Below are 72,089 nucleotides of genomic sequence, written 5' to 3' on the forward strand. Positions count from 1 at the left end.
TACCACTGACTCGCTTGACCTTGAGTAAATCACGTAATATTGTTGTGCCTCAGTTTCCCCATCTGAAAATGAAGCTAATGAAAGTTAAGGTACTTTTATGAAGCATTTTGAGCTATACAGTAGTTACAGAGCAATATAAGAGCAGACTACAATCTTCTCTCATTTACTTCATGGAATGCACTTTAGAGAGGCAGATGTGTAAACGAGGGCAGAAATGGACCTTTATTATTATTTATTTGAACATGACCGGTTGAAGGGTACACACACACTCATGTTTGTACAGTTGATCCACAAATTCCAGAGGCCAGACCCTCGGCTGATTATAAACTGATTGTAGATTCACTGAAGACAATAGAGCTATGCCAATTTATACCTGCTGAGGTTCTGGCCCCAGGACTTCCTGTTTGGAGGAAATACTACAACTAAGGATATCTTGGGCCTTTTATTCCCCCCCCTCCCAAAAAAAATCACATGGTTAAATATAGATTATTTACCCTTCATTGAATGCATGTGTTTGCATATAGACACATGCACAGGGGGAAGCACCAACAATGCTGGGAAGACAAAGACTTGAACTGAGGAGATTGGTCCCAGGCTTAAAGGGAATGCCTGTGTATTAAGGACTGTAACCTACCTGCAGTATCTAGTGGGATAAGAAAAATCGCTTGATCCAAATACCGCAGTCTAATAAGGTTTAAGATTGAGATTGTGTTCTTACCTTTTATTTTCTTTGGTAACTGTCTCTGATCTTTTGTGGCTATAATCACTTAAAATCTATCTTTCTGTAGTTAATAAACCTGTTTTATATTTTACCTAAAACAGTGGGTTTTGATTAAAGTGCTTGGGAAATCTCAGCTCAGTTTACAAAGGCTGGTACATGTCCTCTCCACATTGAGGGAGGGTCAGAGTAGGTAATGAACTTACACTGGTCAGGCTTCTGACCGGGGCAAGACATATAGTCTGGGGGTGTGCAGGGCTAGGGAGCTGGGGGCGGGGGACGGGAAATTGGCTGGTGCCTTTCTCTGTGTGATTTGTGAGTGTCTCAGGGATCAGTCATGCAATTTAGCTGGGTGTGGGGCTCCACATGCTGTTGTACTGAGTGATAACACCTGGAGGGGTTTGCTGCTTGTCACTAGCAAAACATTGTGAGACACAGCCCAGGCTGGAAAGTTAAGCGGGCACAGTGGTACCCAGTCCCAGCTTGTACCCCAGAGATCCTGTCACAAATTGGACTACAGTGTCCCATATTCCAGGAAGAGTTGCTAGATAAAGGCTCTGCACCCAGAAAGTGTGCATAGAAGCCCAGAGCTTGATACAGTGACTGGATTCCATTTAGTTCCAGACCGTCCCCAAGTTTGGTCTGTTATAGCAGCCTGATGAGCATCCACAAGGGGGAGCTCATTCATGGTTGTAACAGTGTGAATCAAAATTAATTTAACTATTTCAGTGCAAGTCAGTATGCAAGACTTTTATTTTGGAATAAAGTGGCTAAAGAACAATAGGCAAATTGATGCTAGCCACTTTTATTCCAAAAGAAGCATTTCCACAAATAGACTTGTCCTGAAATAACTAAATCAGTTTTAGGAAACAATTTAATTAAATCTATGCAAGTTTGTCTATAGACCATGTCTGAGAAATGAGGATAACTATCTGTTTATTTGGGGGGGGGAAACCTATTTTAAAAGCTAATTTAAACTGTGGTTATTTTAGCTCACCTTGTTGTACTTTCCCTAGAACATAACTACTCCAGTCTTTAAAGATCTCACTGCATTAAAACTAAATGATAAAAAAAACTGATTGAAGGAGGGGAAATAGGTGCAGTAACTGTGATCTTCTGTTGGCAATGCTTACAAATCCAATTCGTATGAAATGTATGACACTGCTGCTGATAATCTTGTTCTATAAAATAAGGAGTTAAACATTTCCTTTTAAGTCTGACTCAAAAAAATTAGCAGTGTGACTTGTGGTGAATACTCAGACTCTGGCAACCTAACGAAACCAGACTATTCATTGTCTCACTTCCTCATAAATCTTATGTTGAATTGATTTCTTTTGAACATCCGAAGCAAAAAAGCCATGAAGTCACAAATTAGCCATTTTCAGTTTATTTTGTTATGTATCTTTATATACTTTGAAACTGACTTCTTCAGTCCTGAAGCTGCATCTAAATATCAGACTGTGATGCTGAGCCAGCAAGGGTTTAGCAACCAATAGGCTGCTTGACTTGAAAATAACCCTTAAGGACACATTAGAATAGCATCGATATGGTAAACAGGGCCTTTCCTTATAGATAGTTAGCAAAGCCATGTTATATAAACTAGAATTGTTGAAATGTAGGGCCTGTATTGTTAGAGAATCAGAAATAGATACTAACTGTATTTGTCTGTGTTTACCTATACCTTGTTAGAAGTATAACAATGTGATCTAATTAGCTTGTAGATGCTAAACTTTTGTTCCTGTCTATAATATTTCATCACTATATTCTATTGATTCAGAGATCAAAAAGGGATATTTACATTTAAATGGAACTTGTGGTGTAATAATATCATTGTCTTTATTTCTCTTTGAAGTTTGTAGTAAACTACCTATGAATTGTTTGAATGATTAATTGTCAAATGCTAATGAATGGAACTAGTTATCACGAAATAGAGATTTATTTCAAAGCAACAATGTACATTACCTATTCTTCATCCAAGGAATGCCTGCTATGGTCATTTGCTGCCAAGAGGCTTATCATCTGAACTTCAACTAAAAAGGATCTTGTAGGTCTGATCTTTACAATCTCAGATCTGCTTAAAGGTTGTCAGGGAAAGTTTATGTTGCAAGACTGAGGTCTCCAGGTCTATTCTGGATTATCCCTACAAATTCTCATGGAAGAATTTGATCAAACTCTGTATATGGGCTGCCTATGGACCTGATTCTAGAGGGACTTTTACAAATCGGCAGCATCACTACCTCTGCTATGAAACTGACCTAAGAACTTTGTATCTGTATGTGCAATGATAGTTTAACCACAGTATCTCTTTCCTTTCTTTTTCAATAAATATTAGATTTAGCTAATAACGAGTGGATGTAAGCATATATTTAGGTAAGATCTGAAATATTCATTGTCCTGGTAAATAATGTGTCTGATCTCTTGTGATTGGTAGAACTTTATATAGGGTGAGTAAGGTTTTAAGTAACCCCCTCTCTGTTAGACTTGGCTGGGAGCCAAAGGCTGGACTGTATTTCTTGGTAGCCAGTAAGATATTACAGAAGCTGTTTGGTTACTGGCTTGGTAAAATTTAATTACCGAATAAACCACCTGTTTGGGGGATCATCTGCCCTATTTGCAGTTTGCCCTGATTGAGCAGTCTCAGGATACCCCCACAGCGAACACGGTCACGCAGACATTTAACCTAACTTCTTTGGCAGATAGATATGTATTTCTCAGATCAATTAGATATGGAGGGGAAGCTTTTCATTAAAACTATTAACATGACTGAGGGTTCTTTCTTGCATGTATGAGAAACAAAGCTTTGTTGAAAGCACCACACTATATCAGCAACAGACCCTGAAAAAACACTAAAACAACAAAATCAAGTCACTGGCTAATACACTGTATTTTTATCTACATTTTACTAGAGCTTTGAGAAATGGCACGATCAAATGTTCCTGTGCAGCTAAAAAAAAAAAAAGTAATTTCTTTTTTAAATGTAACTGAGGGCTTCAATTAAATACAATGACCTTACCACCTGACACAGATGGGTATTTGACTGGATCAAGGGTTTGTATTTTTTTCAAACCATTGTAGTTATTTGAGCTCTGTGATTCCATCCATTACTTGGATATTCTGTAAAATCAAGAGCAAGCATTAATTAGGTGATAATAGAAAGCTTTGCTGATTTGCAACAGTACTAATCTGGTCACCATGTGAAATAAATGATAGGATTAAATCTGAATAGTTTTTCTGACAAGAACACTAAATTATTGCTGAGGGAAAAGTTTCATGTGCCTGCTACTGCTATTATGCTGCACATATTTGAAATTGTACTTCTAAATAATTGTTTAAAAGTTAAGTATTTATTGAATCAGATAAATAGTAAAGCAAATGAAGGGGTCAGGATTGTGGTGCAGTGCAAGTCTTTATTGGTGACAGGTTTAAGCTTCACTCTAGAGGATCCTCTGAGAACCAGTGAGGAACAAAAGTGAGTACCATGAGAAGAACTCCTTCCCCTACTGCTAATCTACCCATGGCACACCCACTATGCCTGGAGCATAGAGATCAAAAAGGATATTGAAGAACAGGAGGGAGTCAGAAAGGAGCTGCGAATGATTAAGGGCATGGAAAAACTCTCACACGAAGAGAGACTGAAAAGATGCAGATTGCTTACATGAGACAGGAGATGATTAAGACATGATAAAAATATATAAAATTAGGAATAGTATAAACACCTTAACACAATACATACATTGACTGAAATACAACGCCACTAGATGCCACTGCTGGCAAGAGCGTTGCAAGACTCAAAAAGGAATTGGACATTTTCATGGCTAATAAGAATATCCAAAGTTCTAACAGTTAATGCTAAAAAAGGGTATGGGGTGGGGGGAGAGAGAAAAACCTTATGCTCAGGGCTTGCACCAATCTTTAATAGGAGTTAGGAACATTATCCCATATCTGCTTACTAAAGGGTTCTTAGACCTTTGTGTGATGTATCTGGTGCTGGCCACTGCTGGAGACAGGTTACTGGACTAGATGAACCATGGGCATGGATATGAATTTGTCATGGTACAATTAGGCAAAATTCACAGAACAGTCATGGGAAGAATGTACAAAATCAGGGTATAGTCATGGCAACAACAAAAATGTGTACCAATTTAACAATAAAGTTTTACAATATAAGGCAGAGGCATTGACACTGACCCACAGCCTGGGTGGCCCACTGAGGTGAGGCAGGGGATGAAGGTGGGGCTCTCTCCCCAAGCCCCGCCCCTGGGACTGAATCCCAAACTCACGGATATCTCTTAAAATCACAGAATCTGTGACCTCATCGTAGCCTTAACCATGGGTTTGATCCAGTCTGGCACTTCCTATGTCCCCTTTTACCATTTAGCTGGCTTTTTTTTTTTTTTTGTATCTTAAATTCTCTAAAATTAGGATTTACTAATGAAAAACATCAGATTTAAATTTGCTGAGTGATATTTTAGGAAATTTAGAAATAAATAAGCTTACTTTGTTTAAAGTAAAACTATCTTCAATCTTAAATTATACAACAGAGCTTGCCAAATCAGATAGTAAACCAATGAATGCATGGTCCAGTGATTAAAGTTCATGACATGCAGTTGGGAGACCTGGGTTCTTTTCCTGGCACTGCCATATAGGTCATTGCTCTAACCCGCAAGCCCATAGAGTCACAAAATTTTTCTGGCCTATTTCAGATTTCATTATTCATTTAATTGAAGTGGAACAACTTCAATAGAAGAGATTGAGGAAGACCCATATCAGAATATTTCATAATCCAGTGGTTAGGGCACTCACTAAGAGGTGGCAGATCCCCGTTCAAACCTCTTCTCATCATCAGGCATAGGGAGAACTTAAACTGGGAATCTTCCACATCCTGGGTGAGTACTGTTCCCACTAGGCTAACGGTTATAAGGGAGAACATCCTCCTCCCCCGCTTCATGTGTTTAATGTGAACTCACCTGAGGGGCCCAATCCAGTAGGTGGCCTCTGAGAACCCCTACCAGCATGCAACCTGGCATGCAATTCAGGCAGCGAATGGTTTATCTTCCCTTGGTTTGTGAATTGCGAATAGAAATGGGAACCTCCCTACAACCCAGACTTAGGCGCCTATCTCTGCAAGAGTGTGGGGCTTAGCATACACTTTTCTGCTCAGCATCTCCCATGCTCTAGTTTAGGTGGCTCACAACCTAGTGTGTAGGCTTTGCAGATCACATTCCCAGGTGCCTCTCTCCCCCTTCATTATATAGGAGCCTAGATGCCTAACTCAGGCTTTTGGGATTGCAGGATTATTCCTGTGATTTTTCTGGACACTGTCACACTCAACATACAAGTCCTTTTGTGGAGCTGGACCTTAACCTTTCTGTGCCTCAATTTACCCAACAGTAAAATGGGCATACTTATCTATTGCAAAGGATGTTATGAGGCGTAATTCATTACTGTTTAGAAAGTCCTTTGACATCTGCATGTGCGAGTGCTAACAATTACATTCCTTCATTGCAATTTGGATCCTGATTCTGCCATAAACCCAGGGTAGATGGACTCGTCTGCATGCATGATGCCCCGTTTACTTTGAAGGGGCTCTGCACAGATGCAAGGGTCTACTCAACCAGAACTCATTGTAGCTGTAGGCAGTATAAAACAAAGTAGAACCGTGCCCTAACGTGTTCATAAAAGCATCTGTCTTGTGCTCTTCCTTTTAAAAAGTGTATGTGAGAGAGAAAAAACCCAATCATCTTTTCTTCCAGCAGCTTAACCTATGGATTAACCATTGTTTTTTTGGATCTAATGAGAATTACCAGTGCATTCCACAAAAAGAGTTAGGGCAATAAGTAAACATTGTTTCCTCCAACAATGTGAACTAAAGACCTATCTATGCTTCATAATAAAAAACTGCTAGTGCATGGCTCAGGGTAATCCACATTATGACAAATTTGATTGCCAGCATGGACAGAAAAATACGGTTCAGCTGTGTTTTTCCATCCTCGCTGACTAAAAAAATCTACATTATAACTGAGTGGAAAAGACTAGTTTTCTAGCACAATTCTTGTAAAGTAGATGGCCCTTTATTTTATATAACCTGTTGTACTCATATTAGAGGGAATCTTTCATCCATAGCTATGCAGTTCTTTGCTTTTATTGTTTTCTGTCACAACTTTAATTTTTAATAGTGTAATTTTTGTTGCATGAACAACAAAGCTTGTATGCAGTATGAGCCCAGAGAAATTGATAAAGACTTTGTATAAGAGGAAAAAAATAAGAACCAGATACATTATCTTAGATGAAGACAGACTGGTATAATATCTAGCAAGAAATTGTGACATTATGTTTTCAGCAGAAGCTAAAAATCAGCATTTGTTGAGAAATTGTATTGAAACATAAAACTATGTGGTTAGCCACAGACTGCAGAAACTGTCTTCTGGGTTGAAGTGTGACACTACAAACATAAACCCTAAAAGAGAAGAATAAATTGTGAGACAGACTGTAAAACTGCCCAAAATAAGTCCACACAAAACCTTTTTAGCCGTTTGGAAACTAGCCAAATCCCAGCGAGATGGCACCTGGGGATTAGATATCTTCCAACAAGTTGGAGGGGCTAATAGGGACGCTGTGCTGGGGAAGAGAGAGCCTTTCTGCCTGTATGGATGTGACAGAGATTTTTGCCTGAAGTCCTGACTGGTGCCACCTCCTCTCTGCCAGGAAAAGTCTCTTCCCCCCTCAATTTGACCCAAATTTCCCTTGCTGCTGGTTGCCAACTACTCCCTGAGACAAGGAATAAAAAGGGTGCGAGTAATGTGCATGAGCAACTGAGTCCAGTAGAACTGGCACAGAGCCCAAGAGGCTCTATATTTATTTATTTCTATAAAAGGAGAGAGAACGGAGTCCTGCTAGGGTAAGGAGAGGCTGAAGACCTAAGAACAGGTATACTCTTCATTCCCCAAGTGCAGAACACCAAGGAGAATACTTGTTCTTGCTGAGAAGACATTATGCAAATAACTGAACACTGCATGGCCAGCAATAAGTTGTTGTAACAACTGTCTTTGTTTCCCTCTCTTCTAGGGTATGCTACATTACACGTCCACCTTCCATTTGTACTAACAGTGGATTTTTGGAGAGGGCCAAATACAAAAGGGTTTCAGCGCTACTACTACCCTAACACTTGCTGGTGGGGGCTCAGCACTTTTGAAAACGAGGCCATTAAAGTGCAGACTTTTTATGCGGCCATATTGCAATGCAAACCCATGGAACACCATGGTGCTCTGATATCTGATCTCCATTAGTACATTGGCGCTCCAGCTCAACAGGCCATTGGCATCAATGCCTCATTCAGTCATTGCTGGCATAAAGGCACCAAGGCTGTTTGGAGCCACCCTCAAAATACGAGCCAGATTTGTCTACACTATTCAAGAATCGTTTGGGAAATGATAGCCAAGATTGTTAAGTACAGTTTTAGCATTACAAGTGCCAGCACTTGTAGAAGTGCCACTGCTCTTCTCAGTGACAGTGATGTTTTTGTTTCTGTTGGTCTCTTCAGACCAGAAACATATTATTTGGCCATCTGTTACACTTAGCCACCTCTCTGCTTATTGCTCCACAATGATGCATGGTCTCAAAATGGGCTGAACTACTCTGCTTCAAAGGGGCAAATCTTTCAGAGCTAGGGGAGTCCTGGCCTGTCTCATGCAAGGTAGCAGAGAGCCTCTGAATGCTATCTGAACAGAATTCGGCATATGAGGTATAAGCCACGCTTTAGCATATGGTTTAGACTACTCAATTCTGATCTGACTGGAAGCCATGACCTGAGCACTCAGACATCTGCCCATGTCCAATTCCCAGGCAGAAGATGCACTGAACATTCTCATTACCTACAGATCATTAGTTGGATATCCTTTTGCCACATGAACATCACTAGATGCATATGAGCAGTCTTCCTCCTTCTTGAGAGATTGGGGTATGACAACCTCCTAAAAGACAAAATGAGATCCTTGAAGCAAAAAGTTTCAAAGTTCAAAACTGAAGCCACAGAAGAAAGAAGGTGTGAGGAAAACAGGAATGAAAGTGCCACAGCAAAACATTGAGATGAAGCACCAGACATGTAGACATTGGAAGTACAAGAACACCTGACTACTAGGCAAGGGTTCTCCAAGGTCTCCAGAGACCAAAGACTCCCTGCTTAGCATCAACCACAAGGCATGGAGGCCTAAAAATAAAATTAACAAGGAAACAAAATTGGATTTGTCTGAAAAGTAGAGAGACAAAAGGCTACTCAAAGCTGACTAAAAGCTAGGCAGGATGAAAAGCAGAGCCTCACCTAAAGTGAGTTCATTTGCTGACGGCAGTCAAAAAGGAACTAACCAGAAGACTCTTAAGGGCAGGGCTTAAACTCCTAAATCACAAGTGGGGGGTGGGTAGGGGGAGTCTTGTGCCCACTGCTTAATTTGTAATGAAAGAGGTGCTGGGGCTCAATAAATTTTTGTACATTCCTAACTGATGCAGCAAGCCCGGAGCTACTAGGGCTATGAACTTCCAAGCCTTGAGGTGCCCGTACGAATTAAGCACTGCTTGCTCACCACCTTCAACCGCTACCGCTGACCTTGCAGATCAACAAACAAAACCCAAGAGTGAGACTCTTGCCAGAATGTTCTTCCTTTCAGGTATCGCCTTCATTTGTTCTTCCCTGCTTAGCTCTCTTCCTCCAAATGTGCGCCTCTGCTAAATCCCAAGTGGGATTTAGCCCTAACCTGTGATTAGAAACAAAGGCAAAGAAACCGTGTTTTACGCCTGCGATCCCAAGCCTGCGAACACAGACACGGTAGCGTAGCCCCCCTGCATTACAGGCGGCCGCTCACGCACAAGCCTGCAAGATCCAGGCCAGGATTGGTGTTGGCAGCCGCCTGTTAAATAACACGGACCATAGCGAGGCGAGGCGCTGCACTGCCTTTGGCTGGCTATGGTACCACACCTTCGCAACCCAGCCCCTGGCTACTTGGGCCGCCTGCAGAGCCCGGGTCAGGCGCAGGCAGCAGCGGACCCTGGAGCCGCGTGGGGCTGCTACAGCAGCCACGCGGGCCCCCGCCCGACACCTGCAAAGCCGCCTCGTGCGCGGAACTGCGCGTGCCGCGCTACCAGCGCCAAGGAGCAGCCACCATGCGCGCAGCGCAAGGAGCTTCCGTTGCGAAAACCGCCACCGCGCTTCGTGCCAGCGATCCTCTCCTGCCCTTCTCCGATTGGCTCACTCAGCCATGCGCGTGACAAACGCCTGGCCTCTGGTTGGCCGTTGGGGAAGCGCATGTCCGAAGGAGGGTTGGAGGCGGGTCGCTGTTTCCTAAGCTACAGTGGAAGAGGAGGAAGCTGGTGGCAGCCTCATGTGCGCCGCTCCCTTGCCCTGTGATTGGCGGGGCAACTTTGCTCCGGGTCACGTGGCGGCGTGGCTCGCGCTGGCTGGTTGGCGGGTTGTTTCCTTGGCGACAGAGGAATAAGGGGCGGGATCTTCGCCTCGCTGCGCCGCCGCCCGTGAGCGCGCGGCCCCACCACCGGCAGCGCCGCCCAGGAGGAGCTGTCGCGGCAGGAGCGTCCGCCGCCCGGGCGAGAGCGGGGCGGGGGCAGAGCGGGGGCGCGCCCATGGCGGGGGGGTGAGCGGCTCGCGCTGGCGGCGGCGGCGGCGGGCGGGCGCCGGGCGGGAGGATGCGCGAGTACAAGGTGGTGGTGCTGGGCTCGGGCGGGGTGGGGAAGTCGGCGCTCACGGTGCAGTTCGTCACCGGCACCTTCATCGAGAAGTACGACCCCACCATCGAGGATTTCTACCGCAAGGAGATCGAGGTGGACGCGTCGCCCTCGGTGCTGGAGATCCTGGACACGGCCGGCACCGAGCAGTTCGCCTCCATGCGGGACCTCTACATCAAGAACGGCCAGGGCTTCATCCTGGTCTACAGCCTGGTCAACCAGCAGAGCTTCCAGGACATCCGCCCCATGCGCGACCAGATCATCCGCGTCAAGAGGTGACAGCCCCCCACCCCCCGCCGCCTGGGAGCCGCCGTGCCCCCGCCCTGCAGCCGCCAGCCCGGCTTCCCTGCCCCACCCAGCCCTCCGCCAGCCTCTGCCTGCCTGGCCGGGCTGCTCCCACCCCTCGCCCCCTGCGGCTGCCCGTGGCCTGGCGGGACGGGGGCGTTAATCGGTGTCTCGCTTATTAGAAATTGCCGGGCGGGGGTTTTCTCGCCGCTGTTCCCCGTGTCCTGGAAACTCATCTCTGGTATCGGGGCCTCCAAACCCAGCCGCTTGCACTGGCCGTGGGCTGAAGCTCGGCTTGGTCCCGAGGGTGGAGGGTGGTAGCAGGGCCGGCAGGAGATGATGATTCTCCTGGGGGCTTTGTGGTACAGACAAGTTTGCAATTTTTCTGTCTGAAATGTGCCAGGCTGCTAATCCCAGTGCAGGCGAGGGACTGTCCTTAGTATAACCCTGTGGCTGTGAGGGAGGTAGCTGGTACTTGGATGTCACCCACAAAATCCTTTCTTAAAAGTACTTTACTAATCAATTAATTGGCAACGAGGGATTCTACAGTGTGTGTGCACTACATATGTGTTTAACTGAATACAAAATTTACCTCAACAGATGCCTGCATAGATTTTACTTACCTTCCCATACCACTTCAAGATAGCAGAGCACAAACCCCTTCCTCAGTACAAAAACTCTGTATTTATTTAAGAAACGCTGTGATGCCTAGGCCTCATCTACCCTGTCATTTCCATTGCATCTCCCCTGGCTGTATTGCCACCCTTGTAGCTTTTGTCATAATAGCAGTGCTTGGAGAATTAGTGTATATGGGCCATCTGTTTTAAGTTCTGGTCTGAGAATGGTTGGGTGACACTGGTTGAAATATAAGTGACCAGTGTACATTAATGCTACCACTAGTTGAGCTGCACTAATGGCAGTACAACCATCTGAAATTTTTGAGATGTCAGTGTGGATGAGGACATACCTGTGGCCAAACCATCTTATAGCTGGGTTTATTCCTGCCTGTGTAGACGAAAGTAACTGTCAAAGAACCATGTTTAAGCCTAAGTATTAACAGAGGTTAAATCATGGTTCTCCAACAGACAATTGTTTTTTCTCTCTCTCTCTCTCTCTCTCTCTCTCTCTCTCTCTCTCTTATATATTTTTTGAAGAAAACCCCTTGTAATGTAATGTAATATAATATAATAGGGCCACAACTGTATTTCCATCTTTCTTAATGTAGTCAGGGCTTAGCAACAACATTTAATCATGTAAGTATGTTTATTACATTATCTATGCAAGCTGTCATTTGAGTTTGAGGTAGAGGTAAATATTATAATGGGTGGGGGGAAATACATTTTGGAAAAACACAATTCTCATTTCAATGAAGATTTCGAAGTTCCTAGGTAATAATTCCCTGTACACGTGCTTTATAACTTGTCATAGAAGATTATTTTCTCTTCATTTCGTTTGGTGTAGTAGGGAAATTTAAAGATTGAGGGTGGAATTTTCACATGGACCAAAGTGATTTAAGAGCACAAGCCCTATTGAAAGTCAGTTAAACTTTATCTGCATTATGCCATTCACTGTTTCCCCACTTAAGGATTTTTTTAATTTAAATAATTAGCTATTATGGGCTATCACATTTATTAAATTCCTATCAGATTTGCTTAGCTAATCGGTCAAAAACTGATCTTACCGTCAGATCCCAAATTCAGTTGGGATCAGAAAATTTAACTGACACTTCTGCAGCTTACATTATAACCTGTAACAGATTCTGCAATCAGACCTAAATGTACAATTTGTGGATAGCTGAAGCAGAATAGAATCCAGCTTGAACTTCCTTAGTTGACTTCAGTCAGCACTGCTACCAGTAGATCCACACATGCGTCTCCTTTTTTTCTGTTGCCGTCTACTCTTACATCTTCTATTAATGTAACTCTTTCACATTTGTAATAGGTGCACTGTGGGATAGTTGTATGAGCAAGATGTCAGAATAATACAGTGCTTTACAGAAATTAAAACTAATGCAGGTCTGCAGCTGCTAATGGAAATACTTTGCCAATCATGCAACTTTAAATGGGGACTTGATCTGTGGTTAATAAGGAGGGACACCAACTTTAAATAAAGGCATTTTGTTAAAAAATGCTAGCTAAAAGTAATTTTGGTTACTACTGTACTAACCATTAGTCTCCATGCCAACTTCTGCAGTTTTATGATCCTTTAAAAAATTTTTCATTTAAGTATTTTAACCTTTTTAGGTTTAGTAATCTTAAGTATAGACTTGTAACCATAGTAAGTTTAAAAAAAAATCAGAAGTCATTAAATTTAATGTTGAAAGTGACATAAGCTAAACCAAAAAAGACACTGGAATAAGAGCGTACACACAGAGATTATAGTGATATAATTATACCGGTACAGTTGTGGTGGTGAATTTCCCCATGTACACAAGCCCATAACCTCAGTCCTGTTTACAAGGGTTAGGGTTTTATGTCCTGACCCTGCAAACACTTGCACGTGTGCTGAATGATGGGAAACTTTGTGTGTGCAAGAAATATTAGACTTTGTGTGGGCACAGCTTCCAATGGCCCTTGATGGATTCTGTGTTAGTGAGCAAAGAGAAGCAAATACTACCTTTTTGTCATTGGGTAGGAGATACAAAAATGTTAAGAATGCTTACATTTATACTATTGCACTGAGAATTTTTCGCCACAAAATGGGTGGGCAAGCTTGGAAACATAATTAACTGTGTGTTGTTTACATTACGTAAATAATCCACTTAATTTCAGAAGGAGCTGGATTGTTGTCTGAAGAAATTTACTTGTTTGGACAAGGCTAAGCTGCTAGACCAGTGCTACCAAGAGTCAGGAGTGAGGTAAAAGCACAGCAGTTTTCAATGAAACAAAGATTGAAAGTGACACACCCAATAGGTTTTCAAGAAAATAAACTAGGTTAACGAAAAAGAGCTAGTGAGTGCACAAGCCAAGAAATGTTCCTTTTGTTGAGAGGGATTAGATAAATTCTAACATTAGTAGCTGAAATATCACTTGCATGATTCAAAAGCATTTACAGCGAAAGTGTTAAAATGCAGCCCCCACAGTTTATATATGTTCCTATGCTGCAGTGTGTACCCGTGTTCTGGCTAGACTGTGCCCACATACATGCTAGCCAAGCCTGCCTCTGGGTGTCCACAGTGCACAGCCTCTCACAACCCTTGCCCTATAGCCATGTTCACACAGACGTTGCAGTTATGTGGATCTGATGCTATGGTTTCTCGACACGTATCCCAGATTTCTTAACGCCTCGCTATTTGGAGCTACTCTAGGAGTCAGTGTGTGATATATTTTCTGTCCTTCCTGGGCCTCTGTGCAGAAGTGATTTTAGCCCATCAACTTATTTAGTTGAAGCACTTCCAGCTCTGCACACTTCTCACTTCTGTCTGTTCCAGCTGAGGCCATGTCATGCATCCAGTCAGGCTGCATTTGATTTAAATCATGATTTAAATCACTAGTCAGGAAGACTCGATTTAATCAAGGATTTCTACATAAAAGTGCATTCTTTTTGGTTGTTATAACCTTAATACATATTCTTCACAACTCAGAGATAGATGTAGGTTTCATTTTTAGAAGGTACACACTATACATTTTTAAACTGATTTATTTTGAAAACTTTTCAGATTAGTTTTACAGATATATCAGAAAATGAATGATTGTTTGGTTATTTCATTTACCTCACCAGACAGACGTTTAAATTGTTTTATTTAAACTAAAACAACACTTATGTATTCGGGATTTTTTTCTTCAACAGCAAAAATATAATATTATAACAAAACAAGCATATGAATATTTTAATTTAGCTAAACATTCAAGTTTTTTAAAATCAGGTTTGTTTTTGTTAAAATTGTGTTTAAAATAGTTTAAATGAAATATTAAAAAAAATAAAAAAATTGACTACGTTAGCCAGGTCAACACGAGAAACTTAAAATATTGGCTTCTGCAGCTAACTCAGTCATCTTTACCTTCATTTTCCTGTTTGTTCATAATCTGGAAAAGGAAAAACAAGCTTTCGTGCTTTTTCAGGTCCCAAACGATTTCTCAATTTGGAATGAATTAGTCCAAAGGAAGAAAATATTCTTTCTACACCGGTAGAAGAAGCTACTGCTGTTAAAAGTGAGATTATCACTTCAACAGTTTGAATCCAAGTGCTTAAGTGACTTCCACCAGTTCACTGGTGTGACTTTCTTTAAAACATCATCAGCAAACCTATATTTCTTGAATGGTTCACCCTTAGCTCTGAAGTTTATTATAGTTAGCATTATGGAGGGATGATTGCTGGATGTCAATGTCATAGTCAACTCCTCTTCTTCAGCAGTTAAGGTTTGACCTTGGTACCGAGTATTGAGAATATTTGCAAGAAAATGAACTGGAGATAGTGCTTGTCTCATTGTTTTTTTTTTTTAATGCTTGTAATTTAACTCTGTCATTGCATATTTCTCTTTTTAAGATCTCACTCAGTTCCTTTCAGATTTCAACAGCGTCCGCAGTAAAACAGCTATTTCCCTTCATTTTGTTCAAGGCTATAGAAATAGGCTTCAGGATACTCAGCATGTGTTCAACATTTCTCTTAAGCCCAATGTTGAGAATTTTGGCTGTGACAGGGCCATCTATTTTTTCACGATTTTGTTCACAAACTGTTGTCAGATTAGGCCAGTTCTTGATATAGTGCTCAAAACAGTCCACTGCTGAGTTCCGTCGCACATCTTGTGGGAGAGTTAGCTTGGTTCCTCCCACTTTTTTCAGAACAGCTGCTGCAAAGTGGTTGTTTCGGAAGTATTTTGCAGTTTCAACAACATTAGCCTTTATTTCTGGAACACTGAAGTCTTTGGCAAGGAGGTGCATCAAATGAGCACAGCAACCGTATGTTATTAGCTTGGGACTCTCTTCTAAATAATTTCTTCTCATCTTGGATACATTTGCAGCATTGTCTGTGACCAAGCTGTATACTAGACATTTAAATTTTTTTCCACAATTTGTTATAGCTTTTATTGCTACTTCTTGTAAGTATTCGACTGTGTGCATTTCCTGATGTATCAGTTGTTTCTATAAGGAAGATATTCCTTTCTTCTATTGTCACACAAGCACATACAACAGGATCATTGTGGACATTGCTCCACCCATCAAGACTCGGGTTAACAATTTTACCCTCTAGACTTTTTGCACACTACTTAATTTCTCTTTCATACACTTTATCCAGCAATTTGCCTGCGACATCTGCTCTGTTGGGTGGACTGTATCCTGGTCTTAATGACTGAACCATGTTAATGAAGTATGGATTCTCAGTCATATGTAATCTGCTGGTTCTTACAACAAACTTATCTATGGTTGTTTCTGGATGATGGAGGGTTTTTTTTTCTTTTTGCTACAGGTGATATACTGTGGCTATGTGACATACATGATGTGACTGAAACACTATCATTGGCAGATAACTCTGAAACTATATCCACCTTCAAGATCGCCATCATTTTCTAATCTTCAGAATCCTCTATGTTGAGGATGGATTCTCCTAAACAAAATAAGTCAATGCAGTTATTTAATTATTATTACCATACTGCTCATTTTGTATTACTCATTGCATTCACTGACACTCAGTACTACTTTAAAGGTGAAATTGTAAAAGGAAGATCTGCCTATTTCAGCTATTTATTTTTTATATCAACTGCATCTAAAATGATAGTACCATAGAGTAACAACTATATTTTTTGCTCAAACATGAGAATTCAAGAATAGTCCATAAAGAAGACAGGCAGTCCTTAAGAAAGAAGTATGAAATAAAAAAGTTTACCAACCTGCCTGAAGATCCTGCATGTTAAGACATGTTCCTTTCATCATCTTCAATGCAGCTTCCTCCTGAGAAGGAACACTTCTCATGATGTTGTTTCATTTGGGCAACCAGGCCTTGCATTTCTTTGTTGCACTGTTTGCATTTTGCATACATGCCTGTCTTACCCCCAGGTAGAGGAACTTCATTAAAATATTCCCAAAGTGGGTCTCTTTTACGACCTGCTGCCATTATAGGTTTTCATTTCTAGTGAGAGAATGGTAATCTAGATCTCAAATCAATGAAGGCTACACTCAAAAAGACTTCAAGACTTCTGGAATATGCTGCTCTCAAACAGTTTCACTTTTGTTTCTACTGCCTGTCCCTCCCTTGTCACATTTATCTCCAGACTTCTCCTTGTCCAGATCTATTCCGCCCCCAACGATCTTCTATTCATTGAACTGAACTTTGCACTTTTAGAGAGAGGTAAGGGATTGACTCTGTGTACACAAATTTGCAGAGGGACAATAGGGTTGAGGTCTGTTATTTCTCACCTCTATATATTTATTTAACTTTCTTGTTAACAGCAAAAATGCTTTCATCTCTGGAGACACAAATCCACAGTTTGAGAACTGCAAAACTAAGCATCTCTGATGGTATCTTCTAGACTGAGCACTGAGTCCCACTGGGTAGATAGAAAGATTAACCTAAATAATCTATACAGTTGCCTCTGGAACCGCATAAGATTGGGTCCCTAATCCATGAACTATTGGAACTTGTTTACAAAACTTTTCTTAAACATTACAGGAATATATTGTCTCATACTATAGAATTAGAATTTTTATAATCCGTATTCCATGATACATTATAGCTCAGAAGATATCTCATCTTAATTAAAACTATCTTTAGTTTTGCTTTTTGAGGAAAAAACCTATTAATCAAAATTTTTTTTTTTAAAAATCTGATTTTTTTTTTTTTTTTGTATTTTAATTTTTTAATCCACCCTGGAGCCAGTGTTGGTGGAAGAGCTTGCCCCTACTTGTGGCTGAACTGTCCATGCAGCAGGGAAGAGGTTCTACCAAATGATAGATGGCATTTCAGCAGCAGTTTCTGAATGGTGGAGGATACCGGACATGGAGGGGAACTCATTCATGGCAGTCTGGAGACACCTGTCCCTTGCTGCAATCGCTGCAGATTCCTCATGTGTCGACCGATCCTGTTGTACAAGACAATTAGCATAGCATGGTGGGATCACTTCGTTATGCAGACCTGAGACAACCACCAGTGGCTTCAGAACTTGTGCATGTGGAAGCAGACCTTCTTAGAACCATATAGGGAGCTTGCCCTGACCCTTCGGCGCTAGGATATGCAAATGAGGGAGGCCATACCTGGGACTTCATCCCTGTTCAGAAGCATGTTGTGCAAGGCTGTGGGCTCTGCCCTGTGCTTGGGGCAGTGATGAGCACCCATTCAAACTCCTTGTAATAAGGACAGATAGAGGGTGAGTTGCTGGACCTGCGGGCACCATTCTTAGCGTTGCAGTAGAGGGTCTTAAGGTGTCTTGATGCACTCCCTGCAGTGCACACCAGTCCAGTTGATCCCTCTCCTCCACCAGCTTCTCTGAGAGGATCTCAAGGAATTGTGGATTTTGGGTGCCTCTCCTGAACTTAAATGTTAACAAGAACCCTGGAGTGCAGCTCTGGGTAACTAGCAGTACACTGAATACGCATCTTGTAATGCTGTTTGGCAGAGCTATGTGGAAAATAGAACAGGCTGTGTTTGAATTAAGGGTTAAATGCAGAGCAGGGGTATATTGACTGGCAGGTAGCTTTTGGTGCAGAGGGGTGAGCAGGAAGTGAGTAGATAGGACTCGGGCAAAGGAGGTGAGTGGGAAGTGAGCAGGTAGAAGGACTGGAACAAACAGGCCCCGAACAAACAGGCCCCAGGAATTGTGGGATATAGCTCTGTGGGAGTTTGTGTCAATGTGGAAGTGATACTTAACCACATGCTCTTTCGCAGTTGTATTGTCTTAAATTTCTTTGGTCTTGTCTAGACACGCAAATTGCACTGGTTTTTACAATATTTCCATTAAATCTGTGCAAATCCAATGTGGACACTCTTAAATCAGTTTACACCTGGCTTATGCAGACTGACTTAAAACAACATAAGTCAGATGCACATCAGTTTAAAAGTGCCCTCATTAGGAATTTACATCAGTTTACCTCAAATCAGTTTTTTAAATGATTTCGCTAACACCAGTGCAACTTTTGTGTGAAGACAAGGCCTCAATCAGTTCAGTTGTCCTAATAATTGGAGGAAGCTCAAGTTAAAATATTACCAGCTAATATGATTTTAAATGTGTAATTCTGTACCTTAAAGACATGCTCACAGAACTGGTTACATGGTGGTATAGTATGGTGTGATAACCAATTCATCTTTTAACTTCTCCATGGAGCCAAAAGGGGTATGACATAATACTCTTTTTCACCCAAAAAAAAAAAAAAAAATAGACTAAAGATGTGCTGAATTGCCGTGGTATAAATAGTAATTCATGCAGGGACTGTATCAATCTATTTCAGATTTCTGGAAAGAAATCTGTACTCTAGGAACTGTATCCAGAGTGCTGGAACTAAATTATACTGCTATGAGGGAAAGCATCTCAACAGAGCATTTTCCCTCTGTAAAGTTTTTATTAACCATGTGGGAGATGTTTTAATAACTTGAAGGACATTCAGCTTTGTTCTGAGGTGACTAAGATAACACAAGACTCTCTGGATATGTCTACACTGCAGTTGGGAGTGAGCCTCCCCGCCTGGATGGTCAGACTCATGCTAGCTGGGCTTGAGCAAGTGTGCTAGAAGTAGTGTGGATATTACAACTCTGGCAGAAAGACAGACTAGCCACCCAAGCTCGGACACGGTGCGCCAGGTGGGCTTGAGAACCCCAGTCACTGCCCGAGCTGCAATGTCTGCGTTGCTGTTTTTCGTATGCCACCTCGAGCCCTTCTAGTGTGAGTCTGTCTGCCTTGGCTAGGAGGCTCACTCTGAGCTGCAGTGTACGCATAGCTGCTACTATTTTAGACAAGAAGCTCTTCCTTTTCTGCCGAGGCATAAAAACCAAATGATATGCCTCCAGACTCCTGCATGGGTGTTGATGGGGAGCAAAACTTCTGCAAGCTTGAATGACTCTTAAACCATTATTTTTATTTTTTTTTTCTAGATTTTAGGTGTCCTAAAGCTAGTGTCATTGCAAAGGGGCTGATTCTTTATAAAAAAAAAAAAAAAAAAGGCAAAGCAACCCCTGAAATGCAGTACTTTCTCTATATAGCATCTAGTTCTGCAATCCAGCGAGTGGACACCAAGTTCCCAGGGGTGAACATGGTAACTCAGGCTTGCATATATTTGCGAGGGAATCTGTGTAAATACTCTTAGAGCAGAGATACCTGCCAAAAAAGGAGAGATGTCATCTCCATGTTGAAAAGAAAGAGTATTCAGGTTATTCTAAATAGTTCTAATTTAATGATGTGACACCGCAGTTCCTAAATTATAATCCTTTATAAGACAGGTGTTGCTGCTAAGTAGGTTTTGAATTAATGGTCGGGTCTGTGCTTAAAGATTGTAAAAGTGTAATTTTAATGAGCTAGAGAAAATCCTATTACAGCAGTTTTAAATGAGTTTTGTAGTGGGAGTGACTTTTTCGGTGTGTATAACTTGGTTAAAGGAGCATGAGAACATTTTCACTTTGAAGTTTGAAATGGTCTTACAATACAGTCTGCTGGCCTTTCATGTAATTAGTTTTTAAACAAGCTTATGCATTTGAATATTTGTTTCTAGAGAACACTTTTTTTGTATTTTGCCTATTAACCAATATTTTTCCTTTAGTTTATCCCAGTGTATTCAAGCCATAAAATAATGACAAAAATAGTTGTTAATTTAAGCATTGAGCTTTAGTTAATTCTGTTAAATCTGGCCAGTTCACACCAGTTTGTGGAAGGGACTCCTGTCCGGGAGTGTGCGAGCCGCTTGCACACACTAATGTGACCAGGGACAGATACCGGTGAGCCTGATGCCCGCCCTAGTGGGTAGGGCTGGGGGCGGTACAGCCCTAGGAAGGAATTACTTGGGCTGGCTGCTGGCTCCTGCGAGCGGCAGCCCACCATGTTGCTGCTTTTGCTCCTGCAGTTCCTGGTAGAGCCCTGCAGCTCCATGGATATCCACTTTATATCTGAAGATATATGCATCCGTGGATATAAATTTTGTATCCATGGAGGGCTCTAATTATGGCATGTTTTTCGGCTATTAGTTGTGTAAATATGATTAACTGCAGAACAAACTAATGTAAACTGAGAATTTACCACTCTAGTGACAACTACATAGCATTTGTTTTTAAATTCATTTAATAGAAAGGTTTGATATTGTAACAACATTAGCTGTACATTTGGAAATTTATCAGCGTGTCAAAGACCTTCTCCTGCCTCCACTGTAGGCTTGACATCTCACATCCAAAACTGGAATAGTATACAAGCCTGTTTGGTGACAGTGGGAGGAGAAAGGTAACCAATGAGCCTTGGTCTTGCCTTGCCTTGGATGCTTTTTGAAATATTGCATCCAAAACCTTGTGTGTAAAAGGACACGTTTTTGCAGTAGACTTCTTGTAGTGAGAAAGAGTCTCTCAAATAATACCACATATACCACTTGGGTGGGCATGGTATTTAATATGGAGATAGAAGGAAATGCATGGCAGGGCCACTCTGTCACAGTTGTATTGGATGCTGCATTGCAGCATTGCAGCATTGCATTGAAATAAAGTAGTCAAGCATGATTCATAGACTTGTAGATGAAGAATGTGTAAGGAAGGTTAAACTAAATTGCTTTAGAAAAGTATCTAAAAACACTCTTCTTTCCAAAATGTTGAGTTCATATACGGTGCAATGTCCAAAATGCATATGAAGCCAGAATAGTTGTGCTTTGTTATGGCCTGCTAAAGGAATTATGGGTAGGGAAGAGGAGGAAGAAATTAACCATCAGTCTAAAGGTAGGCTTTGCAAACATTAAGGGGCCTTGCAGCTGCCTCTCCAGCCTAGGCAGCTGGACTGAAATAGTAAGTATAACTCTTCTTTTCCCCTATGTTGTTGTTGTTTGCTCTTGGATTGACATGAGCACTAATCCAGTGGTTTACCCCCATCCTAATTCTCCCCTTCATGCTGGCAAATGTCATGTTGGTGTGTAGCCCACAGCTGGGTGCAGCTGCTTTGTGTAAAGAAGTTTATAAAAGAAACCTGAAGGACTGTAGCAGCTCACAGCCTCTGCTGAGGGTGGCTCTGATTTAACATTTGATTTCCCTTCTGTGACTGAAGCCCAGTTGACAAGTACTCTGGGCTGTCTATCTATAGTATAGTATAGTACTCTGGGCTATCTATCTATAATGCCTCACGGAGTACCTCGCAACACTCCTGTGAGATAAGGAAGTACTATAATCCCTGTTTTACAGATGGGGAAACTGAAGCACAGACCATGCAGTGCCATCTACCAGAACTCAACCATGTTCTGCAGACTCTGGATAATACAGGGTACTGGAACACGTGATGCTATTTCCCCTGCTGTAGCTGTGTTCCTTGAGCCCACTCCCTAGCCCCACCACAGGGTGGTAACACCACCACGTAGGAGCCCAGCATAATCGAACCATCCAGCGTGCTTGGCAACTTGCTGACACTCAACCACAGAAAGACAAGAAGTAAAGAAAAAGCATTCACTCACCAGTATATAGGAGCCCCCCCCCCATTCTTGTGTGCTAATCACCCCCTCCACTGCGCTGTATTGAATTTCAGACTGTTTCAGTTTAAATCAGTTTTTCAGGTTTTTACAATCCCTGTTTGGTTTACTTTTGGCTGTTATGTATTGGCATAACTTAAGCAATAAAAGCCATTTAGTCATAAAGAATCTGCACTGCATGCTTGATACACAAACACATTTTCATAGGTTGTCAGTTCTTACAAAAGTATAAAGGCACAGACAAGATACAGAGTGCAGCAACATGGCACTTCTGTCACACACAAAAACAATTCCAGTACTCAGAATACAAAGAGACACACCAATGCAGTTAACCGCTGCACATTTTCAGACCCCAGATTCAAACACCGAACAAAAAGCAATCCTGACAGCATTGCCCTGGTGGCTTACAGTTTCTGGTGGACACCTTGATTGCTGCTCATACTGCTGAGCAAGTCTCTGTACCTCAGCCTCTCTCCTATTGTCAAAACTTTCCCCCTGACTCTCATCAGTGTTGTACAAAATACAACACACACCTATTATCCAAGGCAAGTTTTGTTCTAGACATAAGACAACCCTATCTAGTTTTGAGATGCTCAACTACATGCTCCACTGTCATTCTGCAACTATGGAGGAAATAGTTAAACAGTTCCCTTCTTCATCCTATAAATGGCTTCATTAGCTGGGGAAGCAGAGGATAAGCTGGGTCTTCCAGGATGATCAGAGCAATCTACACCATTGATGTCCATAGTGATCCTGGGGGCAAACTCCATTATTCATTAAATTAAGCAGGTGTGAATTCCGAACGATCCAGGCGTGGTGGACCTTTCCAGATCACCTGGCATTTATGTTTGTAAACCTACTTCAGTGGTCAACCAGACCGAGGAGCACCTGGAGAAATACCCCTTTCTGCTTATGAACTCCAAGGCCTGATGAGAGAGGCAACTGATAGGCGCACAAGGGTTCCATCAGTTGCCCAGTACCGTTCAGGAGCCCCCTACATCCCATGCCATCAATAATCTGAGCATTACCAAGCTTTATAACCCAGTTCACCAGTACCTTGGTTCACTTTCACCAGTATGGCAGCACAGAGCTGCATGACAGTGGCCCACACAGTCAGTCTCTGCATACTGAATTGGTTGGCAGTGGGCTGGTAACAGTTGTGGGTGGTCAGCTTCTAGATAGCAATGATGAACTGCTTCTCAGTGGTTATGCGACATTGCATGCTGGTGCGCTGTCACTGCAGCATCAGGGTCAGTTCAGCACAAATTTCAAAGAAAGCTGCCTTTGCCATCCTGAAAGTCTCTCGCAACTGCTGGTCTGTGCAGATCTGCAGAACAATCCTCTTACATCAATCAATTCTGGTTTCCTGAGCCCAGAAACAATTCTGCATTATGTGAAGCTGCTTCAAGAAGATCTCACATAGTAACAATTCTTTGGTGGTGGTGTCCTCATTCATCTGCAGCTGGAGAAGCCACTATTGTAGCCACATCTGCTTGGTGCTGCAGCAGTCAGTCTGAAACAAGCCACTCAATGCTGAGAGCTCTTATAAAGCACAAATAGTCTGGACATCTGTAGCTGCTAGCATGGGGTGCGTAGCAGTCTTGCACCCATATTGGCCGACAGCAATTCAAAAATGGTGCTAGCCCACCCAGAAATAGAGGAAGGATGGGATAGAGAAGGAGTGGAATCATGGGATTTTTTTGGTGTTTGACACCCTTCCCCCAATCCCGAAACTCCCCTGGCTTCTGCTATGCATTCCCATAGTACTCCATTGAGAAAAATCCCAGAATGCACATAGCAGAGCAAAGGACCATGGAATACCTGCCTGATACGCTGAATGTTCAGTGCACTCCAAGCTCCCACTGTATGTACACAATGATGCAAATGGAAAGAGGATATTGTTGTCCCATTTGCATGCTTAGTGTGGCTTACATGCTGCATATCAACTCGGTGTGAGCTAAGGCTCCCATTTAGATAAGCCCTGAGTGACTTGCTGTAGGTCACACGAAGGCTGGGGCAAAGCAGGGAATCAAACCTAGATCTCCATGTCCTCGGTTAATACCCTAGTAATTGGACCACTCTTCCTCTCTTGTGGGTTCTGTGCTCTAGTGAGGTTATGGGCTAACATTTGAGCCTAAGTGAGCATGATTATAAAAATTAAAAGGAATTTGAAAAATGTACTTGAGACTTTTTGAAAAATGTAACTAAAAAACAAAAATGTTGAATTTTTAGGTGGTCTTCTGCGGCTTGTAAATTTGGTAGGTAGTGACTAGCTTTGCAACTATTCTGATTGTGCAATCAACTAAGTGCACAAAACTGTATTAATGTGACATTAAGATTGCCCAGTTAAGATTTTTAAATGTTTGCATTGTTTCCTGATCTTTAAGACCTAATTGTTAAACCCGGGTCCCAAAGTTAGGCATTTAAATGAGCAGCTTAATCTTTCAGAGGTGCTGAGCCTTCCTGCGTTCAACAGCATTTATTGGTGTTCAGCAACTCCAAAAATCAAGCTACTTATTTAGGTGCCTAATTCTAGACACCCAAGTTTAAAATTGCTGGCCAAACATTCTATAGCAATAAAACCACATTGCGCACACAACTTCTGTTCATGCTTTTCTTTGTAAATGTGTAGTTTAATAGACTTCTTGTAAAATATATATAAGTAAAGTATACTCTGTATGAAGAGTGGCTAAATTTATGGTGCTATGAGAACCTTTGCTTTTATGTTTCCTCCCTTTAAGTCTTCAACCATAGTGTTTCACTGAGATCAGATCTGTGGACCTCACTGAAAGAAATTCAAGTGAAACAGAAGGTTTGCCTTGAGTTCTAAATGTGGTGAGGTCTATGGTCATTGTCTCTTGAGTTCTCTAGTATCTAGGTACAATTTATTAAAAACTTCGTATGTCGCTCACTGGTCAACAGTTTCATGGTTCCAGTGGAATGTAGCTGTCATAGGAGGTCATGGTTGCAGAAGGAGAGCGATCTCTCACGAATGAGGGCCAGGCCCATGGAGGGTTTTGAATATCCAAATCAAGATCTTGAATGGGATTTAGTGGAGAGAAATTGCAAAGATGAGAATGCTGCATTGATGTGCTCACAGTGACCCTTGTTGCTAAGCATTTAGACTGTATCTTTTGGAGCTGTTCCAGAGTGTATGACTTTATTTTTAAATTAGATGAAATAGCCAAGTCTAAAGGTCATGCATGTATGCATTACAGGGGCCAGGTCTGAGTCAGGGAAAGGTGTAGTCTTGAAGATGGCACAGGAGCACTTGGTGGTCCTTGGTATCATGAGTATGGATGCATTTCTCCTGTCTGTGGACAGGACGAGTTCATCCTCCAGAGCTAAAAGTATTCTCTGTATCGTGGCCTACCCTGAAGCCTGACTGAGAGGGAGCTTGAATACTGGCAACTAAAACATGGCATTGGGAATAGTGTATTTTTTTGGTGGTTTGCTAGTTTGCTGAGAAAAGACCTGCAAGCTCACTAGGATTGAGCAATGATTTAGTGTTGGCTAGACCATTGAATATTAGAGTGGCTGTTGGACTCCTTGTCAAAGGAGGTGTTAGCAGTTCATTAGTAAGTGTCTAGGTATTCCCTGCTCTCTTACTATCTAAGATGGACAGTGGTTAGTCTCTTGTGGTGACTCTAATTCCAGTCAGTGCTTCTATGACGTGTATGAACAAGGTTGAATTTTAGGAAGGAAGATGGTGTTTCCGGTTCTGAGCTTGGCTTGTTTTTGGTGGCATGTGAGGTCATCTCAGATGTGGGTGATTTTCTCAAAAATGAGAAATTTTAGGGAGGTGAGTCCAGTCCTGAGGTAACTGGAAATAGTCTGATTATGCAGTTCATAGTCTTTGAAAGTTCTGTAAGGAGTAACTTTGCTACTTTTTATTACTGAAGACATGTATGAGCTCTTTGCTGCCATTACACAATGACATAAGTTTGTAGTAATTCCTTGTTTTGAGGCTGTGTATTGAATCCTGTCCTCCACCAATACCATTTGAGTTTTTTTCCTTTCCATATTTTCTGTTGTACACTGTCCAAAAACATGGTGACTTAAGAGTGCTTATAGAAGCAGTTGCGGAGTGAGTGTAATGCATCACTAAATTTTCTGTTCCATTGCCTCTTGGTTGGAAGAGTTCCTGTAGTGTTTACTTTCCATGCCTGGGCACTGTATTTATTATGCACTTGCCAACAATGTGCATACAAAATTGCAGCTAGTTCTGGCATTGCTTGTAGCTAGGCCCAGCAACCCAACTGAAAACAAAAATATATTGACTATAATCAACCCTGATTTAGTATAAAAATAATTAAAACTGATTTTGTCCTATATTTAATTTAGGACCACACACAATTAGGTGGCTGTATATGCCCCTTCCAAAAAGATTTATAGTAGTCTGTCACAGTTCTTGAGGTAACTGCACCTCTGACCCCTTCATAGCCTCCTTGAGGGAGCCCTGCATAGGTTTCTGGCAGGATCCTGCGATCCTTTCTCTCCAGACTTAGGCTGGACTTCACAGTAGTTATTTCAGCAGGTCTGACCTCCGCTCAGCACCTGCTGTCCTATTTTCTGCAGAGCAGTGACAGGTTTAACCAGTGATGAGCCAGCTTGCATAAAGCAAAGTACTATTTATTCAGAATAAAAGCATTACAGAGAACATATCTGAAAAACAATAAACAGCTGACTTTCAGGTCAAGTGTGGTGGTGATCCATCTTCCAGATGAGAACCATGGCAGGCTCCAAAGTATTTCGGGGCCTTTTCATAGTTTCATGTCAGTTTGTGGATTGGGTGAGGGTGACTTATGACAGAGTTGTCACTTTATATAGTTTTTGTTTACTAGGCCTCTTGAACCAGGTCAAACCAGTATATTCACTTCCCGTGGGAGGGAGAGAAACTTCTCTAGACTTGTTACTTTCCTTCAGGATTTGCATTAATTATCTCCCAGTGACTTTAGTTCATAGAATCATAGATTTTTAAGGTCAGAAGGAACCATTATGATCGTCTAGTCTGACCTCCTGCACAACGCAGGCCACAGAATCTCACCCACTCACTCCTGTATCAAACTCCTAACCTAAGTCTGACCTACTGAAGTCCTCAAATAATGGTTTAAAGACTTCAAGGTGCAGAGAAATCCTCCAGCAAGTGACCCGTGCCCCACGCTGCAGAGGAAGGCGAAAAGCCCCCAGGGCCTCTGCCAATCTGCCCCGGAGGAAAATTCCTTCCCGACCCCAAATATGGCGATCAGCTAAACCCTGAGCATGTGGGCAAGACTCACCAGCCAGACACCCAGGAAAGAATTCTTTGTAGTAACTTAGATCCCACCCCATCTAACATCCCATCACAGGCCATTGGGCATATATACCGCTAATAGTCAAAGATCAGTTAATTGCCAAAATTAGGCTATCCCATTATACCATCCCCTCCATAAACTTAACAAGCTTAGGCTTGAAGCCAGATATGTCTTTTGCCCCCACTGCTCCCCTTGGAAGGCTGTTCCAGAACGTCACTCCTCTGATGGTTAGAAACCTTCATCTAATTTCCAGTCTAAATTTCCTGATGGCCGGTTTATATCCATTTGTTCTTGTGTCCACATTGGTACTGAGCTTAAATAATTCCTCTCTCTCCCCGGTATTTATTCCTCTGATATATTTATAGAGAGCAATCATATCTCCCCTCAGCCTTCTTTTGGTTAGGCTAAACAAGCCAAGCTCTTTGAGTCTCCTTTCATAAGACAGGTTTTCCATTCCTCGGATCATCCTAGTAGCCCTTCTCTGTACCTGTTCCAGTTTGAATTCATCCTTAAACATGGGAGACCAGAACTGCACACAGTATTCAAGATGAGGTCTCACCAGTGCCTTGTATAATACTAACATCTCCTTATCTCTACTGGAAATGCCTCGCCTGATGTATCCCAAGACCACATTAGCTTTTTTCATGGCTATATCACATTGACGGCTCATAATCATCTTGTGGTCAACCAATACTCCAAGGTCCTTCTCCTCCTTTGTTACTTCCAACTGATGCGTCCCCAGTTTATAACAAAAATTCTTATTAATCCCTAAATGCATGACCTTGCACTTTTCACTATTAAATTTCATCCTATTACTATTACTCCAGTTTACAAGGTCATCCAGATCTTCCTGTATGATATCCTGGTCCTTCTCTGTATTGGCAATACCTCCCAGTTTTGTGTCATCCGCAAACTTTATTAGCACATTCCCACTTTCTGTGCCAAGGTCAGTAATAAAAAGATTAAATAATCTGAAATAATTCCTGCAGGAATCCTATCGTTTCCCCACTGAGTCAATACAATCACTAGCCTATAACATTTATCACTTATAAAATTGCTACAATAGTCTGAGTGTTCCATGTCTCTAGCATCTGTCGCTCTGTTCTTACAAGAGCGTGGTCTGTTCGTCACTTAATATATGTACAGTGCTTTTATTCTTTAGATTACTTTGCAGATGTTAAATATTCAACATCCTGTGAAGTAGGTAAGTACTATTAGCCTCTCTTTACAGATGGGTAAACTGAGGCCCATAGAGAATATGATGTTCCTAAGGCTGCATAAGGAATTCATTTTAGAGTCTGGATTAAAATGCAAGGAATTTTTTGTCCCCAATCCCTTGCTTAGAGCATGCTTCATTCCCTAGAGCAGGGGTCTAGGAATCAGAACTTCAGAATTTTCTTTGTAATTCTGCCATTGAGTTGCTGTGGGACTCTGGGTAAGCTACTTAACCACTCCAGGCCTTGTTTTACTCCTGGGGGATTTCTGCACCAAAAAATTAAATTCGGCTCACAATATTTTAAAATTCTGCATATTTTATTTGTCAAAATAACACAATATAATCATGCCAGTTTCAATTATTTTGGTAATGTGTTTAAACTACAATACAATGGATGGAGACTGGCAGTGGGAAGCATCGGAGGAAATCTCCAAACCTCCTTTGTGTAATAGTAATGTAGCTAGGTTTGATCCTTTATTTCTAGTTATTAGTCAACAAATACATGCAGCCATATGCTCAATATTGCATCGTAGGCAAATAATGAGCAAGTGAGAGCTAGGGTATCAAACTCACAATTTATATTGGCTACTGACCATCTCCAGAAATGTCAGTAGCAAACAGTTCATGGAGCACATTTTGATAGGAAATTTTTTCAGTCCAAAAATGTAGACCAGTTCTCACTAAGGTACCATAAGCATTTATAACGCCATACTGTCATTTACAATAAAGCTCCTTTACAGTTACACCACTCTCGCCGTGTAAAAGAGCTTTAAAACTTTTATACCTGTTTTATGCCTAAGAATGGGAACAATTCACTAACAATGAAAACAACTAAACAGGCAGGCTGCTACATTATGCTTTGTCTGAGGGGCAGAGCCTGCCTCACGCCAAAGCCCTGTCCCTCCATGCTTGGCATGCCACAATAGCGAGCCAGAGGGACAGTCAGTCTCTCTCTCATTCTTTTGCTAGTATGCCCAGCCCCACATTCCTGGTGATGATTGACATCTCCCCATGCATGCATGCCCACCCTCCTCTCCCCCTGCGCAAGTAGGGAGGAGCAAGTGACTGCTTTTGGGGGTTCCCTTTGCTTCCCCTCAGAAGTCATTTTTCTGTGGGGAAGCAAAGAAATCTGTGGACAACATGAATTCTGCGCCCACACAGTGGCACAGAATTCTCCCACAACTATGTTTTACCCACCTATATAATGGCTTTAAAAATTCCTTTATTACACCCATGTGAGGATTGCTTAATGAATTGTTGCTCATTCTTACGCAATCTAACAGCTTCCAAGACTGTTGAAAATTAAATGCACCTAATTGGTAAACTGGAATGAATTACTAGCATCACAATGTCTTTTTACAACTGTTCTTTATGGAGTTACCTGGGTAGCTAGAATAACTTCTATGGTTTGGACAGCTAAGACACTTAAAAGCTATGCAGGAATCTAGGTGTTTTAAAATGTGGGGTCATCTTCAGTTGGTATAAATTTGTATAGCTAAGTGGAACGTAATGGAACTGTGCTGATTTATACACGATGAGGATCTAGCCCACAATGTTAAAATTGTGACACTACAAAATATAGAAAATTTTAAGTTGGGGAAAACGTTTTTCTTTGCCTAAGCTTCCCAAAGTGATAGAGGCAGGGATGCATTCTGCTAGTTTATAGATTCCAAAACCAGAAGGGCCGATTCTGATCAACATCTATTCTGACCTCCTGTCCAGCACAAGCCATAGAATTTCCCAAAAATAATTCTTAGAGCATATCTTTTAGAAAAATATCCAATCTTGATTTAAAAATGGCCAGTGTTGAAGAATCCACGACGACCCATGGTAAGTTGTTCCAATGATTAATTACTCTTACTGTTAAAAAATATATGCCTTATTTTTGGTCTGAACTCATTTGAAGAATTCTGTGGGACAAATAGGCTAGGGCACACAGTGTTCTCCATCTTGAGGATTTTACATTTTAAAACCTTCCACAGAATGCTAGAAATGGATATAAGGAAAGTCTTGCTGGATTTGAAAGTAGAGTATCTTGCTTTTATGGATGTCTACCATCATATTCAAGCTATGGCAAAATTCACCGCAGTCAAGACGGGCATAGGCTAAATTACTAAATTGCATTTTAAGTGGCATAATTTATAATGAACTACTCTGTGTTTGGGTTTGGCAAACTTAACTTACCATTTAATCACTTAAGATAGCGTATCTTGTAATCTAGTTTACTTAGCTAGGCTTTGATAGGATTCTTGCCACTAAAGTTGCAGAAGTCTAAAATGGAGATAGATCTTGGTTAGGGAAAGTATTTATCTGCAGACCTTATTTACAGTATCACTGTCTCTGCTAATATCTGTAGTCCTTTACAGCTCCTGGTAAAAGTACAGGGAACACATAGTAACCGGAGGAAAGAATAAACTTTAGAGTCTGAAATAACACGCTAAAGAAGGATTACGAGTACAAAACTTTTCTGATTATCATGAGCATTACAGTCATTGATGTAAAAGTGGTATTTTAATTATTATTTATGAATAATGATACAGGGCACCACCAGACATTAAATAACCATAAATTTTCTTTAAATCCAAAGGCCACATGGTAATTATTCAGTTGCTTTAAATGTGCCTAAATAATAAGTAGTTGACTACATCCAGTAGAGTAGCATACATTCATAAGCGTATGATCAGTTGTACTCACAGATGTACCAGAGAATAGTCCTCTCATCCTGGCTTGCTCCAGCATGATGAGACCGGATTTGATAAAGAACCTTCAGATTCATGGCTCTCTTTATACCCTTCAGCTAATCTGTTAGCTCTAGCAAAAACCTAGCCTGAAGCATTTTATCCTTGATATTTTCCTTCCCCCAAGACCTTCTTTTCTTTTCTTTTTCTTCCCTCCCTCTGCCCTTGCTTATCAGCAGAACAGTGGAAAGGTTTGTGCTTGTTTCGTTTAAGACAGTTTTTCTTTGCCTTGTTATTGCAGTCTTGTATTTTATCGGTTACTTTTAAACCATCCATCCTTCCCACACTATTTCTGGTTTTAGCTTATTCTCACAGTCTTACTTTATTTGCTAATTAGGGCTTTTGCCTACTGACTAGCAAATATCTTATTTTCTTAAGCAAACTGAAGCTAACTAGTTTTTTTTTAATTTCATAACTATCCCTACAGAGGATTAATTCCAGTGGACCCAGGATTTAGCACTTAATAAAAGGGCAGACCCCACACTGAACCAGGGCTCGGGGTAGAACAATACAGTAGAACTTCAGAGTTACGAACCCCAGAGTTATGAATTGACCAGTCAACCACACACCTCATTTGAAACCGGAAGTACGCAATCAGGCAGCATCAGAGACCAAAAAAAGAGGCAAAGTACAGTACTGTGTTAAATGTAAACTACTAAAATAAAAAGGAAAGTTTAATTTTTTTTGTCAAAGTAAAGAAACTGTTTCTGTGCTTGTTTCATTTAAATTAAGATGGTTAAAAGCAGCATTTTTCTTGTGCACAGTAAAGTTTCAAAGCTGTATTAAGACAATGTTCAATTGTAAACTTTTGAAAGAATAACCATAACGTTTTGTTCAGAGTTACGAACAACCTCCATTCCCAAGATGTTTGTAACTCTGAGGTTCTATTGTACTGGGCTAGGGAGGGCACGTTCCCAGTGGAGGAATAGTTTAAAATGACACTTCTAGCCGAGGAAAAGGGGGGAATGAGTTGTATGTGGCACCAGGAAGTAAGGCTGATGCTGAAAGCTATGTCAGGAGTGACAATGGTTTTGTGAAGACTGCTCTAGTACCGTGGACTTGGATTCCCCCCACACCCAATCCCCCATGCTCTTTAGGAGCTGAAAGTCCTAAAAGAGATTGCTTGAGCAGGACTAAGGGTACGGTTGCAGCTGCCCAGGTCAGCTGGCTCGGTCTCACAGGCTTGGGCTGCAGGGTGTAAAATTGCTGTGTAGACATTCCGGCTTGGGCTGGAGCCCAGGCTGTGGGATGGGACCCTGCGAGCATGAGCCCAAGTCAGCTGACCTGGGCTCTGAGACTTGGTGCTATGGGCTTTTTATTACTGTGTAGACATACCCAGAAACTGTTGACCCTTCTCTCATGAGATATGCACGCGATCAGTTTTCCTCCTAGGTGAAGGATTCAGTATGTCTTTGCACTCCAAGATATATCAGACAAATCCTTTGTCTTTAGTCATGAACAGGACATCCCCATCCTGTTTTTCTTCCTGTAAATGTCCTCCCTTGTAGTTTTCGCAATCTCTCAATTGCAGCTGGCCCAGTATTCAAATAGGCATACAGTGCAAGGCATACAATACACAAATGGCCAGGCAGGGAGATAGGTGTAATTTACCTCCTGCTTGAAAGGAACATCTCTGAGATATGTCATGTCCTGGCAACCTGCCTTAAGAACGTAATATTTGAGATATGTATCTATGCCGGAAATTATCTGTACACACATTTCACAATGATTATGACAACCACGGGAATGCTCGCTCTCAGGAGAGACCTCACATGCTACACTTTGAACTATTATGCAACTATCCAAGCAGGGGATCTCTGTGCACCCCCTGTGTCCTCTGCCAAGTGGCATCAAGGAGGTCACAGAGCTCAACTCCCATCAATGCTAATGTAGGGCCCTATACGTTCCTAGATCAGATTGAACTTTTATGCAGAAAAAATTTCTGCATAGCTAGTTGCATGTGTTTTGCTCTGTTTTGAATCATAGGACTGGAAGGGACCTCGATGTCATCTAGTCTATATTTTTTTGGAATATAGACAAAAATGAATTCTAAAAAGCTGACAGATTTGTCTGCAGTGAATGATAGAACATAAAATTAGGTCAACTCTGTAACAGTTTTTTTTGTGGTTGATTGGTACTGGGTATTTTCAGAGTTTAAAAAAAAATTATCTCTTTTTACTATCAGGTTTGCTATATGTCACTCTCATCTCCTTCTGTGAAGAAATTTCACTTCATGTCATCTTTTGACAAGTCAGTTACAACTGTGACCCAAAGACTGAAAAGTAGCTGGATAAAAATTTTCAGACATGGATTCAGTCATTGGGCAGTGTTTTCTATCTCTGGATGTACCTTTTAGGTTCGGGGGGGGGAATATAAGCAAGCAGCAGCCACCATCAATTTGGTCAATTTAATGGACCCTCTCTATACACACACCTATAATTTATTTAAAATCTTATATCTACTTTTAAGATGAGGTAGAATGTGGAGCTGTCAAGTGGTACCATTACCATAGCAAAACTGATACAATCCACACATTAAAGTGCCCACTTTTGAAATATTTTTGCATTCATTTCTCTTGAAATAATACAGAGAGCCATTAAATTAAGACACAGAATTGGATTTCTTTGTGACCTCAAAGTACCACAACAACAATCTACAGGGTAAAACAAAATCTGATAATTTGTACAGGTATCATTGAAATGTAATACCAGTGGTGACATTTCTAGTCAATATCATTATCCTCTTGTTCATCGTTATGATCTCTGTCCAGAGTTACTGCAGACTTCATTGCCTTGGCAAGCGGAGTTATGTGCAGGGATGTTTGTTCTCACTACAGGCATAATTGATTTTTCTCAAGTTCTTCTTGATGGTGAGTCAGTTCTGGATGTGTTCTAGGTTTTTTCAAATGCTGCATAAGAGACTCTGATTGCCCAGGGAGAGTAGTGACTCTTTTCTTTCCAATTTCAGTGATTATTTCTTGTGATGTTGGACTGTCTGCAGACTGTGCTAGAGTGGTAGTTCAAGCCATTGAATGGAAGGTATTCTTTCCATCCATGATCTCTACGTTGATGTCCATATTATCAGCTCCTTCATGGATGAGATTTCCATCAGCATGAAGTGGTTCAGTTCCATTTGGAATGAACCTCCCTGGAGTCTTTCTACTTCATTTTTGCAGCACTAGTGATGAATTTCTTCATCTCATCATCATTGTTGCAGAATCCATGAAGGTGGGGTATGTCAATTAAATTGTGAGATCCAAATTCACGGTGTAGCAAGGTATATGTGCAGTGGTGTGATAATTTTGGGACTGTTAAATATTGTACACTCCACAATTGAGAGGCATCTTCTTTGAATGTCTTCTAAAGGATGATACTCATTGCTGACTGAATTAGATGCCTCTTTATTAACCAAAAGACAAACTTCTGTGCCAACTAAGGCAGAAAAGTAACTGACCTCTGTAAAGTTCAATCACCTGGCTTTGGATAATATTCTGAGGCTCTCCTTTGGCTATTTCAGACCAAAGGTTTGAAATGGCATTACACAAAACCACTTGTTCATTTCAAAGCTGTTTATCAGGCTCACTTGCCAGAAGAACATCGACAAAACATTTGGATGACTTAAGTTCCTGCTTTAGATTACTAGCAGCTTGGATAACATCAGCTAATTTTATTGTGCTGCATAGAACAATGGTAGACTTTCCTTGTCCTTGCTGTGCATGTAATGGAATTGCAGAACCATATATATATTTTTTTTTTCTAATCTTGACTGTAATTTGCTACTGGAATATCTTGCAGTTACTACATCTGAGGGAAATAGGGATTTATATCTTTATAGCAGGTTGGACCGGAGAAGAGCCTTCTTGTTATGCATAAGATCATTGTCTCTTCAGTCAGCTGATAAAATGCAGTGTCATAAGGTGACTGTATTGTTGCATTGTAACTAGATGGTTTTGCCTTAAGATTTCATTTTACTCAAGTAGGAAGAAAGGCATGTTGAGTGATAAACTGCATCCTTAGCAATCAAGTCTTCCATAGATATTCTGCACAACATGTCATGTCAGTTCCTCTGAAGAACCACCTCCCTTAGATTGGTTGCTCTCCCAAATGTTTCCCTTTTATGAAGTTTGTCTCCTTTTGTGTGTATTTTCTCAAGCAAACAATGCAAATGGACCAGTTCCTGGAGGACGTGCATGCTATAGATGTAGGTGAACATGATGCTCTCTGATCAGATTAAGAGTCTGTGTTCTTTCCTGGGTTCTCTACAACTCTGATGTGTGCCAAATTCTACTTGCTTATGTATTTCTGAAAGTAGCCCCTATGATAGAGTATTGGTGGCACATCATCTAAACTAGAAAATTAATCCAGTGGCCACTAGTACAATTCATCTCTCCTGGCTCCTGCTGCCAGCATCCAGAAATCTCTCCAGCACTGGTGGCTGACAGTTTTTTTTGCATTCTTTTGATTTTCATGACTGCATTTTTCAAAACTTGTGGAGAGTCTTTTTCTCTTTGATGTAAGCTTTAAGGGGCTCATATCCTCCATGTTTTCATACACTCTCTTTCCTGTAGAGGTAAAATTCCCACAGAATGTTGTTAGCATTACCACCGCCACTACCGCCATTTTTCATCTTTGTGCAAGTATACAGACTTGTGCTAAATTAGATCTCTGTTAGTATCAAACTTGACAGTTTTGTTTAGTGAGCACTTTGATTGAAGCCTGCTGTGTATTGTCCTCTCTAATACTAATACTGATCTGTGCATAAGTGTTACTGAATAAAAAGCTAGTTTCTGGAATATTTCAAAGGCTGGTACTGCATGTATGGGTAAGGCTACGATTTAGTCATGGACAGATCACGGGAAATAAACAAAAATTCACAGTCTGTGACTTGTCCATGACTAAGGTTGCGATTTGCTCATGGAAATCATGGAGTCCGTGACTTCCAAAGACCTCCATGACTTCAGGCAGTGCAGGCTGGGAACTGCAGGATCCCCTGCTGCCTGTGGCGCATGGGAGCTGCGGGGTACCCAGGGCTCCCCCGCCGCTTCTGGCCACAATGGACGGCAGGGGGAATCCGCTGCTCTTGGCCGCCGCAGGTGGCAAGGGGGAATCCCTGCTGCTCCCTGCCCCCTTGGGCGGCTTGGGGACCCTGACAGCTCCCAGCTGCAGTGGGGGGGGACGGGACCCTGGAGCTCCCAGTGCGCCCCCCTCCCCCCCCCCCCCCAGCTGCCCAGGCTACCCATTTTGTCATGGATATTTTTAGTAAAAGTCAAGGACAGTTCCATGAATTTTTTCATTATTGCCTATGACCTGACTGTGACTTTTTCTAAAAATACCTGTGACAAAAACTTAGCCTTATCCATGACTTATACTGTAAATACCCTTGTCTAATGCTGGGGGGTGGGCTAGCGGCACCAGCTGCCGCCTCTGGCCACCTCTGGGATCACTGCTCAGGCGGTCTCTGGGGCCAACCGCACCGGTTGCTGCTCTGGCGGGCCGCGGGGCCACTCCATTGGCCAACCAGTGTGGCTGCTCCCAGGGACACCTAAGCTGCTGGCTCCAGAGCCAGCTGCTTGGGCGGCCCTGGGGTCAGCCACACTGGTCGCTGCAGAAGTCACGGAATCGATGACTTCCGCAGCCTCCGTGACAGACTGCACTATGCATGGGCAATTACAAACTCCAACCTTCTACCAGGCAGGCTAGGTGCTACGTTGTATGTACAAAAGCTTACAGATGGAGAAGCATTACATTAGGAATTCACATACATTTATATCTACCTACTATGTGGTACAGACTATGGGCACACAATCTACTGCTACTCGTGCACAGCCTTCAGTGTGAGACTGATCTGGTCAGGAAATTTCAGTGGAAAATACAGAAAACTATTATAACAAATTGTGAGATATAGTAATAAAAATAAGAATATGCAATGTGAAAACATTTCATGCAAGTATTTGTAAAATGTTGATATTTGGCATTTTTTGCCACATGCTAAATAGCTTCATTTCTGGGGGGGAAAATATTGCCCATGTAAAACCAATAAAAATCTTTTAAGATATTGTTGTTTGGTAGCTTTGACCAATAAACACCACATTAAGGTGTTGAAATTAAATTAAAGAGCAAAATCTGTAGTCATAGTCATGTTTTAGTGTTTCTGGAACTGTGCAAAAAATGACATGAAACAATGAGAATGTCACCTACAGGCATGTGGCACCACTTGGCCGTGCCACCTCATACTTCATCTAAACTTACATAAACTAAGCTTTCAAATGATGTGGATGTGTGTATGATGGGTACATGAAAGTCCAAAAAACAGGGCCCTTCTTGGAGAATTGCTGCACACCTAATAAGCTAACATTTCTGACATTCTTATATTTTATACAACATTTTTCATCTGGACGGATCCTAAAATGTCTTTAAAATTCGGCGAACTGGTATTTAAACTATAAACCGAGATCACTTCATGCAAAATTGAAACGCAGTCATGTGCGGTAACAACTGTTCAATAGTGCACAGACTTGTTACCCAGCAATGAAGAACAAGAAGTCAAAAACACTTTTCATTTGGAACTACAGAAGGAATTTATGTAGAACTTAATTGCCCACGTTGGAATTCTTTAACATGTTATTTCCTAATACATGTTAATTTAATTTGTAGCACAAAGCGATGTCTATAGAACAGGTTAGTTCAGTGTTTTGCTGTCTTAGATGTGTGGGAATATAACTGGACAGGAGTAAAAGTCCACATAGGGTGAAAATTGAATCAGTGTCAATGTCTCTTGATTTGGCTACAAAGAGCCTGATCATGTAACATCTGTAGGAGTTGTCAGTACCTCTCAAGATCAAGATAGAGAGTACACCCATTTTGAGACAGGCTTTAGCATATCGTTCTGCAAAAACTTCACCATGTACATAATTGCTTCTGTAAAATCCTTGGTCCTAAACTTAATCTAGTCAAGCAAGGCTCTATCTTTGTGCCTTTTCACGTTATACTGTAAATGTTTGCCCTAAAATATGCATTTCAGTGCATCGTCATTATAGAGGGAACTGGAAGCAACACCTATATTAATGCTTCTCTGACAGTTTCCATTGTAAAAAAATTCTTGCAACCTATAACCCCTCAAATATTTGCCTCAGGCCTTAGAAATTTGACGGGAAAGGGACTGTGCCTCTTTCTTCTCCCATCAAATTAGTTTCCACTTTGGCTGAGTTATACAGAAAATCATCATTTCCCATCTCTGGCTTAGGTCACACTGAATCATTTTGGTAACGTGCCAAAATCGGAAAAGTCTAAGGGGGTCCCCCCCCCCCCCCGCTGTAGCAGCAGCATGCACAGTACTGGGGACCCTGGGGAGCAGATAGCACCTGCCTGCTACTAGAGCTGCTGTGGTGGAGATGGGAAGAGTTTGACCAGGCTCAGCCCCCAGACTTGGCTTAAGCAAACCCATCCACCTGCCAGGAACAGCACATAGGGCAGGAGCCCCTGACCCACAAGAGGGTGAGGAAGAGTCAGACTAGGCTCCTCCCAATCACCCCCAGACACAGCATACAGTTCTAGATGTCCATTCCCCTCTTGAGGCAGGAACACCCTCTCCTCCTCCCAATCTTGAAGAAAACGCATGCATCTCTGGGGAGGGAGAACCAGATTATGCTACCCCTGACCATTTCCTGGGCCCAGCACGTGGCCAAAGCTTTTAGTTGCACATAAAGAAAAAGAAGGAACAACTGTATATATATATTTTTTTTTTTAGTATGTCACTTCAAAATTTGAAAAAAAAAAAAATTGTTACACTGAAAAATGGTCCTCAAAAGTTAAGTAATGCAAGAATTTACTTTGCATAGGCAACCTGAATTCAGCCCCATGGTGCCTATGCATTATGATAGTCTCTTATCACATGATCACTCTGTTTTTCTGCAGGACCCAACCTTGTTTCGATTACATGATGGGCTGTGCTCACGAATTTGTGTAGTGAATAAGGCTGATATCTGTAAGATCTCTGTTATACGCTATAGAGTCTAGTAATTGGAAGGTATGTAGTGAATGAAGCTGGGGAATGTAGGAAGTAAAAGGATGGCCTAGTTAAGGCAGGTGAACACAACACAGGAGAACTAGATTCTGTTCCTATTTGTTACAGAGTTTCTGTGTGATGCTGAGGAAATCAATTAAACCAGACTTTTCACTGCCCCCCACAATTGTGTTCCTTTTCTCAGCCCCCATGAGGCCCCAGCTGTCTTGACTTTCAAAAGTGCCAGGCACTCATAATAATTGGGAGCTATAGATGCTCAATACCTCTGGCAGTAAGGCAGTGTCATCTGAAGAATGAGTGCAGGGTTGGGAACCAGGATGTTTTTTGTCTAATTCTGACTCTCAATGAATCATTGTATGGCCTCAGGTAAATTGCTCTGAATGTGTTTCCTCATCTGTAAAATGAGGCTAATACTCATCACCCAAGGAGTTGTGAGAATAAATTCACTTATGTTTATGAGGCAACTAAACATAAAAAATGACACAGAAATGGGTAATGCTGTATTCAGAGCAGGGTTTGGGTGCTGTACAGCAAATAAACCATAGGATCCACATTGAATTATGAGGGTAAAAAACACTGAATAGCTGTCTCTCATTGAGCACCATCCATCCAGTCCACTGAGTGTGGTGCAGGTCCTGCGGGGAAAATAATTTGCAATTGTGTAGTTAAAGACTGTATCACAATGCATTCACACCAGGGGGCCGAATTTAAAGTAGTCTGTGCAACCTTATTCTTGCACTTCCTAACTTTTGAGTGTTTGACTTTGCAGCTTTAAGTAACTCTCTTTCACAGTGTGTTCTTTGTTTTGTCTGAACTCGGGTGACTAGCTTGAGTCTGCTCTGGAGCCGTAATGTTCACGCTGCTATTTTTAGCACGCTAGCTTGAACTCAGCTAGTGTGAGTCTGTCTTCCTGGACTGGAAGGCTTGCTCCCAGCTGCAATGTAAACATAAATTCATTAAAATTGGAGGGAGGCTTGAACCTCCAGCCGATCCCAAATCCTAATCTGGACTGCGTTGGAGTGGGAAGAAATTTTGTTCCACACCGAAAGAGCTAGGGTTGTAAGTGTTCCTCACTGGAGAGAAAATTAAGAGGAAGAAGCATTCATTAGAAAACTCTGAAGGGGGGTGCTGTAACAAACTAGAACGAGGAAAAAGCAAAAGCTTGTGTTGCGTTTCGAACTATAAAATAGGTTTTGATGAATGACAGAATTATTTCTCATGGTATGCACTGTGTGTATGTGAGAAAAATCATCATCTATTTTAAGGAATCTTAATTCTCTTTTTGTTTTGAATTATAGGTATGAGAAGGTGCCAGTAATTTTGGTTGGTAATAAAGTGGACCTGGAGAGTGAGAGGGAAGTATCTTCAAATGAAGGCAGAGCTCTGGCTGAAGAATGGGGCTGTCCTTTTATGGAGACCTCTGCTAAAAGTAAAACAATGGTGGATGAGCTCTTTGCAGAAATCGTTAGACAAATGAACTATGCAGCTCAGCCAGACAAAGATGATCCATGCTGTTCTGCATGTAATATTCAATAGCATTAAAAATTACCTAACCCGGACCTAATTTGCAGAATTTTTGTAAGATGGTAAAACTGTCTGCCTCATTTCCTGGTTTGTGGGTTACTTGGAATAAATCATAAGTGAAGTAACAACTTTAAGGTCAGAGCTGAGCATTGAAAGTCAATCACTGTCTCTGAACATAATGGGGTTAAACAACTACAACTTCTCACCCAGTACCCTCTTGTGCACGTACAATTTCGTCATAGACAGTTGATCTACAGGGTGATCTCAGTTGAACTATATGTATTTGCATTATGTCAGACAGCAGCAGCTATTTCATAGATTAGAAAATTCCTGGTGATGAAAATTGAAACCGCTAGAGAGAAGACCTGTGAAGATGATGTGCAATTAGCATATTCTATACTGATAAACACAAAAGGAGGGGAAAGCCTTTCAGTTTCGATATACTGAATTTCAGGAGTTGTACTTTTGCTTGTGGCCAAGTTTACACAAACAAGTATGTTAATTTCATCTGAACTTCTGACAGTTTTACAGGCAGATATGATCTACAAGACCTATATAGTTCTTTTTTCCCCCCAAAATTGATGCAATTTCTACACTTTATCCCATCTTGTGAAATAGAAAGCACTGCATCAGTACTTGAAAGAAGAGAGAGAAGATCTGAAAAACTAATAGCTAGTGAAAAACACGATATGGCATTGGAATGTTTTAAATCTTCCACTTTGCTGCTCAAAAATGGAGGATCACTTCAGGTTTTGGTCAGACAAAAAGCCAAACAAACCCTCTGTTTACAAAGCAGGAAACATCTTTATCACTTTACTGAACCAGGAGGAAGCAACTGTGATGAAAAAAATCGCTTAGCCTTACTAACAAGGAACACTTTAATAGATTAACTAGTACCATCTTGTAAGGAAAACAAAGCCATGTTGCATCCAGATGTTCCCTTTTGCAGAAACCTCATGGGACAGTATGAACATCCTGCATTTTTAAGTTTGCTAAAGAAGATCATTTCTTTCTTGCCTTTAAGGGCTAAGTTTTTTGGTGTGATCCCTAACTAACCTTTGGAAATCAAGTTTGCTATTTCATAGCTTTAATGTTGGCAACTTTGTTAATTGAATAACCATGTGAAATCATTTTGGCTCACAGGAGGAATATAGGTTATGGTTCTACTTTAGGTGAGAAAGGAAAAAGCTTTTGTATAATTGCCTGACACACTATTCAAAGATTGCCCTGATTATTAGGGGTATCAAGTAGTGGGAGCAAATATTTTGTTTTGCAAGGGTGCTCGATCTCTGACATTCTAGTTTTCCTAGCAGTGAAGTATTTATCATTTGCATGACTAATGGCACAGAAATATCTCTTCTGAAGTCTTACAATCAAGTATAGAAAAGTTTTCAATCAAAATGTCTGTTTTATATGTTGGAGCGATTGTCTTGAGCTGGACCTTTATAGATAAAATTTGGTCATCAAAATGCAATATCACTGAGCCTGTGGTCTAAATACCACCATGCTTTTATTAGTTTCTCAGTCTTGTGCAGTAACAGTGTAGTTCCTTGTGTGTAAATGAGTGAAAACGGGTGTGTGTGTGTGTGTGTGTGTGTGTGTGTGTGTGTGTGTGTGTGTATCCCTTAGAAATGCTGTAATTGGAGTTTGGTTCTGACAGATTTACCTCCATCAGCAGAACTGCTTTAAAAATGCTCTTAATCTTTGAAATGAGAAACTCAAGTATAAAACAGCTTCACAAAATTTCTTATATAATATAGTAACATTTTTAATCTCGTTCAGTGGGTGACAGCTAACGGAAACATTAGTGATGGAAGAGAACTGGCCACCACTGCCCTTAGTTCTTGAAAAGCTTTTCAAGAAAACAAGGATGTTAAGTCTGATAAACGTGAGGCCCTACTATTCAGATTTTTCTAAATCCTTGTAATGTAGGTTTTTCCTACCAGCTGATTTCCACAATCTTGGATGTTGTTGCACCTTTTTCACATAATATTAACCCTGTGTGTGTGCATAAGCAAAACTTGAGACTTGAATCAATGGTATCTTCACTTCCTAAAATACCTAAATGGAGGAGGGGTCTAATGAAACCATACAATCTATTAATAAAATAGGCAGCTTGTCAATTTGAGACCTACTGCCTGAGTGCTCAAAAACATTATCAAATTTGATATCAATTTACAGTTTGGAGTGCATGTTGAGCAATATTATATACAAAATGCTAAGATCTTATATAAAAAATTGCTGTACGACCAATAAAGTGGTATAAATAATATGTATGAAGGGCCTAAGTTGAAGTGTGTAACATAAAACAGATGGGCTTTTAATTTAGGAAAAATTGCATAAGTAAAATTCTAAACAGAAAATTGTAATAAAAAAGATACTTCCGAGACATGTTTTTCCTTACCATTTTACATTTGTAATGTCTAAGCAACACACACATCAACACACAACATTCCAGGGACATGGCAGGGGGAAATGTAAATGCTCTTCTCTTTATTGTATAATTCTAAGGAGGTAGTTGTGCACTATATTTGTTTCCACTTCTATTAATATAGTGGAGCTTGAATCAATGACAGTTGCATTTGGCTAAGATATTTTTGAAAGCATAAGGATAGCAAGAGGGTAGTTAAATGAGCCACATTCAAGATGGGTGGCCACCTGGAGAAAGTCAGTGGTGTGTTGGGTCACCTCTTACTTTGTACCCTGATCAGACTAGCAATTATATAGTATGTGAAAGTTTTTTATAACATGCCTTAAAATATTATGGTTTGATCCAAAGACCCATGTTTTCTTTCGCTGTTCTTGTAGAGGTTTGTACTTTTCTACAAAGACAGAATTTTTTAAGTTTTTTATTGATTTTTTTTTTTAAATGTTGCAACTTTCATTCTTTTCAGCTGTGATAATGGTAGTAACTGTTTTCTCCCACTTTTTAAAAGTAGGTAAAATAAATAAACCAGCATCAGATCAAAAGTATTACACATGGGGGTTTTTTATTAGAGCATCAAAAGCAGTTTTTGATGACGTTCTGTTCTGGCCAACAAGTAACTAGCCTCTCTCTAACCCCAGTGCTACAGTTGCCATCACTTTTCTGTGGGAAAACTACTGGTATTTGCTTTCGTGTATAAAGAATGTTGCCTAAAGATGTCCGCCATTTGGTTGGGGGTGGGTTGTGCATGTTTGGTTTTCTTTTTACCAGTGTAGAATCAAAATACTGGTTAGGCTTTAATGGTGAAACTCCGCGACAAAGCAAACGTTTGACAACAGCAGGAGGCTTTTATCTGCATTGTTGTGCATCAGGTCTCAAGAATGACTGCAGTGGGTTTTGGAATCAGGCTTAACGGTATTGATTTGGGGTTTCCCAGAGGTGAATAAATATATTTCACAGTTAATTGTTGAACTCTAGTACAACTGGCAACCTATAGATGGAGCAACAATTTATTGTTTTGTAACAATGTCAGTTGTTAAACCTTGATGTTTCAAATAAAAACAAGAATTGTACATAGAACTCGATGCAAACTCAGCAGTTGTATTTGGAGTTAAATTATTTTAACAAATAAATTTATTTAATGAATCCTGCCTTGGATTTCCTTGTATCATACAGTTTGGTTTTGTCAAATAGCTCATCCAAAGCCAATTAGAACTACTTACTTGTAAACAGCACTAAACAGACCTATTTAGAGTTCAGGAGACGCTCTCCTGTTGAAATGTTCTGTTGATATAAATTGAATGGATGCAAGCAAATACTGTTATTTCCATTTTCACATATGCACATATACTGTAGCCTCACATACATTGCTACTGGATAAAATATTAAGACAAAGTGTGCTACAGGAAAAGGCCAATGGATTGGAAGCTTATTAATGTACATATCTCATTCTGAAAGGTTGAATAAAGATTGCTGTAAAGTGTACTAAAATGATGTAATGAGCTGAACTTGGTCAACCATGAAGATGTAATATCCAGAAATACAGTTACTTTTATTGTATTAAATTTGCAATGGGTTAACATAAGGATTGATCATGTCAGCTGTCCTATTGATGACTGGGCTTTTATTTTATTTTGTTTTTTAGTCTTGCATTACTCTACAAAATACATAGTGTTAGCAAGAATTTCATTATACATCTCTGCAATGATAACATTAGCATCATGACTGTTCAAATATAGCTAACAGGATTGTTCTAGATAATTGATGTTGATTAGCAGTTGCATCTTGGTGCTACTGACATGACTATAATCTATTATTGTGTTTGAACTTGATGGGTATGGGTGGGGGGGTGTTTGTGTTTTGTTTACAGGTCATGTGGGTTTTAAGGTGCCAAAAGTTGGAGGCTGGTACTCTGTAAGAACTCTTTATTCTGTGGACAACACTGTGAAGATTGACAAATTATGTTAATTTACACAGCCTTCAGCTGCTCTAGTCACTGATAACTGGCCCATTCATTCTGTAAACCAATTTCCAGTGCATCTTTGGCTAAAACTGGACAACCCCTGGCAACATTATATTAATTTAGTAGAATCCTTGGGTGGGAGGGGGGTTGTATAAGGGAATAGCCACATGGGGGTTACTGACATTTATTGCACTGTTCTGAATAGCTAAAAAACACAACATGCTATAGCACTGTGTGTGTGGTTTTTTTGGAATGCGGGAACACTTGTTTAGATTATGCTATTTGAATTTTTTCCCTTGTTCTGCTGGTTCCTTCTGGGAAAACTTTACACTGTTTTTCAATTTAAAAAAATCTGTCACATTTTCTGTTTTCCAGAGATACTCACTTGGCAAGCCTTGGCTTCCATCACTTAGGTCATATAGTGACTGCTTGCTCATCTTCAGAGTGCTGAACTATTCTAAAAATGGCCCATAGGAACATCTCTCCTATCCTTTTAGGTGCTGTGCTGCTTTGTGTCCTCTCTAGTGTAAGATCAGTCCCTTTCTGACTACATGTAAAGGAGAAATTCCCACGGTACTAACAGGGCTTTGTGGGCTGTGTGGCTCACACACGGACACCCTAGAACAGGAGTTGGCAACCTCTGGCATGTGACTTGCCAGGGTAAGCACCCTGGCAGGCCGTGCCAGTTTGTTTACCTGCCGCGTCCACAGGTTTGGCCGATCGCGGCTCCCACTGGCCGCGGTTCGCCATTCCAGGCCAATGGGGGCGGCGGGAAGCGGCGCGGGCCGAAGGATGTGCTGGCTGCAGCTTCCTGCCGCCCCTATTGGCCTGGGGCGGCAAACCGCGGCCAGTGGGAGCCGCGATCGGCCGAACCTGCGGACGCGGCAGGTAAACAAACTGGCCCGGCCCAGCAGGATACTTACCCTGGCGAGCCGCCTGCCAGAGGTTGCCAACCTCTGCCCTAGAACATAGTAATACCTTGCCATTCCTCTTTGCAACTTCTGAGTCTGTTTTAATAAACATACTATTTAAGTTTCTCATGAGAGGCTTCATTGTATTATGCATCCAAAGCATCAACCAGTAACTGCTCCGGGAGGAAATGAATTTGCAGATACGTTGAGTTGTTGGGCTCTCTAGCCCCTGTTGTCCATGCTGACTGATATTATGTGACACCTTATGTTGTCAACACATCTGGATTTTGGGCCTCATTGCTCCTCAGTTGAGTTTCTCCTTTGGTTCTGCGTGCCTTTGGTGCCACAGTTGTTTTTCTTCTCTTCCTGGAATTGAGGAATGAAGACACCACTAGCGGCTTCAAGAAGTGCCAGGATTGTCGTTTTATTTTCTTTTTGTTTCATCTCTGTTTTCATCACTATGGTCTGAATATCATCCAAGTACAGTTTACTCTGAAAAGTGGTTGCATAATTATTTTATCCAATAGGCCTGTTGCCTGTCTATTCAGAATGATACCTGTATGGATTTTGCTTGGTTTTTACTGCTGTTAGTCCTGCAGAGCCAAAATAGCTCAGAAATAGGAGCTGGGTTCTAGTCTGGTTTAATGTTGCCAACCTGAGCCAGACAGAACCCAGCTTGCCATTGAGTTGCAAAGATGTGTTTGTGGGTATGACAGTTATGAAAAACTATTCTCTGCTTGTCAACTGAGCATATTGTGCTACTGAGAGAGGTGATACAGTGAACTCTAATCCCACTTTTACAAAGCAAACCTCTTAAGCAGAGACCTTGCTTTGTCTTAAAACTGAACTAAAGAATTGGATTAGTTCTCATAGTCTGCCCTAGCTGTTATGTTGGGGAAAGTGAAGAACACAGCGCAAACCCCAAAGCACTGGGTCTGCACCCATACGGCACCCTGCAAGACCCATCTGTCCTCAGCACAGACTCAGAAGTGACATGCTTTTCCTGCAGCAGAAAGGGATCAGGTGTTGCCAAAATTAGTGATGAGCAAGAGAATGGGGGCTGAGCTCTTGTAAAGAAGAATCTCAGCTTTTATGTATATGTGTATGTACAGTATACAGATATGTAAATGTAATCTAATTGCAAAGCTAGAACGGGAGATTTAGCTGTGCTCTGCTTCTGCAGCAAGCAAAGGGAACCTGAAGGTGCTTCCCTCTCACCCGCCCCTGTACTCTCATTCTGTGAAATGAAATCATTTTGCTCAGCCTCCTCACAGACCATAGGCTGGCTGTGCATATTGATGTTACCCATGGATATAAATTGTCAAATTCTGTAATCCCCCTGCAGGCACACACCTTAAAAAAACCCACATGCTAAGGTTGGCTTTATTTATTACCATTTTAGACCTCTCCCACGTGTATAGCCACAACTATGGTAACTATTGCACGGAGAGTTGTCTTCCTGCATTTCCCCACCGGTGTGTGCATGGGGCACACTATATACTCCTCTAGCATCAGCTGCTTTAGCAGCCCATGAGATGTGGCCAAAATGCTGTTGCACTGAAAGAGAATCCTATAGCCACGGCAATCTGCCCCTCTTTCTGCTTGTGTCTGACTGCCCAGCCATTGAGTCAGAAAAGCTGGTGTTGGAGGAAAGTATGGCGCTCTATTCCCTACGTACCAGTCTGGCAGACGTCGACTCCACCCATCACACCAGCTAAGGGGAGGGATACCTGCAGATCTCAATAACCATTAGGAATAAAATACCTTGGAAACTTCTTCTGGATGTTATTGCAAGTTAATAGCAGATCCATAGTTAAAGTTGAAACTAGCTTCATGTTAAAAGCCTGATTTTTTTTTTTTTTTTTTTTTTTAAAAACCTCTCCCCTCCCACAACACAACTGCTCCATAAAGAAACCACTCTTCCTGGAAGTGCTAAGTACTCACCTTTTGAAAATCCAGTGACAAATTCAGGACACACAAATTGAGCACCTCGACTTGCTAGCCATTAGGGCTGAGGATTAATCGTAGTTAACTCATGCGATTAACTCAAAAAAATTAATTGTGATTAATCGCAGTTTTAATCACACGGTTAAGCAATAGAATACCAAGTGACATTTATTCAATATTTTTGGATGTTTTTCTACATTTTCAAATATATTGACAAAATGTTTTGTTCCACCCAAAATGAAATATTTCATTTAGTTTTCATGTGCTTTTTTTAATCTTTTGATTTTTAGTTAAATCTAGCTACATTTTGAAACAAAAAGTTGAAGGCTTTTCTCTTGGGAAATGTCCAGAGCTGTGTTTCAAATCTTTTGGACTTTCTTTTCCCATTTTTTAAGGCAAAACTATTAGCTGAATTTGCAGACAGTGTTGGTTGACTCAAAACTGCATTTTTTTTATTTGGTGAATTCACTGAATTTTTTTTACCCATTTCTAGTTAGGAGGACTCTGAGGCATCTTTCTAATTTTCTTATGCTCAAACACCCTTTAAGGGAATGGCCTTCCCTCAGGACTCTCAATAGAATTGGTCATGGACTTTTGTAACCAACCAAACAGCCCATGGATAACAAAGCCTTGAGGGAAAATAAACTGGGAACAAATATTTAAAGCCTACTGTTGCTAGTACACTGCATTAATATTATGCTTTCAGGTAAATTTCCAAACACTTGATAAAAGTGGGTAAATATTATTTTTTCCCATTTTACAGATGTGGAAACTGAGTCACAGAAAGATGGTTATTTCCCCAAAGTTGCATACACACTTAGTGGCAAAATGGAGAACCAAATCTAGGTCTTCTGACTCCTAGCACCTACCTCTAACTACCAGACTGCTATCGCCCTATTACAATAACAAAAAATGAGGAAAGCTTTCCTTAAATCTTAGAAACCAAAGAAATGTGAAAAACCAGTGTCCTGTCCAGTGGTTCTAAGATCTATTAACGTGGGGAAAATAAGCACCAGTGATGATAAGGAAGAATGTTATACACCACTCTTTTTTATATTTGTTTGCTATACTATACTTGTGGCCTAAACTATTTTTTCTTGTTTACAAATTTTTATGAACGAAAAAGCAGCTTTCAAAAATCTTGTACTTAAAAACAAAAGGTCTAGAGCAACCCAAAAATTCTACGCCAATTAATTTGGCATTGTTTGTGGAGAAAGATGCAGAAAGTATCTTAAGTGACCAAATGGGGAATCTCTGGGAAAGAGGCCGTTTGAGTAGAGCCAGCTACTATGGTTCCAGGAAAACGGGAAGGTCAGGCTTAATAAATTTGCAAGAATTATTCAAGAAAAGTGCTATTGTGAGAGGCAAGGGGAATGCTGTGGAAAAAATCCATGTGTTAAATGGTACTCTTCTCCTACCAGTGGTAATGAATCAATTATATATAATACTGCTTGTGGGAGAAGGCCCTGATTTTTTTTTTCTGGTTGGTAAATATGACTTAGAAAAGCAAGCAGGTACCAAGTTTCTCTTTCTATATAATCCTTTTTACAGTTTGGATTTATGAGCTCTGAACAGTAATTTTTCCTAATTGGTGAAAGGGTGATTGGAAAAAAATAATCAAAAATGAACCATCGCTTTGTGAATGCAACAATTGAGGTTACATACACAGAGGGAAGGTATCCAGCCTGACAAGCATAGTGAACAAATGAAGAGAGAACCAACTAGGCACTTTACAGATTTTTGTCCACAAAGACAGATCCTCTTCAGACCATTAAAAAGTTACACTATGAGTACAGTGCACTCTGAGTTCAACAGTACAGAGAGTACCATGTATGCTGTAGGACTGAGAGCTATAAATTAATGTAAAATCTAGAAGAAACCTGCAGGAGAGACATGTCTATAATTGCTTTATTGATAGAGAAATTTCGATGGGAGGCTTACAGCATAGACCAGCCAGTTTGTGAGCTTGCCCTGCAGAAACAACAGCACCAAAAAAACCCAATCAAACAAAAATACAAACCCCAAACCACGCTCTAAAGATGAAAGGTGAGGAAATAATCTAAATCCTGATTCACACTATCAAAATTGCCTGATTCTTGAGAGTTTTCATGAGTGGTTCTTGAGAACTGTTTCAAGTGTATAGCTTTACTGATGTGCATGGATAGGAAAGTGCTGCTTATAGTTGCTGAAAATTGTTTTCAAAAAGCTTTTCTGTGCTGCTGCCAGCTGGCACATGCTAGTGAAATCATCTTAATTGAAATGGAACCAGTTTTCAAAATAATTTCAGGATTGGGTGTCTTTCATCAGGAGCTACAGGTTTAAATAGAAAGCCAGAGTTTCCAGTACTGCATTAAGGCTTTGATCTCATCAGAACTTTCCATGCAGGTTCTTGAAATGACATACTTTTCTTAAGGTTATTATTCTCCATCCACCATTTGAAGGAATCCATTTAATATAAATGAAAAAACAGCTGGCTGTGAAAAGAGAAATAATTTCAGAAAACTTCTCATGCTTTCAACACAAAAAAAAGTTGTGGGTCACATAGAGGGCTTTGTCATGAATAAAGGGAAGTTTATATTTATTACAGCTTTCTAAAATGGCTCTCTTGGGACTTTCCAAAAGTTAAGATTAGCCTTGAGGAATCCTCAGCCAGAATAACTTCCTTCCAATAGTTTTGATCAGAGTTAGATTTTCCCACACTTTTGTGAACAGTTATATTGGAAATGCTGGACATGAAAATATATTTCTGCTGCTTGCATAAATTGCAATTTTACAACGTGTAGATGTTTATTTTATGTTAATGTGAGGGCTCACAAAAGGGACAGAATTAATTGGTACTGGAGACTGACATCAGTTTAGTGATAGAATGGGCATAAAGCTCTGGTAGTGCAAGCTACCTTCCATTGTATGGCCTATTTGCCTCAATCTTAACTTGAAGGGACCAATTTCTCTCTCCTATGAATGAAAGAACAATGAGCTGCAATCCTGGTCTCCTCTGCTGAAACTTAAAGGGGAATTCAGCTTCCACACCAGCATGCATTTTTGCTTGGTCATTTTGCATTCTACATACACCTCTACCTCGATATAACGCTGTCCTTGGGAGTCAAAAAATCTTTCCGTGTTATAGGTGAAACTGCGCTATATCGGACTTGCTTTGATCCATCGGAGTGCGCAGCCCCGCCCCGCCGGAGCGCTGCTTTACCGCATTATATCCGAATTCGTGTTATATCGGGTCGCATTATATTGGGGTAGAGGTGTATATGCATGTTGTATTTAAGGGAATCATCGATCTGCAAATTATCAATTTACTGTAACTGTTCGAACTAAAGGCTGTGTTTGGTAAGGATAATATTTGTGTTTTCAGGTTGAGGGTGTTATCTGGTCAGTTTGCATCACATGTAAGTACATCTCTTTTTCATAGAATCATAGAAAGGTAGGGCTGGAAGGAACCTCAAAAGGTCAAGTTCAGCCCCCTGCACTGGGTAGGACCAAGTAAACCTAGACCATCCCTAGCAGCTGTTTGTCCAACTTGCTCTTAAATACCTCCAATTACAGGGATTCCGCAACCTCTCTTGGAAACCTATTCCAGAGCTTAACTACCCTTAAAGTTGGCAAGTTTTTCCTAATAGCTGACCTAGAGATCCCTTGCTGCAGATTAAGCCCATTACTTCTTGTTCTACCTTCAGTAGACATGGAGAACAATTGATCCCCATTATCTTTATAACAGACCTTAACATATTTGCAGAATGTTATCAGTTGTTTTTTCTGAAGACTAAACGTGCCCAGGTTTTTGTAACCTTTCTTCATAGGTCAGGTTTTCTAAACCTTTTATCATGTTTGTGCTCTCCTCTGGACTCTCTCCAATTTATCCATATCTTTCCTCAAAAATGTGGCACCCAGAATTGGACACACTACTCCAGCTGAAGCCTCATCTGTATTGAGCAGAATGGGACAGTTACCTCCTGTGTCTTACATAGGACACTCCTGTTAATACAACCAAGCATATTACCCTTTTTTGTAACTGCATCTTATTGTTGACTGATATTCAGTTTGTGATTCACTGTAACTCCCAAATCCTTTTCAGCAGTATTGCCACCTAGCGAAGTTGTAGTTGTGCATTTAATTTTTTTCATTCCTAAGAGTAGTACTTTACATTTATTTTTATTGAATTTCATCTTGTTGAATTCAGACCAATTTTCCAATTGTGAAGGTTGTTTTGAATTCTAATCCTGTCCTCCAAAGTGCTTGTAACTCCTCCCAGCTTGGTGTCAGGTGCAAATTTTATAATCATGCTCTTCACTCCATTATCCAAGTCATTAATAAAAATATTGAATGGTATTACACCCAAGACTGACCCCTGCAGGACCTCACTAGATATACCCTCCTGGTTTGACAGTAAACTACTCTGAGTATGGTCTTTCAACCAGTTGTGCACCCACCTTATAGTAATTTCATCTAGACCACATTTCCCTAGTTTGTTTATGAGAATGTCACATGAGACTGTATCAAAAGCCTTACTAAAATCAAGATCTATCACAACTGCTGTTTTTCTTCTATCCACTAGGCCAGTAGAACTGTCAAAGAAGGAAATTAGGTTTGTTTGGCATTGTTTGTTTTTGACAAATCCTTGTTGACTATTCCTTATAACCCTATTATCCTCTAGGTGTTTACAAATTGATTGTTTAATAATTTGTTCCTGTATCTTTCCAGGCACTGAAATTAGGCTGACTGGCCTATAATTCCCACTATCCTCTTTGTTCCCCTTTTAAAAGATAGGTACTATGTTTCCCCATCTCCAGTCCTCCTCCAAACCTCACCCATCCTTCATGATTTCTCAAACATAATTGCTAATTGTTCCAAGATTGCTTCAGCTAGTTCTTTAAGAACCCTAGGATGAATTTTGTCAGGCCCTGCCTACTTGAATTCATCTAATTTGTCTAAATATTCTTTAACCCATCATTTCCCTATTTTAGCTTGCATTCCTTTCATCTTGTTGTTAATATTAATTGTGTTGACCATCTGGTCACTATCAGTCTTTCTAGTGAAGACTGAAACAAAATAGGCATTAAAACCTCAGACAGCTTGATATCATCAGTTATGAGCTCTCCTTCTCCACTAAGTAGCAGACCTACACTTTCCTTCATCTTTCTCTTGCGCCTAATATATTTATTTAAAGAACATTATTTTATTGCCTTTTATGTCTCTTGCTAGCTATAACTCATTTTGTGCCTTAGCCTTTCTGATTTTTTTGCTACGTGCTTGTGCTATTCCTTTGTACTCCTCCTTTGCAATTTGTCCATGTTTCCACTTTTTGTAGGATTCCTTTCTGATCTCTCAGGTCACTAAGGTCTCTTTCCTTTCAGTGAAGAGAGATCTTAACTCTTTTTAGGTGAGAGATTATACATAATCTCCTATAAAATGAGCAGAGCCTGGGCTTGTCAAGCAGAGCTCAGGTACTGATGGACAGAAACTGGGAGCAGGCAGAAACTTGGCTCTAGACATAAGTATCTGGCTATATGCTCAGCTGTGCTCCAGTCAATGGAGAATTCCTGAAAATGGACTGTGGTAGCTTGGCTTTGTATTTGCTTCCCCCTCCCCTTTTAACCTTTTTTTAAATTGAGACACTTTTTTTATAAGCCTTCAGTGAGAGAGCCCATCCTTTCACAATTCCACTTAGATTTGTGATGAATAACAGTTCAGGTGCCTTCATCAGAGGCACAATGTGCTGTCTTATTTCTCTCGTGAATGTTTTGTGCTAGTGTATGAAATACTTGTTAAAAGTTTGCTGTGAGGGCTGCTTGTGGTAATTGAGATTCATGTCACCTTTAAGCTGTGTTGATTGGATACACGATTACAGGGCATATCACCTATTCTGTTATTGCACATAGCATTTAGAATTAACTTACCCTGTGCAAATACTTGTTGTCATTCATTTAAAATGTACTTTCCATGAATGTTCTATAATCATTTAAAATTCACTGTTTCTGTGAACTGCCCTGCCAGTAAACTTTTTGTCTAGAATATTTTCTATATGGGAAATGCTATTGTACATGGGTTCTTATACTGCCCACATCACCATAGCATCTGAGTGCCTTCTAGTAGTGCATTGAGTGATCTAAGTAACATCTGTTACATGGAGTACGCTAAGGAGTCATGAACACAATCGGGCAAACACATTTAAAATTACTACCAACTATTAATAGATAACTGTTGCACTATTTCCCCAAGCTGTAGTTGTGGTCAACAACAGTAATATTCTGAAAGTGTGAATGAATGCAAGTACCTGAGATGCCTGCCTTAGTTTTCACACTACACAAACCTGTAGGAAAGAAAATTCATAAAAAAAAAAAAAAAAACCTGGGGAATTGGACTAAATGATCTGCTAGGGCCTCTTTGACTCTAACAATTCTGTGACTTTGTCACCACAACAACAACAACAACAACAAGCAAAAAACACCAAGCAAAAAATCTAGTTAGCGCTATCAAATAAAAACGTGAGACACACGGCCGGTGAGGTAATATCTTTTATTGCAGCATCTTCTGTTGGTGAAAGAGAGAAACTTTCTAGATCCACAGAGCTCTTCTCTCTCGTATCCTGAGGTCACCATGGCTACAACAACACTGCAATAAATAAAAAAAATTAAATAAAATGTCTGCAGCAGGCAAAAGATAATTCTGATTATCAACTAAAACAGGCAGGAGAGATGTTGAAAACAAAGTAGGAAAATATTCATACATTTTACTATAGCAAAAAGTTAACAATGGAGTGAGCGGTTATTCCAAACTGGGATCAGTGATTAGTACGCTCATTAATGATCTGAGAAGGGGAAAAACAGTATAGTGACAAAACCTGCTGATAACCCTATCTGTTTTGTCAATACTGGGGAAGATTGTGACTAGCCGCTACTCATAAAGGTTACTGTTTGGTAAATGAATTATAATCACTTAAGGAAAGATTCTAAATGTCATTATGAAGGGACATTTAAGAAAGTGAACAGAGTTACAGTGGGTAAGTAATAGTATGGAAAAGAGACAAAATATCAAGCTATTATATAAATTATTCCTCATTGCTGTGGGATTTACTGTTGCTATTCAACAGTTGTGTTGCCAATGGCTTGTGATGGGACACTAGATGGGGAGGGCTTTGAGTTATAACAGACAATTCTTTCCCACGTGTGTGTCTGGTGGGTCTTGCCCACATGCTCAGGGTGTACCTGACCACCATATTTGGGGTCGGGACAGAATTTCCCCCAGGTCGTATTGGCAGAGTCCTGGGGGTGGGGGGAGGTTGCCTTCCTCTGCAGCCTGAGGCATGGATCACTTGCAGGTTTAAACGAGTGTAAATGGTGGAGTCTCTGTAACCTGAAGTCTTTAAACAATGATTTGAGGCCTTCAGTAACTCTGGGATTCTATTACAGGAGTGGGTGGATGAGCTTCTGTGGCCTGCAATGTGCAGGAGGTCAGACTAGATAATCATGATGGTCCCTTCTGGTCTTAAACTTTGAGTCTATGAGGTTGTTGTCACCCAAGGTAAAGTGATCCGGAGAAGTAGCATTTCATAGTACCCACCTCAGCTCTGCATCCCCCATATCTGCCATCTTGACCAATGTGAAGCCAGGCAGACCAATTTGACACTCACAGGCTCAAATCAACACACTGCATCCTGCTGAGCAAGAACCTGGACCAGCCTGACTCCAGAGGAGACAGTATCTATATCCTGTCCTCTTACTGGGGCACCAGGGTAATTGATTTGCCTAACAAACTGGGGTTGTCAGCTATCGATCCAGATCTCCTGACTCCATTTCTGTTAATGGTTATGGGGTTTGTTTTATAGATTTTTGTGGCTCATGGGCAAGAAGTGGTTACTGCCTCATTACCTTACTCGTAGTGTTTTTAAGAACAGCATACTAACCAGTAATGTATTTAGTTTAAATTGTGAGTGGTTATATTGAGTGACATGCCCAAGGAGGAGGGCCATATTTCAGTTCTTGTGGGCCTTTAAATAGCTGGCTGTCAAAGGGCCATACACTGAGATTTTGGACCCACTTGGTTAAAGGAGATGGTGGAGTTTTCTACCTCTCATTTTTTTCCCAGCAGATCCCCAAGTACATATGTCATGTAGGATTCTAACTTTCAGCGCAGAAACCCTATTTAAAATGTACTCAGGGATGTTCACCCTCCTCCCTTCTTATCCTTGCCTTATGGGAGAAGAGAAGTTTTGGGAATATTCATTTATTTTGCATTCAACGTAAGGCAGAAGGAATGTGTTTGTTCAGGCTGCCCCTCTCTAACCTCCTGATATTTTTTCCCTTCCACTCTGACTCAAGAGCACTGCTCTTTCACACCTTTGTCTTTTCTTACAGCCCCCCGTCCTACTTCCTCTGAACTCTTTCTTAGCCACTTATGATCTATCTTCTCTTCTCCATCTAAATTCCTTACAAATTCCCCTAGATACCCTTCATCCTGAACTCCTCACCCAACCCAGACCCCTGTGTCTTGGCAGGCACTGCGTTGTATGCACAGTGGAATTGGTCCCCCAGTGAGCACCTATGGCTAACCCGCTTACATGTATTTCTTGGAACATAACATAAATTGATAACCCTATAAAAAGGTGAAAACATCTCACTTAAAGTTGAAATGCATATAATCTTCCTCTAGGAAATCCAGCTTATGGAGTGTGAGGCTGAAAAGCTTTAAAGTTTTTAGTAATTACTCAGTCAAATCTAAGGGATGTCAATCCTGTTCAGTAAAAAACTGACCACACAAATCCTATCAAAGGATAAAAACACCCAAGGAAGACTCCTAATGGTACAGTTCCTATCTCTGATGTACATGCATGCTTTTTAGCCCCTGTGCCCCCAGTAAAGATGATCCCTCCTTTTTCAATCATTTTCAAGCTTGACTCCTCCCTAGAAAATTTGATTATAACAGGGGACTTCAATAAAGTGTTGGACCCACTTTTAGATAGATTGAGAACACACCAGCATTCCCAATCCTCTGCTAGGCAGATTATTATTGGCCAGATGGAGGAAGTGGGTTTAGAGGACATATGGAGGCTGCAGTATCCTACAGCTAGAAACTATTCCTTTGTCTTAGCCCCACATACTCCCAGATCAATTATTTTTTGGTATTTGGTGGCTTGGGGAGCTCTGTTATTAACAATGAAATAAAAGTGATTATGATCTCTGATCGGGCACCTCTGGTATTGCAGCTGTCATATCCTAAAAAACTAGGCACTACCAGAAGATGGAGGTTAAACTCCTCTTTGCTACTAGACATTCAATTTAAAAAGTTAGTGGAGGAAGAAATAATTTTTTTTCTTTGACACCAAAGATAATCCCTTGATCTGAGCACCTTGTGGGACACTTTCAAGGCGAATAAGCTACTTCCCCCATAAAAAGAGAGTCAGGTAAGCTGAGCTGATGAATTTAAGGGAAAGGCTCAAGCAGGCAGATGTCAGTTATGCCAATTCCCTGACTTTGGATATACTCCATGAGGTGACCCATCTCAGATATAAAATTTATAAATTAACCTAATTTCAGGCTGAATTTGCTTTGTTTAGACTGAAACAAACACACCGAGAATCCGGCAATAAAACTAGGAAGCTATTAACACATAGACTTCAAGTGAATTCAGTAAAAGTCAGGGCCAGATACTTGCTGAAAAAAGTATCAATAAACAAGACATCCCCGCTCTATGATCAATTACTTGAGGAATATGGCCCAAATCTGCAACTTTCCCAGCTAACAGAAGTACAACAAATTTGACTGGATTTCCCATTATGTGCCTCTGAAATTATGGCTGCTGTAAGCAAGGTGAAGTCAGGTAAGGCCCCGGGCCTATGCAGCTTTCCAGATGACCTTTGTACCCAATTCAAAGACTGGCCAAAGTATACACTGCCCTCTTCAATGAATGAAGCCCTAATCTCAGTCATGCATAAATCTGACAAAGGTGCCCAAGAAAGTGTGAGCTATCGACCAATATCTTTAATCCATTCTGATATTCAAATATTGTCTAAAATCCTAGCTGGGCAATTAGAAAAAGCAATGAGGCTCAGGTAGGTTTTTTTTAACAAAAGAGACATGGGTTGGATGACACTCATCAATTTATCAGTGTGCTGTCCTGCTATTAGTGTGCTGTCCTGCTAGCAAAATCGATGGCTGTGTTGTCTCTGGATGTGGAAAAGGCCTTTTGACAGATTTAATTGGAGACATTTGTTCACCATTCTACAAAAAATTGGATTTAGTCCCTTTTTCATTTCCTGTATTAGACTTTTGTACTCCAATCCTAGCACTTGTGTTGTAACTAGGGCTGTCAAGCGATTAAAAAATTAATCTCGATTAATCATGCAATTAAAAAAAAATCTCGATTAATTGTGTGATTAATTGCGTTAAACAAATGGAATACCATTTATTTACATATTTTTGGATGATTTTTACATTTTCAAATATATTGATTTCAATTACAACACAGAATACAAAGTGTGCAGTGCTCACTTTATATTTATTTTTTATTACAAATATTTGCACTGTAAAAAAAACAAAAGAAATAGTATTTTTCAGTTCACCTCATAAAAGTACTGTAGTGCAATCTCTTCATCATGAAAGTTGAACTTACAAATGTGGAATTATGTACAAAAAATAACTGCATTGAAAAATAAAACAATGTAAAACTTTAGAGCCTACATGTCCACTTTAGTCCTACTTCAGCCAATCGCTCAGACAACCAAATTTGGTTACAATTTACAGGAGATAATGCTGCCCGCTTCTTGTTTACAGTATCACCTGAAAGTGAGAACAGGCATTCGCATGACACTGTTGTAGCTGGCATCTTATGTCCCTTCATCTTAACCACCATACCATAGGATATGCGCCCATGCTGATGATGGGTTCTGCTTGATAACGATCCAAAGCAGCGCAGACTGAAGTATGTTCATTTTCATCATCTGAGTCAGAGGCCATCAGCAGAAGGTTGATTTTCTTTTTTGGTGGTTTGGGTTCTATAGTTTCCGAATCTGAGTGTTGCTCTTTTAAGACTTCTGAAAGCATGCTCCACACCTTGTCCCTCTCAGATTTTGGATGGCACTTCAGATTCTTAAATCTTGGGTCGAGTGCTGTAGCCATCATTAGAAATCTCACATTGGTACCTTCTTTGTGTTTTGTGAAATTTGCAATGAAAGTGTTCTTAAAATGAACATGTGCTGGGTCATCATCCAAGACTGCTATAACATGAAATATATGGCAGAATGCGGGTAAAACAGAGCCAAAGAAACACAGTTCTCCCCCAAGGAGTTCAGTCACAAATTTAATTAACGCATTATTTTTTAACAAGCATCAGCAGCATGGAAGCATGTCATCTGGAATGGTGGCCGAAGCATGAAGGGGCATATGGATGTTTAGCATATCTGGCACAATAATACCTTGCAACGCCGTCTACAAAAGTGCCATGCGAACACCTGTTCTCACTTTCAGGTGACATTGTAAATAAGAAGCAGGCAGCAGCATCTTCTGTAAATGTAAACAAAGTTGTTTGTCTTAGCGAATGGCTGAACAAGAAGTAGGACTGAGTGGACTTGTAGGCTCTAAAGTTTTACAGTGTTTTGTTTTTGAGTGCAGTTATGTAACAAAAAAATCTGTATTTGTAAGTTACACTTTCAGGATAAAGAGATTGCACTACAGGACTTGTATGAGTTGAATTGAAAAATGCTATTTCTTTTGTGTATCATTTTTACAGTGCAAATATTTGTAATAAAAATCATATAAAGTGAGCACTGTACACTTTGTATTCTGTATTGTAATAGAAATCAATATATTTGAAAATGTAGAAAAACGTCCAAAAATATTTAATAAATTTCATTTGGTATTCCATTGTTTAGCAGTAGGATTAATTGCAATTAATTTTTTTAATTGCGATTCTTTTTTATTTTTTGAGTTAATCGCATGAGTTAACTGTGATTGACAGTCCTCGTTGTAACCTATAATTACGTCTCCCCTCTTTTCAATCTCCATCTCGGTACTATACCAGGCTGTCCCCCCTCCTATTTGAGTTGTCCATTGAGCTGCTAGCAATACAAATTAGAGCGCACTGGGGGATCCAGAATATAAAAATAGGCCCCGAAAAGACAAAAATGTCCTTATTTGTTGACCTACTTTTATTCATCACCAACCTCCTTCAGCACATCACCAACATATTACAAACCATTGCATTATTTGGGAAAATCTCAGGTTATAAAATTTATTGGCACAAATCAGAGGGTCTCAGTATCTCTCAAGGGGGTTCATAATGTCACCCTCTTAAATAATACTTTTTATAGGCAGCAGGTCAGGTACTTCGGTACTTTAATAGGCAGCAAGTCAGGTACAGCAGGTCAGGTACTCTTTCCTAGGAATATAAAAGAAATAGTCAGCATTAATTTAAATCCTCAGATCACATAGATAGCTTTGGATTTACATGGATGGCAGGCCCTCCTTCTATCCCTTTGGGGCAGAGATAATATAATAAACATGAATGTCCTCCTAAAGCTTCTATTTGTCCTTAGCTCCTTGCCAGTTTATATTCCCCCTTCTGTTTTTTGGTTGTTGTTTTTTTCTCAGAATGAACTGCATTTTCCAGACCTTCTTGTGGGCAACAAGCCCAGATTATCCTTTGAAAAAAATGCAGCCGCCTATCAAATTAGGAGGCTTTGGTCTACCCAACTTTAGGCATTGCTATAAATCCTCAGGCTTGAGCCAAGAATCACAATGGTTGACCCCCTGATAGGCTTTCCTATGTACATGGAGGAAGGCTTTGTAGCCTCACTACCACTAGAATCAGTCCTAAACTCAGATTTCTACAATTTCCCCAAGGAGAAATCGGTCACAATTTTGACCTCTAGGAAAGCCTGGTATTTGGTTGCTTCTAAATGTCTTCTCTTCAGAGTCTTTTCTTTGAACTAACTCCAAAATTTTAATTGCTCCTAAACCCAGTCTATGGTCTGAATGGATTAAAAAAAAGAGAGGGGATTTTTGAGCACAAACCACATGATTGAAAATGATTCCTTCATGCCCTTCCCTCTCCGGAAGGGGAATTCCAACGGGATCCAAAGAAGGAATAGCAATTCCTTCAACTTAAACATGCTCTGCAATGCAATTTAATCCAGATGCCTTTGCATCACTGCCTCCCCTCCCCCGCAGCCTTGGGTCTTTCTGAAAAAGTTACACTGTCGCCCTGGGGTGTTGTCTAGTCTGTGTTCCTACCTATCATTGAAATTGGCAATCAGCAGTGACAATGTTAAAAAGAAATGAGAGAATGAGCTTTCATTTTCCCTTATCAGCATTCTGTAGAATCAGATTTGTTCCAATGGGCAGCATTGTTCATAAATTTGGGGTTTGGAGGAGGCACTGGACTCCCTGAGGACTTTTGAGCTCAGGAGGAGCTAGGTCTGGCAAATGCTGGTGCTGCAAGATAGCAGGCCCTAGCATATACCATGTGCTTTGGGATTGCCCTGTGCCCTGTCTTTTCTGGACAGAGGTAAATATTCGGGCCAATTTATTTCTCTCCACCAAGGCGGAGCTTCAGCTAGGCCACACCTTCCTAAATCTACCTAACCCACCTTGGAAATGGAAATCCTTTGAAAACCTGTGGCTGAGTAGAGCTTTGATCATAGTCAAATGTCTAATTCTACAACGATGGAAGTCCCAAGTGTGCCCAACTATCAAAAAATGGTGCTCTAAATTGGGAAGCTTGGCGGCAATGGAAAAAAAATAATGTTTTGCAACAGAAACAACCAGGATACATTTATAGATAGATGGTCCCCATTTTTGGAAGTATCAGACTAATCAGTTAAATTTCTCCATTGGATAACCTAGTTTGCAGTCTGTGTCCCTGCCCAAGACCCTACACCCCTCCCATCTTCTCAACCCTTCCCTTCCCCCCACCCTACCATTCCTTTCCTACCATTTTTACTAAACGTTCAGGCTTTTCTTTGGGCCTTTTTTCACTCTTACCACTCCTTTTTCTCTCTGCTTCTCCCTTTTTCTGAAAGGGACTAATTCTGGAGATTAGTGTCTGATCTCATGTCAAAGAACCCCAAACTGGGGCTGAATAACAAAATGACCATTATTACGTACCTGTACAGGAAGGTATCTTTAACTGTCAAAACGTATCTTTGTTATATTATTTTTTGCCCTTAATAATGAGGGAGTTTTACCTACATTGTTGTAAAATCAGATATTGTCTCTTTATTCCAGCTTAGCTATCTTTCTTCTCTTTGGTATTTATGTTAGCTGTATTAATGTAACAATAAAGAATAAATAAAAAAGACAGTTATATAATATAGAGACTATAGACCAGGTGCACCTATTTATTCTCATTATAGACGAACTAAATAATCTGAGGCACCATATTTATAATGAATACAAGGCAATACTTTTACACAACTCATAATTAACCTTTGGAACTCATTGCCATGTGATAGCAGAGGCCAAGGGCTAGATCCACAAAGGGGGGATAGGCTCAGTAGTGTAACTGTAGGTGCCCTGCCACCCTGTGGAATCCTCAACCCTAACATAGATGCCAGGCTCCTTATACAATGGATGGAGAGAGCTCCGTACCTAAGAATGGGATTCACAGAAGCCAGCACACTGAGTGGGGAGCCACCAAAACTAGCCAGGAGGGAATGATTAGAAAAAGGATGGGGTTTAAGCCCCACCTCTCAAAGGGAAATAAGTACTTAAGACTGAGTCAGTAGGAGCTGCATACCTTTGCTTGGGCTTCGCAGCCATGAACCCGCTCCTGAAGTTAGGTGCAAAAAACACTGGTGCTTTATACTCAGTAGCCCAGCATTTAGAGCACTCACCCAGGATGTGGGAGACCTGGGTTCAAATCCCAGTTCTTCTTGACTCAGCACAGAGACTTGCTTTTGGCTCTTCTGCTTGCCAGCTGAGTGCCCTGACCACTGGGCTGTACAGTGTTCTAGATGGTGCTCTCTCATGTTGAAAGTGTTCCACTTTGTATGAAATATCTAAGTACTCAATAGAGCAGGGACTGGAACCTGGGTCGCCTAAGAGAGTGTGCTAACAACTGGGATATAGTCATTCTTACTATCTCTGGCTCAATTAATATTTAAGTACACCTCTACCTTGATATAACGCTATCCTCGGGAGCCAAAAAATCTTACCACGTTATAGGTGAAAGATTGAACCGCGTTATATTGAACTTGCTTTGATCCACCGGAGTGCGCAGCCCCGCCCCCCTGGAGCGCTGCTTTACCGTGTTATATCCGAATTCGTGTTATATTGGGTCGCGTTATATCGAGGTAGCGGTGTATGATAGGATCAGGAAAAAGATACAACTGTCAACCAGTTATTCCACAATTGTCCACTACAGTATTTCTTGCAGTGTCATCTGAAATAGCTGATACCAGCTACTGCTGAAGACAGGATAGCAGACCAGGTGGACCCCAAAGCTGATCCACTAAGAATATGTCTCTGTAGAGTTAGAGTGGAATCCATTCTATATATTGCTGCCAGGCGCTGACTCTTATATCTACCTTCTGTCTTACAATACCACATATTTAGTCAAACTGGAGAAGATGGGGAGTAATACGAGAATCGAAAGGTGGGTAAGGAACTGGTTAAAGGGGAGACTTCAATGGGTCATACTGTAGAGTGAAATACCAGGCTGGAGGATGACACAAGGTTGGGAGGTATTGCCATTATGGAGGCAGACTGTAATATCTTGCAAGAAAATTTGGCTGACCTTGAAAACTGAAGTAATAGAAATGGGGTGAAATTTAATAATGCAAAGTCAAAGGTCAGGCAGTTAGGGACTAATAAACTGGGGATTTATCAGTTGGAAGCAACAAAGGAGGAGAAAGACCTGGGTGTATTGGTTGTGAAAAAGGCAAATGTACTTCTAGGATGCATCAGTAGCCAGTAGAGATAGGGAAGTGGTGTTACCATTATACAAGGCACTGGTGAGCCCTCACCTGGAATACTGTGTGCAATTTGTTCTCCCATCTTTAGAAAGATTAATTCAAACTGGAACAAGTACAGAGAAGGACTACTGGGATGATCAGAGGCATGGAGAACCTACCTTACATGAAGAGACTTAAGGAGCATGTCTTGTGTAGCCTAAGAAAACTAAGGCTGGGAGAAGATATGATTGCTTCCTATAAATACATCAGAGGGTGAAACACCAGGGAGGGAGGAGTTATTTAAGGTAAGGACCAATGGTGGCACAAGAACAAATGGTTATAAACTGGCCATCAACTAGTTTAGGCTTGAAATTAGACAAAGGTTTCTAACCATCAGAGGAGTGAAGTTCTGGCCTTCCAAAGGGAGTAGTGGGAGCAAAAACCACTAATCTGTTTCAAGACTGAGCTTGGTAAGTGTATGGAGGGGATGGTATGATGAGGTTGCCTACAAGGGCATATGGCCCGTCTATAACTGTTATTAGCAAATATCTTCAACGTCTGGAAATGGGACACTAGATGGGGAGGGCTCTGAGTTACTACAGAGAATTCCTTTCCAGGTGTCTGGCTGGTGCATCTTGCCAACATACTCAGGGTCTAACTGGCCACCATATTTGAGGTCAGGAAGGAATTTTCCCCAAGGTCAGATTGGGCAAGACCCTGGAGAGGTTTTTGCCTTCTGCTGCAGTGTGGGGTATGGGTCACTTGCAGGTTTGAACTAGAGTAAATGGTGGCTTCTCTGTAACTTGAAGTTTTTAAAGATTTGAGAATGTCAGTAATTCAGCCAGTGGTTATGGCCTATTACAGGAGTGGGTGTGAGAGGCTCTGTGGCCTGCAGCATGCAGTAAGTCAGGTGATGACCATGATGGTCCCGTCTGGCTTTAAAGTCTATGAGTTCAGCTATTATCTGAAAGTAACAGTGTTCAGTAAGTATGTGAGGGCTAACGTCTTGCTGGAAAATACTATATAAAAGCTAGGTCATTTGGATCTTTTAGAAAGTCCATGAGCTCAGTTCAAAGATGGCAAGCTTGAGGGGGCTGACTGATTCAAGGGGCATGATCAATGCCTTGAATTTGGTCTGCTGATTAGCTATTATCAAAATATATTTCCATCTGGCAGTTATTTGGCAACCCATGTAAAGTCAATTGGATAAAATTCTGTCCAGTTCCCACTGGATAGCTATATATATCACAAGAGCCACACCCTTATTGCTAATCTCTGTAGAGGAGCCAAATAGTGAATGGACATGAGTAATGTATACCCGTTAGAGTGAAAAGTTCATTCCTCCAGATCAAGTCTGTGGCACATTTCCTGAATACTTCTATTTGTTCTATACTGGTCCTGTATATAAACAGAAGGCTTGGATTCCCAGGACTATCAATTTAATACTTCTCTAATGATTCATTCAAATCACTAATTGTTTTATACAATTGAGTCAGATGTCTTTAATACAGTATGTTTCTATACATTCCTTATGCTGGAATTCTCTTTATGCATTGGCTGGCAATTGCAGGCTAGAAAGTACCACAGTGAAAGCCCTGGCTTTTTTTTTTTATTAAACGTTTGGTTTAAATGTTTTGGGGGAGAGTGGAATTATGGCGTGTGGAGCACACAACAGAAAAAAGCCATTGAAAAAATGGTGGCAATGTTAAATTACAGAAGATGACAAAGAAATTACTTACGGTTTAATAAAAGAAAATGCCATTTCATTTGAACCATGGAAAGAAACCGTCAATAGGTTATGGTGTGCTGAAAATTTGACAGGTTTTTCCTGAGGACAGATGCTCTGCTTCTGCACTGAGGTCAATGGGAGATGTACAAAGGGATAAAGCACTAGAGGGAGAAAGTAACCTAAAAAAAATACATTTAAGCATCTTATAGACTTCCTGATAGCAAATTCCATAAATCAAATCTGAAACAGCCTCCAAATGCATCTGCTTTTTAAAAAAGCAGCTTCATGGTATAGAGGCAATCTGCCTGGCTGGTGCTAGTAACACATGCTGAATGCAAAAGGCAAGACTGACCTGGAAGTGACCAGAAAGGGCCTATTTCCACCATCCCATGATCTCGCCCTTAACAGCAAATAAAGAACATTTTCACTGGCTAGTTACTTCTTGCTGTCACCACCCAGTACTGGAGTAGATTCTCGAAGTCAATGGATACATACTGTGATCCAAAATGTATTATTTCTGAAATATCTAGCAAGCACTGAATAAACATCATCCTTGGTAAAAGAGAGATGAGGACTCAAAATTCCTGCTGAGAGAGGGTGCTGAACAATATTGCTGAGTCATTTAGGCCCTGATTCTAGCACCCTTACAACTGTGTCGTGCCTTACTCTGTGTAGCCCAATGTACTTCAGGGGGAGTTGGGACCACTAACAGCATAAGGTGCTTCTCAGTGTGAATCAGGGTAGCAGAGCCAGGCCATCTGTTGGAGATCTCATTGAAACTGAGTTGCAGAATCAGATCCTTGGTAAGTATAGCTGGGGGAGAGGCAAATACCTGTAAACCAGGGGTTCTCAAATTTCATTGCACTGGGACCCCCTTCTGACAACAAAAATTAGTACACGACCCCAGGAGGGGGGGGGAACCAAAGCCTGAGCCTGCCTGAGCCCCGCTGCCTTGAGTGGCAGGGCCAAAGTCAAAGCCCCACTGCCCCGGGCGGGGGGGCCAAAGCCCCATGGACTTCAGCCCCAGACAGGGGGCCTGTAACCTGAGCCCCACTGCCCAGGGTCGAAGCCCTCAGGCTTCGGCTTTGGCCCTGGGCGGTGGGGCTCAGGCTTGAGCTTTGGCCCTGGATCCAGACCTCAGCAAGTCTAAGCCAGCCCTGGCTACCCCATTAAAATAGGGTCCCGACCCACTTTGGGATTCCCGACCACAGTTTGAGAACCACTGTTGTAGACAGACATCTATCCTTCTGTTTTGGCAGAAACTGAAAGCTTTTGGGTAAATGTCTAACATCTCTAATTGAACTACCACCATTCCAAGGGAAATTCACTTGGAAGAGATTTTGGGAGGTTTATATTAGGCGAGTGTACAACTTCTGACTATTGGCTGCTACAGGCACAAATGTGATGCAGCCCAGAGGGTGAATCAGAGTCTGATGCTGACTTCATTTTGACCAACAAGCTGTATTGGTGATTCTGTACACGTTACGGAGCACCAATGGTCAGCCAAGCTTAAAGGGGCACCAGCAACTCAAATTCGTTAATTTTAAAAGGTGTACCTAGAATCTTTGTCCTGGGCCCCAGCTCTCCCTGTTTTAAAATAAAATGTTATTATTTCACAGACATAGTGATACATATAGCAAGTATCTAGAACCTGAGCACATCAGGCATTGAGACGATGATATAGCAGGACAGCATCATAATGAGACTAAATTTTGAGAACTGAAAATTGTTTTTTTTTAACTCCCCCACCATCTTCCACTTTTAAATCTAAAATAAATGCTACATTAAAAACACACTCACCATGTGACATTAAAAAGGGATGCAATGGCATTCATGCATCCATCGGTGCATTGCATTAGGCTTCTGTGTGAAACCGATGAAGGTTGAGTTATTGACCAAATAAGGAGTCCCGCAGAACTGGTTTACTGAATTTATTGATAATGAACAGAACAAGGTTTACCACACAGGCTCTGACCCCCCCATCTACAAGTTAAGTAAAAAGCTTTATGGAGAGGCCACTGACTAGAATGTTTAAATGGCTTGTTTAGTACCTTTCAAGAATAGTTAATTAACTTTGAATCAAAAATAAAAATACATTAGAACTTCTGATGTTCAGGCATGATTGGGCAAATTAGCCAATGTTAAGATAATTCGTATTTAAAAACAAAAATCTAATTCTAGTTCTTTTACCTCTAATTCCAGCCACTTGTGTTTGATTTGGCCTGTCTGAATAGACAAAACTAGTCATTTTGGTACATGAATTTTGCAACTGTCAGAACTTTCGTTCCATGGGGAAAAGTGTAACTGGCAGCACCCTCAGAATCCTCATCCCCTTTTTTGTTACAACATCCATGTTTGTTTTCACTTCCCCCTTTGTTAACATTTTAGACAACTAAAATGAAGCCTTAACCATAGAGCCAGCCTTTGTACCAGTAATGACACAAATTACATTGTTCTCAAGGGCCTGGAACACCCAGCTATTAAATCTAACTACATGAGCTTGGCAAATCTTTTCATAAGCAAGACAGCTGTTTCCTTGTTGCTCTCCTGCCTCCCCTCCTCTTTCTTATTTGTGTGATGTACATGCACATAACTAGGGTGATATAATACACCTAAAACATTCCCATCTAAAGTGTCCGGCAGGGGTGCTGGAATAATTTGTATAGCGGGGGTACTGAGAGCCATTGAACCAAACTATAAACCTTGTATATAATGGAAACCACTTCAAGCCGTACCCATAGTTCCAGCACCTATCGTGTCTGGGTTGGGGAGATATTGATTTTTTTTTTTTTTTGCTTTAAATACACTTGGAGACTGACCCAAAGAGAAATTGGAGACTGACCCAAACCCACAAACCTCAAACCCTCTCAGCTCTATGGGTGTCGCAGTCAGACCCCTCTTGTTAAAACCCCAGCTCTGAATAACCATAAACACAGGTGTGTGTTGCAATTGGAATCTGGATCTGAAGTTTGTAACTCAAGGCCCTCCTAAATCCAATGAATCAGGCTTCCGGTGTCTCCTTGCTCAAAACCCTCTTAATGATTCATTTCTTCCCTCAGGCCCACTTCAGTTTCTGTTGCAGTAACAGAAAATAACTCATCATGGGAAAAGCATCATTGTTCATATTTAAGGCCACTTCAGAAAGCAGATAAAAAATCATAAGCAAAAGCAGCTACCGGGCTCTCCTCACTCCCGCCTACTGTGGCTGAGTAAATGTCTTCTCCATTGTGCCAGAGTAAATCAGGAGTAAATCCAGGCATAAAACTGGTATGGCAAGAGAAGCACATCCATTATAGCTAAGTTCTGTACTAGTTCACCCCCTTGCACAGGGAAAATAAAACTGGCAGGAGTGGGGGGGCACTGAGGTCCAATTTTCCCCTGATAAATTATTATCTATTACTGCTACGATAACTCCAATGAAAAGGACAGATCTTAAGACGGTTTCATTAAGTTAAATGGGTGAATTTTTTTAAAGATTCAGATGAACCAGTGTATTTAATTTCTGATGGCGAATAAAAGTTTAGAATGGTAAAGTCTCGGAAACTGTTTGTGTTAAACATACCTCCTGGATCTGCAATATGGACAGATCGGGCTGGTTTTAACACTTCTTCCAGAAGAAATGAGCAAAAGTACTCACTTGCTGCTCAAAAGGGGTGGGGAGAGGTGAGCCTTGTTGTGACTGGTTAGGAAGCTGGGCCTTGAGACAAAGACTTCAGTGAAATGGTAATAAGGAAGGGATAGCAATGCTTTTCTGAGTTACCTGGGGCTCAGGGATGAATAGACGAGTCAGACGGCTACTACAAATGGAAGATGAGTCAAGATCATAAAATTACAAAGTATCCTGAATAAAAAAAATGCTGCTGTGAAAGAAAGGAAATCATGAGTAATTTACAGCCACTGTGTCCTTAGCTCAACTTGTTGTGTCTACTTGTGTGTACTGTAGCAGCATGTATGGCATGTGAGCTCATCGCTGTTCTGAAATCCCCAATGTTCTGCCTGTCTGGGTCTGATGCAATCACCCTGATAGGAGGGGAAGGGAAATGGAGGGTCACACAGAGCCCCCAGCATGGAGGGGGTAGGAGAGAATTGGGGACTCTGGTATGGCAGGAGAGGAGCACACCTGTCAGCTTTGACCAGTGCTGAGACTGATGGCTGCCATTAACATCTTCCAGCATAACACAAGCTGAACTATTGACATAGTGTTTGTCTGTCACAACACTTTCACATCATCATCCCAATTAATCTTACTCTCCTCCGGCTCTCCTTGGAGCATTCCTGTCCCTGCCTGACTTCTCTTCAACCAACCAGGAGGGGTAAGTTTCAGTGGGCTCCTGACGAGTGTCTATTGTGTCTTTGCAGTCTGTTAGCGGGGGGCAGATTTTGCCCTTTCTGCTAAAATGGGGATATCATTACTGTAACAGCTCTTCTAACCTCAGCTACAGGCTCAGTTTCTGGGGCCAGCCCAGCTGTGACTCTCCACGCTGGATACCTTCTCAGACAGGCCTTAAACCTGAAAAGCCATGTGCACTGTAACAGTTGGACAACGCACAGCGCTTGGCCTCCATGAGCGACAGAGTGTGTGAACCTCTTGTTTATTAACTCGACTAAATAACTAGGCAAAAGGATAAAATATGTATAAACAAATCAAATTAGAAGTAAGTGCAGTATTATGGCATCCCCAAATTAATGTAATTATTGAGGTGACTAAATCCCATCAATAAACCAATAGTTCCTTATAAGCTCCATGTAATAATTAGGGAAGGCAGCAGTCTTGTTTAGCTATTAGCCCTTAACAGTAACAGGGCATTATCAGTCTCAATGCTGATTGCTATGCTTAGGTTCCAGCCAAATAGCTGCTATAGCGAGCATCAAATCACTCCCAAGTTGAAACCAATGTGGAGACTACAGCTCTGGTGCCAATTAAGGCAGCTTGCCCAAATGATTGGTGGTTACGTATTAGCCAATCTCCTTTCTTCACACCAACCTAATCATCAGAGAGTTACAATGAAGCATTCCAATACAATGCAAGATAATTTACATTTACTATTAAAATGTCAAATGTAGGTGAAAATAACATGATTTCCCAGATTAAACATACAACTCCTAAACCATGAAATGTGTGTGAGGTCTATTGGCCAGCAGGCTGTTTAACTAGGGCTATTTTAGGTAGGTGAGAAACTACCGCAGCGGTGCCATTCTCAAGTATCTGGCCCCATGCCCTCCTGTGCGTGCTCACACATGCTCACCTGCTGGCATTAAAAACAAGTGCAAAAATGCTGAGCTAGAGATGTCCTGCCACTAATAAAGATTAGAATACAAAACCAAAACGTTGATACTTGTGCAGGATGATTGTTGCAACTCTCTTGTGGCTTCAGTCAGCTTCAGGAAGCTGGTACGTGGGTGAAAAGATCAGCCAATGGTCTTGTTGGCCCTGAGGTGACTCACTGACAGATTTGCCAGCTGGCTAGAGATTATTTGGAGGTGTCGAATCTAGATTTTTGTATGTTGCTGGGCTCGTACCCTGCAGTGGCCAGTCAGGAGGGTGGAGGAAGCACAGGCCTCTTTGGCAGGCATGGTGCCATTGCCTAGCCAGAGACCAGCAACCAATTACTGCACCAGCAGCAGGGGCAGCTCTATGTTTTTTGCCACCCCAAGCACGGCAGTCAGGCGGCCTTTGGCGGCACACCTGCAGGCGGTCCGTGGGTCACGCGGATTTGGCGGCGTGTCTGCAGGTGATCTGTCGGTTCTGTGCCTTCGGCGTGCCCGCTAGGGTGACCAGACGTCCCGATATTTGCTTGTTTGTCCTGCGTCCCGACTGATGTTCGGTCGGGACACAGGACAAACAAGCAATTTTGCCCTCCGCTCCGGCGCACAGGCAGAGCCCGGAGGGGCTCTCGTCCCCCCTCCCCGACTCCGCCCCCTCCTTCCCCCATTGGATCCCTCCCCAAATCCCACTCTGGCCCCATCCCCAGCCCCGCCCCCTCACTGCCCCATTGGATCCCTCCCCAAATCCCCGCCCTGGCCCTGCCTCTTCCCCAAGCATGCGGCATTCCTCCTCCCTCCCAGGTTTGCACACGGGCCATGGCCGGGGCCGGGAGCGCAGCATGGAGGCTGCTCCAGCCC

At 41.2% G+C, this 72,089-nt stretch overlaps 1 protein-coding gene across 1 annotated transcript; it reads left to right on the top strand.

Annotated features, from left to right (window-relative positions):
- Window positions 1-10,408: 10,408 nt before the first annotated feature.
- On the top strand, window positions 10,409-44,643 carry RAP2A (RAP2A, member of RAS oncogene family). The gene is made up of 2 exons (XM_024195745.2): window positions 10,409-10,722; window positions 40,871-44,643. Exons 1-2 carry the CDS (start codon window positions 10,409-10,411, stop codon window positions 41,106-41,108), a joined length of 552 nt encoding a protein of 183 aa, XP_024051513.1. The 3' UTR covers window positions 41,109-44,643.
- Window positions 44,644-72,089: the final 27,446 nt, after the last annotated feature.

The sequence above is a fragment of the Terrapene carolina genome, unplaced genomic scaffold (genome assembly GCF_002925995.2).
Source record: "Terrapene carolina triunguis isolate 2854851 unplaced genomic scaffold, T_m_triunguis-2.0 Scaffold21, whole genome shotgun sequence".
Taxonomy (NCBI): Eukaryota; Metazoa; Chordata; order Testudines; family Emydidae; genus Terrapene; species Terrapene triunguis.

Excerpts from the sequence above, each read along its gene's own strand:
- RAP2A (XM_024195745.2), top strand. The coding sequence starts at position 10,409 with ATGCGCGAGTACAAGGTGGTGGTGCTGGGCTCGGGCGGGGTGGGGAAG. Across the intron at positions 10,723-40,870 it reads CAGATCATCCGCGTCAAGAG|GTATGAGAAGGTGCCAGTAA; the intron begins GTGACAGCCCCC and ends TTTGAATTATAG.